The sequence below is a fragment of the Macaca nemestrina genome, chromosome 2 (assembly GCF_043159975.1).
Source record: "Macaca nemestrina isolate mMacNem1 chromosome 2, mMacNem.hap1, whole genome shotgun sequence".
NCBI lineage: Eukaryota > Metazoa > Chordata > Mammalia > Primates > Cercopithecidae > Macaca > Macaca nemestrina.
In genome coordinates, this window is record NC_092126.1 from 147,497,977 (window position 1) to 147,569,711 (window position 71,735).

General features: G+C 46.8%; 2 protein-coding genes across 2 annotated transcripts; one reads left to right on the forward strand and one right to left on the reverse strand.

Annotated features, from left to right (window-relative positions):
- The first annotated feature begins 16,438 nt into the window (after positions 1 to 16,438).
- LOC105477644 (caveolin 3) lies at positions 16,439 to 28,875 on the forward strand. Its single transcript, XM_011734208.2, has 2 exons — positions 16,439 to 16,682; positions 28,125 to 28,875. Exons 1-2 carry the CDS (start codon positions 16,569 to 16,571, stop codon positions 28,464 to 28,466), a joined length of 456 nt encoding a protein of 151 aa, XP_011732510.1. The 5' UTR covers positions 16,439 to 16,568; the 3' UTR covers positions 28,467 to 28,875.
- A 2,453-nt stretch (positions 28,876 to 31,328) lies between these two features.
- Positions 31,329 to 50,847, reverse strand: LOC105477645 (oxytocin receptor). The gene is made up of 2 exons (XM_024791494.2): positions 49,786 to 50,847; positions 31,329 to 35,952 (listed from the first exon to the last, which is right to left on the reverse strand). Exons 1-2 carry the CDS (start codon positions 50,705 to 50,707, stop codon positions 35,705 to 35,707), a joined length of 1,170 nt encoding a protein of 389 aa, XP_024647262.1. The 5' UTR covers positions 50,708 to 50,847; the 3' UTR covers positions 31,329 to 35,704.
- Positions 50,848 to 71,735: the final 20,888 nt, after the last annotated feature.

Sequence of the window (71,735 nt, forward strand, 5' to 3'; positions counted from 1 at the left end):
GCCATTACATCTGTAAGGGAAGGCTAGAGATTTTTGGAGGGAATTTACTGCGGTAGCAAGTACCATGGCATTTCCCTATGGGTGCGAGAAGAGGAGGTCGTTCCTCTGCCTCCCAAGCCAAGTGAGAGGACGCCCAGGAGAACTATTTGGGTAGGCTGGCGGGGAGGGCTTGCAGGATGTGGACGTAGACGTCCTCTCCCTTGCCGGATTTCTACTGAGCTGCAGATTCCCAAAGGCCACCCTAAGTGTCAGCGAAGTTCATGGAGTTCTTGATGGTGCCTAACATGAGTGTCCAGGAGTTGCGGGGGGGCGGGGAACGGGGAGCATGCAAGGTAAACCTAAGGCTGGTGGCTAGCAGGAGCCGCCTACAACGGCAGAGCCAGGAGAGCAGTCTGCTAGTGTGGCGAGCCCAATGCTAGGGCCTAAATTGCGTCTCCCCCAAATTCTTACGTTGGAGTCCTAACTCTCGATGTGACTGTGTTTAAATTAAAGCCACAAAATTGGGAATCTGATCCAATAGAATTCATGTCTTTATGAGAGGCACCTGAGAGCTCACTTGTTCTCCCTGCCACCTGAGGATACAATGAGAAGGTGGCTGTTTGCAAGCCAGGAATGGAGCCCTCACCTTAAATCACCTGGCCAGCTCCTGGATGATCTTGGCCCTCCAGTCTCCAGCACAGTGAGAAATAAAATTTCTGTTGTTTAACCCCATGCAGTCTAGGGTATTTTGTTATGGCAGCCCAAGCCGACTAAGACACCCAGGGTATGTGCCTATTCCCAGGCACCAGTACTCTGTGGAGGGCAGCCTGCCAGGCTCTGGGAGTCCCAGGGGTGTGTAGCCTGGGCCAGGACCAACGATCAGACCAAGAGTACATTTAGGGAGAGTTGGATAGAGGTCCCTATAGAGCATTCTCCAGGGGGAGCTTGGGTTAGGGTATCAGCCTTTTGTCCACCCAGAAAGAACAATCCCAGACAGCACTAGCTGTGTGAAAAGGTCTTTCAGCCTCTTCCAGGATGCAGTGGCAGTTAAAAAAAGAAAAAAAAGCTGCAACCTAAATGAGGAGACCACAGCCCTCCCCGCTCCAGTCCCCAGCAGGGGCAGCCTCACCTGAGAAGAAGAGAGATGCTTGGTGCTGAAAATGAAATTAAATTAAAGTTGTAATGGGCTGGGCTTTCTTTCCTTTTTTTTTTTTAATTGAAGTGTGACACTTTGCTGTCCAAAGCGTGATCCCAAATGGAGCCTCCCCGGAGAGCCTGGCAGAAATGCAGGCTCTACCGTCTGCATTTTAACAAGAACCTCGGGTGAGTCACAAGCCCACAAACGTTTGAGAAGTGCTGGTGTAACACATGAACAGCTGCAGGAATACCCACATATGGACACACCCAAGCAGCTGGCACCCAGATATTTACCATACCCCCACCTCCCCAGCCAGCCCCTGGGGGCCCTTCCTGCTGGATGCCCTGCAGTGGGTTTTCTTAATTAAATCTGAAATTGAGTCTGTTCCAGTTCTCCAAAGAGAACTGAAGGCTGGAGGCTCTGCCCAGAAGGTCAACAAGGGGTGGAAAGGAGCTTGAAGGCAGTGGCGGGAGGGAAAACAAAGCCAAATCAGAGCCCAGCTCCTGCAGAAACCGCTCTCTCCTCTCTAGCTCTACGGGCTCTCACTGTACCCCCTCCCTTCTGGCCTGTTGTCCAGGTTGATCTTCACAGCCACTTTAACTCCAGATTCATAAAAATGCAAATAGTGGAGCCTCCCACAGCAGCCAAGCCTGGGACTGGTGATGGCTGCTATAGCCACAGCTGCTCCATCAGGCCACTTCTGTTTTTCCATTGCAGATGAAAATGCGCTGTTTCCTTTACATAATGTGTAATATCTTGAGTTTGCCACTCACACCTGTACAATCAGGCAGCTAAGACTTATCTGGTTGTGGTGCTACTTCTCTGAGATTCCTCCCCACTGATTCCTTAACACCTCAAAGACACTGGCACATTCTCAGCAAGAAAGGGGTCTCCTCCATCCCCAGCTACTTTGCTGGGTATCATTGGGTGAGTCTCCAGGGCTGCTTCTGTTGTTGATGGTCTGTCCTAGAGCACGGGACTTCCAAGAATCAGGCCAGGGCTACTGGCTTCCACTGTCTAAAACAGGGTTTCTCCATTTCTGCACCATTGACTGTGGAGCTGGATAATCTTTTGCTGTAGGGGGCTGTCTTGTGCAGAACAGGATGTCCAGCAGCATCCCAGCCTCTATTTACCAGGTATCAGGAGCACCCCTGTGGCAATCAGGTATCTCCAGCCTTTGCCAAACGTCCCCAAATTGCTCCTGGTTGAAAACCACTGTTCTAAATGCATGGCCAATGCCCTGTGTGCTGGGCTGCTAGAGGGAACTGGGATGGCCTGGTGGCAGGGTTGCCCAGGAAGAAATAATCCAAGTTCCCAAGTCAACAGTGAGGGTATATTCCAACAAGTCTGCTGTCACAAAGAGGGGACAAAAGTACCAACGGAACACTTAACGGGGAATCAGTGGCCAGGTCCTAGAATAGAAAATTTCTTAATTTGGATATCCCAGGAGGAGACTCTCGGACAAGGGTTCCAGAACAAGTAGCTTATATGAAAGGGGCAAGGAAGACTGACAGAGGGTAGGGAATTGATACAGGAAAAGGAAGGTATCCATAAAGGCTGATCAAGCTAAACGCCCCTGGGGGTGACTAGCCTGTGATCCTGCTGAGGGCCTCTAGGTGGCAGTGCCAAGCACATGCCTCAGACATCTCCCCAGGCTTCCAAGGGTGAGGGAGCTCGAGTGTATGTATTTATAATACGCCAATTCCCAACAGTCAGTGGTTGCTGGCTTCTCCCACAGGGCAATAATTCCCCAAAGAGGCTCCACAGTCCGAGGAAAGCCCTCGGCAGGGAAACCTTGCATATCAGGAACAGGGAATCAGGCCGTCAGGTCACTCACTATCCCCCCAAGATGCTCCCCTCCCTCAGCCCACCCTCAGTCCCAGGCACTGTTACTGAACTTCTCAGTCTTCCCAGAGAAGCACTGCCCAACATCGAACCCACGCCTCTCTGAGAGGGAGCCACATCCGCTCCTATCCTCGTCCACCCTTGGAGAGGGAGGGTGGAAGATGCAGACCCACAGCCTCCTGGCCACAGATTCCAGGTCCCTAACCCTGTTGAAGCTCCAGGGTGCCTTCCTGAAGAAGCAATTCAGATCACAACAGCATTTTGCATTTTAATACTGCATCTACATTCGTATCCCTACCCCTCTACCCTACCCCTCTATCCTGCTTAGATCCGCATATTACTCTGAGCCTACAATCCTGCTGAATGGATTAATGGCCAATTCAAAAGATGGAAAACATGTGGTGCTTGAATTAATGAGCAAGTTCTTCCACTGTCTACCAGATCAACCTTGAGCAGGTTGCTTTAATTCTCTGGGCCTTTATTTCTTGATCTGTGAAATGGGAAAAAGATACCTACCATGTTTCTCTGCTACTGCATGGTTTTGCTGAATGCCAGCCCTCCCTCCACCCGGACCTGCATCCCAATTTCCAGGACTCCGCCGAGGGAATCTCACCTGGGTTCAAAAACATCTTACCATCAACCTGAGGGCTTCAGGGGTTGGTGTTTTTTATGATTGTTTTAAATTTGACCCCAGACACTGGTGGTCACTGCTGCTACTTCCACCACTGTGCCCTCTTCCCAGCCCTAGTCCCATACATGGCAGCTTTGATGCCCTGGGCTCCTTTGATGCTCTGCTTCCTGGGCTCCTGACCACATTGATTTCAGCTCTGCCCACCTGGCCCTCACCCAAGCAACTGTCCTCCTGATTGCAGCTCCAAGGGCTGCCCCCTCTCCACCAGAAGGAACTGACTTACCAAGGTGACAGTCTAGAGACTGCTTGCCTGATTAGACCCATGATCCCCAATCTCACACTCCAAGTGAGGCCCTTCCAACCAAGAGGAATCCAGCACATGGATCCCCACTCCCACAGGCTGATCCCCACTCCCTATCCAAAGGTCATCTCAGTTGTAAACTACAGGTCATCCTGATCCCTTTCAGAACCACCCTGAGGCCTAAGGAAAAGCCTTGGCCTTACTACAATCAAATTCCAGCACCACTGCTTAGCAGCTGTGTTCCAGGCACATTACTGCACCTCTCTGAACCTCAGTAGCACCCACCTTCTTCTGAGAGTCATGGTGGAGATCCAGTGACAGCAGATACAATGCGTTTAGCACCATGCCTGGTGTCTAATCCTCAGAGTCCATGCATTCAACAAACGTATAACTGACAAATGTTACCTCTCCCTCCATTTAAAAAAGCATTGCTACCATTGATTAAGAACAATGGTAGCTGGGATCGGTGGCTCACACCTGTGATCCCAGCACTTTGAGAGGCTGAGGCGAGAAGACTGCTTGAGCCTGGGAGTTTAAGACCAGTGTCAGTGGGCAATATAGTGAGACCCTGTTTCTCAAAAAAAAAAAAAAAAATTAATTAGACAGGCATGTTGGTGCATACCTGTAGTCCCAGTTACTTAGGAGGTTGATGTGGGAGTATTGCTTCAACCCAGGAGGTAGAGGCTGCAGTAAGCCAATATCATGCTACTGTTTTCCAGCCTGGGCAACAAAGTGAGACTCTGTCTCAAAAAACAAAAACAAAAACCAGAACAACAATACCGATACGGTTTGAATCTGTGCCCCCACTCAGATCTCACATGGAAATATAATCCCATTGCAATGTTGGAGGTAGGGCCTGGTAGGAGGTGATTGGATCGGGGGGGTGGGGCAGATTTTCCCCTTGGTGCTGTGTGGAGATAGTGAGTGAGTTCTCATGATATCTGCTTGTTTGAAAGTGTGCGGCCCCTCCCCTTCTTCTCTCTCTTCCTCCTGCTCCTGCCATGTAAGATGTCTGATTCCCCTTTGTCTTCCACCTTGATTGTAAGTTCCCTGAGGCCTCCCCTGAAGCTGCTGCTGTTATGCTTCCTGTACAGCCTGCAGAACCATGGGCCAATTAAACCTCTTTTCTTTATAAATTACCCAGTCTCAGGTATTTCTTTATAGCAGTGCAAGAACCAACTAATACCAACAGTAACTAATACCTGGACTCCTCATCACTGTTATAAGTACTTTACATACATTAACTCACGGGGTCACTCCCTTAATCCTGTGACTTGGGAAACATAATCACCCTATTTTACAGAGGAGGAAACTGAGACATGGTGAGATTAAGCAACTTGCCTGAAGTCACACTGAGTAAGTAAGAGCCAGGATGAATCCAAATGTATATGACCCAATTTATACCTCGTCTTTTCAAAACACAAATCTCAAGATTTTCTGTGTTTAATGTAAATATCATGGCCTTAAATATCAATTCAAAAGTACTCAGAATCCAGCTGAAAGCTGCTAGGACTTCTTGACTCAGCTGTGACATGAGTCATTACATATGCATAGAAATAGCCACCCCTAACAGCTTTGGAAGAACCAAGAGGCGGCACATGCAAAGTGGATTGGCTGTCCAACATGGAGCAGACATTCACCTTGATAGGAGCCAGACCAGCATTCACAATCCTTGTCTTCTCTCCATGGGAAACAAATGCAGAGATGCCAGGGGTTCAAACCTGAATAGCTCGCACAAACACATACAACAAGGCACAATTTTTTCCAACATTCTTCATTCACGGAATTTCTTGGTTGAACACTTCTGCTCTAATTTTCTTTCCAGATATGAATCGGTGTGAAATTATCTTCATTTATTCACTCTATATATAAATCAGTGTGACCTTCTCTTCATGTAGTCATTCAACAGTATGTATAGAGTCTCTACTGGGTGCCAGGTCCTGTTCCAAAAACTACATTCATAACAACAACTTATTCCTAGTTCTTACTCATTTCCTATGAGCCAGTGTCTTCCAGAAGCTCCTTTTGGTCTCTGGAGGGGTTGGTACAGTGAAATCCTCAGAATATATGGTCAGAAACCTTGAAAATTCCATGGGCTCAATTATTCCCAGTTAACCTAGCTCTATTAAAGAAAAGATTGTCTTGTTCCAACCCATTAGCTAAATCCATGACACTCCAGCAGGCCTGCCTGGGGCGGGTTATGAGGCTCTGCTTCTCCCTCCATGTTGCTTCCTTTATTCTGGCTCTACCCTCCTCGCTCAGTTTGCAAGCTTTCTTCCATTTCCACTGGTCTCCATGTGCCAACCACAGAGCCACTTTCTCCTCCACACCTCTGCAGAACCAGACTCCTAATTCCTGTTTCTTTTCCCCAACCCTACCACCTCCTTCCCCAGCCTCCTTGGCTGCAGGAAACCATACAGCAGGACCACTCTACCTGGTCCACTAAACAAAGATAAAATTAAGGTCTATTAAAATGACATTGCAGCCAAGCATGGTGGCTCCCATCTGTAATCCCAGCACATTGGGAGTCCAAGGCAGGAAGATCACTTGAGCCCAGGGGTTCAAGACCAACCTGGGCAACTTGGCAAGACCTCATCTCTACAAAAAGATTAAAAAAAAAAAAAAAAAAGAAAAGAAAAAAGAAAAAAAAAGAAATTAGCTGAGTGTGGCGGTATGCACCCATGGTCCCAACTACTTGGGAGGCTGGGGTGGGAGGATCATTCAAGCCCAGGAAGTCAAGGCTACTGTGAGCCATGATTACACCACTGCACTCCAGCCTGGGTGATAGAGCAAGACCCTGTCTCAAAAAAAAAAAAAAAAAAGACATTGCATTTTTCCTAATAAAATGAATACTTTCTACATTACCACACACAAATAAACAATGGAGGTAAATATGCAAGCTGACACAAATTAAAACTTCTCTTACAACCCCACCAGCCCAGCCCTACAGCATGTTGTATTGAAATACTACAAGGAGAGCCTCACATATCTGAACAACACAAAATAAAGACCAATAGCAAACCACAAAAGTTTTGTTTCTATGAGAGTGATTTTTATTTACCTGACAGACATGCCAGAGATGCCAAGTTCATCAGATACATGCGACCTAAAGAGTCCTTCACTGCCTCTGTTTAACGATCCAATTGAATGTCTCACTGCTTTTCCTTGAGGTGATCAAGATCCCATTTGTTTAAACATTCTGTTAAACTTCTGACAGTCATTTCCTACACATGCCATTATCTTCGTCTCCTTTGAGGCAGCATTGAACTTTAAGCTAGAGTGGACCAAGCTGGAGGCGGTTGAGATACTTTATTTCATTTCAGGTCCTGGGCAGCTAACCCTGCACATTTGCTCCTAATGTCAGTCACTTACTCTGTAACTCCCAAAGGCTCTGTCTTTCTCATTTCCAATCCATCAGGATTCAGTGTGGGGTTCCAAGCCCCACACTGTATAGATGCACAGTGTGTAACTTTTCTTGCCTAGATTTTGAAAAGGGTTGTGTTTTCCCCCATGAAAGACCCACCACAACTAGGCAATGCCACAAGAATATCAGCCTTCTCCTCCCGCTGAATCAGCCGCTCTTCTTATTCACAGTAGCTGTTCCAGCCTCCCTCCCCCATCATTTGATGCTAAACTCAGCCCCTTTTCCAGAATCCAATGACAACAGGCACATTGAACTTGTGAAGCTTTTATGAAGATGGCGAGGGGTCGCACTGCAGGGCAGACAGATGGTGCTCCATCCCTAAATCCCACCACCAACTCCTTCTCTCCCTCAGTCTCTCTCCCTGGCCCAATTACCTGATAGCCCCATGGCCTGACTGCCTCCTCCCCACTGCCAGACACTGGTTCTAAAACTAGGAAATCAATGGAGGGGAGCTTTAAAAATTGCCGGTGCCCCAGTTCTAACTCAGACATTCTGATATCACTGGTCTGGGGTGTGGCCTGGACACTGAAATTTTTTAAAGCCCATAAGGTCACAGCCCCAGACTGCGGGTCCCCTCTCAGGCTGGGCCATTCTGCCCCATCCCTGGGCTTGTAGCCCCTACTCCTCTTGGAGTCAACTGGGTATGTGATCTCCAATTTTCCACAGTCCCCACCTCTCCTTGTCATCTCCCCACACTGAGGCTGGGCATCCCTGATTTTTTTTTTTTTTTTTTTTTGAGCTGGAGTCTTGCTCTGTCACCCAGGCTGGAGTACAGTGGCACCATCTTGGCTCACTGAAACCTCCGTCTCCTGGGTTCAAGTGATTCTCCTGCCTCAGCCTCCCAAGCAGCTGGGACTACAGATGTGTGCCACCACGCCTGGCTAATTTTTGTATTTTTAGTAGAGACGGGATTTCACCATGTTGGCCAGGCTGGCCTCGAACTCCTGACCTCAGGTGATCCACCCACCTCGGCCTCCCAAAGTGCTAGGATTATAGATGTGAGCCACCATGCCCAGCCCCTGATTCTTATGGTAATGATTGCCCTGTCAGTTTTCCTACAGCTCAAAAGAAAGGGGTGTGTTTATCATCCCCATGTCTATCAAAAAAGAGATGACCAATGAAGCTGTAGATGTATTTCCACCTGGCTTCCTTCATTCACTTACCTTGAGGGCGTTTCAGTTTGTGACCCTGACATGGTTGTCACATCATCCTATTATTATCATTCCTCTTTTACAGGCAAGAAAAATGAGGCTCAAAGTCATACACCTTGTGACTAGCAGATTCTCTCAGGTCAATTGACTCAGAAGCCCAAGCTCTTAAGATCTACAGGATTCTGCCTGCTTCGAGTGAACTACCCTAGGAACCTACTCTGCACTATTCCCGGAGAGCGCTGGCAGTTGGAAATTCCTCCATAAATGAAGCCCCCAATCTGCTTTTCAGCTGCAAACATGACACTCACATAGAGAGAGAGGGAGGAAAAGTGAGTTTGGGGGCCAGGTGAATGTTGGCTGACCAGCAAGTGCCGCTCAGCTGGGGGCCAGCAGTGTCTTCACTATCTGGATGGACTGCCCTAGAGATGGGGCCCCAGGATTTCCACGGAGCCGGTGGCTGTGGGCTGGAAAGGAATCGAGGAACTCACAGCCAACAGGCAAGAAGCATAGGAACCCCTGGCTGACCAGAAGTGTGGGATTGAGGGGGAACAGGAAAGGCAGAGAGGAGGCGAGAACCTGGATCACAGCACCTGATTTGGAGCAGAGGTTGAAAGGATGCCCTTTGGAGATGGAAGAAGGAACACAGGTGACCTCTGAAAGCTAGAAAAGGCAAGGCCACCGATTCTCCCCTAGAACCTCCAGCAGGAATGCAGCCCTCTAATGCCTTGATTTGAGGACTTGTGACCTGTAGAACTGTAAGAGAATACATGTGTGTTGTTTTAAGATACATTTATGGTTATTACAGGAGCAATAGGAAACCAATACAGTTAGAAGTTTGGGTCCTTCTAGCATGTATTAGTTTGCTAGGGTTGCCATGACTACCGACTGGGGGCTTACATAGCAGAAATGTATTGTCTTACAGTTCTGGAGGCTGGACATCCGAGATCAAGGTGGGCAGACATGCTGCCTCTGAAGGCACCAGGGTAGGCTTGGTTCTAGGCCTCTCTCTGAGCTGCTGGTAGTTCCCTGGCTTGTGGCAGCAGAACTCTAATCTTCACATTGCATTTTTTGTTGTTGTTGTTGTTGCTTTGTTTGTTTGTGTGTGTGTGTGTCTGTATATTCAAATTTCCCCATTTTATAAGAGTATGATATTGGCTGGAATCTAATATTACCAGTCATATTGGATTCCAGCCCACCTCAATGACTTAATAGCTTCATCTTAACTCTAATCATCTGCAGACATCCTATTTCCAAATAAGGTTCTATTCACAGGTACTGGAGGTCAGGACTTCTACATCTTTTGCGGGAATACAGTTCAACCCCTAACACACCATTATTCCTAAAAGTCGCCCTCCTCTACAAATCGCAGGGGAGGAGGGCAATCATTATTTCCCTGCAAGAAAATGACCCTCCAACTTCCTCTGTCTGTTCCCCAAGCTCCCTCTCTCTGTTCCCCAGAGGCCAAAGCCCAGTGCTCTGGGGCAGTGTTCACCGCCCCCCCACTCACTGGAACTTCAGCACACGCTGCAGGGATCTGGGGGTGCTCAAGGGCCTCCCTCATTCCTTGCAAGACTGGGAAATCCTACCAGGCAGGAGCCATGTCCGTCCGTGATCCTAGGGCTTCCTCCCAGTGTTTGCCACCTGCCTACGCCAGCAGGCAGTGTGCCAGGCCCTCTGTTCATCATTGTTTTATCTTGTCTGCCTCCCCAGCAGAACTGTGCAATCTGCCAGGTTAGGGTTCAAGTCTTCTTCACTGTTTTATCCTCAGCATCTGCTACATGCTGCACACCCAGTAAGCGTTTGTTGAAATCATGCATTATTCATCTTCGTTTCCCATCCACCAAGCCTAGGAAAAACATCAGCATGAAGTCACTATGTGTTGAATGAAAATATGGCCCCAGGAAAGCTTCCCTCAATGCTGAAGAGTTGAGTTCAACCTGTTTTCAAAAAAGGCAGTGTGGTGTATGAGGTGGGGCGTGCTCTGAATCTCTAGGACAGCGTATGTGGCTCACTTCTGAGGCTCAGGCCAGATGAAATTGAAGCCAGCTCTTCTTGACTCAGAAACCAAGATCCTCTGGGAGGCTAAGTAGACAGAGACAAGGAGGAGTGATGACCTCTCTCATCCTCACCCCTCGTGAATTCTGCAGAATGAGGTTTCAGACAGAACCAAGAGCTCATCTTCAGGGCACCCAGTCTCTGGAATATCCATTGGGTCTGCGGTATACATCACGGATCTCAAAGAGATGTGCGGAAAACCCAGCCCAGAGAACCCTGCCCAAGCATCAGGACTCTGTGGATTCATAAAGATGTTCTGAATGCCAAAGCACCTGGAATTCTCAGAGACTGAGGCCCACCCTGGGCCTTGCTGAAAGAAAACAGCAAACGCTGCTCCCACCCACAAGAATACATGCCCCTTCCCGGGAGCCTGCTCCAGAATGGTCTCTGAATGGGGGGTTTTCACTGTTGGTCCTGGAGGCTGGAAAAGTTTCCATCTCTTTTCTTGCACGGGCCAGTCTCCCCTGTCCTGGCAACTGCTCGTGGAGGGGAGTATGGCAGTTTGGGGTTCACTTACTCCTTCTCATTCTCTGATGGAAAATCAAGGTCAGGGTGGAAGGAATCCCAGTTAGATGTGGTACTCAAGTCAGAGCTATTTTCCCCCAGGTGGGGGAAGAAGGTAAGGAGAGCGAGTCTGCGCTGGCTCGAACGTGAAACCGAGGCTGTCCAGACATGGCTCGGGACAGCACCAGACCAAGGTGGCTCCGATGACCCGGGACTCTAAACAGGGTCTGCAAACTACATACGGACCATGAGCCAAAATCTCGTTTTTATGATCTGGCTGCCGCTTATTTTTGTAAATAAAGTTTTACTGAGACACAACCATACCCCTTCATTTATGCATTTTCTGTGGCAGCTTTTGAGCTACAAGGGCAGAGGTGAGTACTTGCGACAGAGACTATATGGCCCACGGAGCCTGAAACCAGGGCAGTGCAACCCATATGGCCCCATGCTTGGGAGATGCCACAGCTTGATTTCACCATGTTGAAATTTTTTTTTTTTTTTTTTTTTTTTTTGAGACGGAGTCTCGCTCTGTCGCCCAGCCCAGGCTGGAGTGCAGAGGCGCTATCTCGGCTCACTGCAAGCTCCGCCTCCCGGGTTCACGCCATTCTCCTGCCTCAGCCTCCTGAGTAGCTGGGACTACAGGCGCCCACAACCGCGCCCGGCTAATTTTTTTTTTTGTATTTTTAGTGGAGACGGGGTTTCACCGTGGTCTCGATCTCCTGACCTTGTGATCCGCCCGCCTCGGCCTCCCAAAGTGCTGGGATTACAGGCGTGAGCCACCGCACCCGGCCCATGTTGAAATTTTTAATCATTTTTTAACAAGCGCTGATTTTTGGTTTTTCTCTGGACCCCTCAACTTATGTAGCCAGTCCTGCCAGAAAGATTTACTAAATGGTCCTACAGTTTGCCCTGTTCCTCTACTTTTTGAGTCCTTGGTTCCCTTTTACTCCTCTACCTTAACGTTTCTGGACCCAGGAAGCCAGCCCCTTTCTGAAGCAGTCTACTACATCTCCGGAAAACGTCGAGGCCGTCCTTCCCGGTACCCTTACCGAGAACTATATCAGCTATCATTATCAGTGGGGCCAACTGTGACCCAGACCCTGGGTTGAGTCAAGCCAAAGTCTGCCACTTACTTACCAGCCCTTGGGACCACCCAGAATAAATCTCATCCCTTATGCCTTCAGAGATTTGAGGAAAGTTCTTCTGTCCCTCTCGCTGAGTCTTCTCTTTAGAACCCAAATTTGTTCTGTTTCTCACAAGACATGTTTCAAGCTCTTTCTTAAAGGAGCTTCCTTCCTCTATAGATATGATCTAGTTTCCCAAGACCCCTCTTCAAGCATGGAGCCCCAATAGAGCTCCAAGTGTAGTCTGACCAGTGCACAGCTGGGTAGGATAGTCACCTCCATTATTCTAGAGTGTTTATTGATGCATCCTGAGATCACTCTGTCTATTTTGGAACCCATTCCAAAAATCTCCCAATTCCCTCATGATAGGAAAAGATAGTCTGTTATGCTCATTATATAGGTGAATAAACCGAAGTTTGGAAGGGAGTGGCCTGTTCATGGGCATATAGCAGTTCTTCTGTCTCAAAATCCCAAGCTCTCCAATCCACTAACTGAGATTTTTGGGCGCTCAGTTTCTTCATCTGTAAAATGGAAAAGCTGTGTCTCTTCCAGCTCGAGCAGACTGTGATTTGTTTTCTAAATACAGACCCCAAAAGCCAAGTCATGAAGAAAATAGAAGCTCTCAGCCCAGATCTAAAACTTGTAGGAAAAACAAAAAAGCTTCCTTTCCTGCTGATCATTCTAGACTTACCAGCCTTGGGAACATCTGTGTGAGTCTTGCTTGTTAACAGTAGCTCTAGACTTGCTAGTTCACTGAGTTTTCAGTCCATGGTACCATCACTTTCTTAGTAAGTCAGCTTATGTAAGCTTTCCCTTTCCTATTACTTCCCCTGTTCACACTCCACAAATTTGACTTCCTGCACATCCCATTTTCAAAATTATTTTCTCTCTCTTTTCCCTGACAAGCCAAATAATAACAACAACAAAAATCCTTTAAAATAAGAACGCAGAGTCCTCTGTAAAACCCCAGAAACAAAATGGGCTCTGGAAAGCCACTTTCTCTCCTTAATTGCTTTCTCTTGTTAGCTGCATCACCCCAGGGTTGACTTGAAAGTTTCATCTGTCAGTACATTCTCTTCGTAACATTTTATCTGTGAGTACACAGCCCCTCTGGTGCCCCATTAGGTTTTCACACTGTGTGGAGGGGCACAGACTCATACGTGGGGAATACAGGCAGGTTTTACCATCCAAACTTGACAAGTAAGGGCCCCAAGACTCAGAGAGGGGGCTCAGAGCTGCTTCGCGATGGGGCCAAGAAACAACTAATGGTTCCCAGCTTAAGTGCTCTTTTCACCAGCGAGATTTTGGGAAATACAATTGTCATAAGAAAATGAGAGATGACTCTTTCTCTGCCTCTGACATCTGGCCCTTTCTTCTCTGCCTCTCTGATTCCACTCATCCTTCTGGTCCAGCTGAAGCACACTTCCTGTGAAATCCACAATGTGTGTTAGTTGCTCCACTCCCTTGGCCCTCAGCAGTGATCACCAGCTAGGGGCAGTGACCCTTTCAGATAACAAATGAGCCTCCTTACACACACTAAGGTGCCTTAGAATGAAGCCAAGCACGTCATGAATCTCAACAAACAGTAGTTGCTATTGCCATTGGCGCTCATTGTTTCAGTGATTATGGTTGTGAAACAAGCTCCCCCAAAATCCAGTGACATGAAAAAATGATTATGATCATGAACTCTGTGGTTTAGATATTCAGACAGGACACAGAGAAGACAGTTTCTCTGCTTCATGGTGTCTGGGGCTTCAGCTGGAAGACAGGAAGATTGGGGATGACTTGAAGACTGGGGACTGGGAATATCCAAAACTTTGTTCACCCTCATGCCTGACGCTGATGTTGGCTGACAGCTGGAGCCTCAGCTCCTCTCCATGTGGTTTCCCCACATGGGCTGGTGTGGGCTTCCTCCTGGCATGGCGACTGAAGTCCAAGAGCAAGAACCCTGAGAGGAGAGAGCCAGGAAGCCAGCCAGCGAGGGAACACAGACCCTTCCTTTTGGTGGAAGGAGTGTCAGTCTCGTCATCTTTGGAAAAGATGGCCTTCCATCATCATTATTACTATGACGTTATGATTACTTCCCTTTAGGATGATGAGTTCTTCCAGGTGGCTCTTCCATCCCTTGCAACAAGACTGCCATTAGTTGGTCCATCTTTCACCAGACAGATCTGGTTCTACAGTACACAAAACTTAAGCTCAGGCTTAGATCCCTGCGGCATCCCTCGTGAATACAAGCAACAGTGTTCTTTTTGTGTTCCTATCTCTTTGCAGAATATTCACATACCTGGGACCAGGGGGACCTGGGGACCCAGGCAAGGAATGGAAAAGCAACAAAAAATGTTAACTCTTAATCCTAAGAGACTTAGGGACAGTTTTCTAGTTGCCTGCCATTTATCCCTAGTAACACTGTGGGGGCTGAAAATGTGCTCAGCTAAAAATCTATAGTTCCATCATTGTTTGCCAGGACAGGAGTGACCAATGAGATATAAACAGAAGTAGCTGGGTGGGACTTCTAAGAAAGCTTTCTAACAGAGCCAACTCAGTTGGCAGATGTCATTTCTTGTCCCTGCCCCTACCTGTTTCTTCTTATCCAGACTCAGAGATGATGGCTGGAGGAGCAGCAGCCATCTTGTGCCTATGAGGTAGCTTCGAAGCTAGCAGAACAGAAGGATGGGAGTCCAGATGTCTGATGACATCATGGAGCCACTATAGTATTTCTGAACAATTTGTGTTAAGTGAGAGAAAAAAGTTCCTACCTTATTCAAGCCACTATTATTTTTGCATCCTTGGTATTAGTAGCCAAATGTAATTATTGATAAAGCCTTAATCACCTCTGGTTTTCCCCCTCCTACCATATACTTCACTCAGCTCCAATCTACCCTCCAGCAGGCCACCGGTCCTGCTTTGAAGCCTTCAATGGCTTTCCAGCAGCCCTAGATAAAATCCACATTACTTAGTATGATATTTGGGATACTGCACCCCCTAGGCCTGAGCTGAGCTGTATCTCCTGTCTCAAACCCAGACACCCTGTGCTCCAGTTACTCCGCATTTTTCAACATTCTTGTCTATACTACTCTTCGATACCCATAATCCTGTACCTTGAAGTTTTCTAAGCGGTGAGCTCCTGCTTGTCATTCAATACATATCTGCAAAGTCACCTCCCACAGGAAGCCTTCCCTGATGTCCTCAAAGTCACTGACTCCTATGGACTTCTAAGACCAGTTCTTTGTAAAATATCTCTGATGTGTGGCACTTACCACACAGTATTATAATCACTTATCGTTTCAACTGGTCTCCCCCCGCCCTTGACTGGGAGCACTTCAAGGCAGAGACAGAGCCTTGCTGCTCTGTGTATCCCCGGCTATTAGCAAATCCTGAATGAAGGAGTGAATAGACAGGTACATGGAAGCACAGCCCCTGACCCCTGCGGATTCAGAGTTGCCATCCTTCACGCTGCTGGGTCCCAGGGGATGGCTGAGCTAGAAGAGGGCACAGAATAACCGAGCAGATCTCTAAGAGAGGTGCACCCCACTCATGCATGTGGAGTGTCTGGGGCCCAAGAAAATCCTGGAAGCTGTCACTAGGGCGGGGTGAAGGGTAGCACGAACATGAGCTTCATGTTCCCCGCACCGGGCATATCCCAGTGCAGGCTCCAGACGGCAGATGAGGGCAGTCCCACAGCAGCTTCCTCTCCCTGTTTCATCCCCAGCCTGGCCCCACACCACAGTCCATCAACTCCTGCTCCAGGTGAAAACCTCAGAAACCCACAAAGCTTAGACCTGCTCCAGGTCACCAAGCAGCAGGGCCAGGCACTGGCAATCCAACGAGAAGCCCCACGACATCACATTTCCAGCTCCTGAAGCCATTCCTAGGGTAGGAGAGCCCTAACTGTTATCTTGTCCCCATTTTATAGATGGGGACAGAGTGACCCAGAGAGGTGAAGTGTGCCAAAGGTCACACAGCCAGCCAGAGGCAGAGGAGGGACTAACTCCTCTTCCCTCCATGGGCAGTGCACCCCAAAGGAGCCCAAATGCTGATAGCAGTGGGGCAAATTCCAGGGGCCCCAGAGCGACAGCCAAGTTGGCCACAGCCACACAACGCATAGGAAATGCCAGGCCCTCTGCACCCTCTCTTGAGGCCCAGTGCCCCAAGGCAGCCCCCTTTAAGGAGTGATCGGCCTTCCAGAAGAGCTCCAGTCTTAATTTTAGCTTGGAGGCCTGCCACAGGAGGCTTTAGCGAGAGGCAGGCTGAAGTTATGTGGGACAGCTGTCAGCCGGCATGCTGGGTGGGGCCTATTCAGCTGGCAGGGACATAAGTCTGGGGACACTGAATTGGTCTCTCTGCCCCAAGGATTTTCAGCCCCAGCCGGCCACACGGCGCGGATCTCCTCCTGTGGATCCCCCCAGCTCCGCGATGATGGCAGAAGAGCACACAGACCTCGAGGCCCAGATCGTCAAGGATATCCACTGCAAGGAGATTGACCTGGTGAACCGAGACCCCAAAAACATTAACGAGGACATAGTCAAGGTAGGCTCTGCGGGCCTGCCTCGGCGGGCGGAGGGTGTCACGCTTGTGAGAGGTGGGCGCTTGGCAGGGGAGGGTTTCTGCTGCAGACACAGCTTCCCTGAAAAGAGACTTGTTGCTCTGTTGTCTCTGTATCACCCCACCCCACTCCACCCCGCCCCCCAAAAAAGGCTTGTAAATCGCCCAAGGACCTTTAGCAAAATCAAGAGCAAAAAAATTAGCCTCATCTCCATGACCTAAGTGCTAATCAGGGCGGGAGAAGCGAGTCACAAAGAAAATCCCTCCTTACTACTGTGACGTTCCTGCCACTCACTCCTGGCCCTCATCCTGGGAGGAATAGGAACGGGCGGCCAAGTTGGGCTCCTTTCCATGCCAGGGGGCATTTCTGCGGTCTCTCTAGTGGGTACAGGGTTAATCCCCAGAGGGCAGCTCCCAGCAGGGCCGGCAGCCCCTCTAGGTGCACTCACTCCCCCAGAGCACTGCCCAACATCTGTCCCTAAGGCTGGGGGTCATGCCCAGCCCTCCCCCAGCTCCCTCCTCACCCCAGGTCTAGTGGCCAGGACAGGGCAGAGGGCACCTGGGACCCTGGAAAGGAATGCTCAGAGTTGTCCAGCCCTCAGGGAGTCTTCCAATGTCTGAAGTTGGGCCTCTTTCCTCGCCTCCCGGTGACACTAACAGACCTGCTGCCTCCAGGCCCACACCTTCAATCCAACTTCCACCCAGTACCCAGAGGGATCCTTCTTTTTTTCTTTTTGAGACAGTCTCGTTCTGTCCCCTAGGCTGGAGTGCAGTCACACACTCACGGCTCACTGCAGCCTCAACTTCCCAAGCTCAAGCGATTCTCCCTCCTCAGCCTCCTGAGTAGCTGGGACCACGGGCAAGTGCCACCATGCCCGGCTAATTTTTGTATTTTTAGTAGAGACCGGGTTTCATTATGTTGACCAAGCTGGTATCAAACTCTTGGGCTCAAGTGATCCTCCTACCTCCCAAAGTGCTGGGATTACGGGCACAAGCCTCCGCACCTGGCGCAGAGGGAACTTTCTAAAGCAGAATTCCTCCAAGAAGGGTCCCCGGCCACCAGCATCAGGGTCACTGGAGGGGCTGTTAAGAGGGCCAGTGTCTGGGGCCTCTCAGATTCTACTGAAAGTGCTGGAATCTCAGGCCGGGGCTGTCCAATAAGGATACTGTTACCACAAGGAATTTTAAATTTTCTAGCAGCCACATTTTAAAATGCAAAAGCGAACAGGTGAAATTAATGTTCATGATATTTCTTACTTAACCCTATATATTTAAAATAGTATTATTTCAACATATAAGCAATATAAAACAATTATCAATGAACTATTGTACAGTCTTCAAGTTTAAAATCCAGTGTGCTTCCAACACCCATAGAGTATTTCAGTTCAGACTTCACATTTTCATCCAACATGCTTGTTCTGCATTTACATTTCATAAAATGTACATGTGAAAATCAATTCACATGCCTGTACTGTTTCAAACATTCTGTAAAAATTTTTCAATAATGAAATCAGGGTTTACATTTTAATTAAAGTTAAACAAAATATAGAATTCTTCAGTTTCGCTAGCCACATTTCAAGTGTTCAAAGCTCCTGGTCACTGGATCAGACTATGTGGCTGAGGACTTGTTCTAAAGCACAGGCCTGTATTGCGGTCTTTCAGTGGGGCACCCCTCATGCTGGAGAAGCCTAGCCTGTCCATGTGGCTGTCCAAACCCAACACAATCTGGCCCCAACCTGCTTCTTCTGCCTAGTTTGCTCCCACCTGCCAGCCCACCCACCAGAGTACCTTCCTGTGCCATTGCCAGAAGTGCATGTCCCCTCTTTTCCAGGTGGTGAATGCCTCACTCAGCCTTCAAGGCCCAACTCCAATGCAACCTCCTCCAGGAAGCCTTCCCTGACTCCTCCAGGCAATTAGTTGCTCCCACTTCTGTCCCCCTGCTTCACTCAGGGCATTCCTCCACAACAGCTCTTATTACACTGGATATTATATTTCTATACATTATGAGTGATGGAGATAGAGTACATAATATAGCTCTGTGTGAAAGTTGCAATAAGGAAAATTAGGAAACAAATTTTACAAACTGTAAAGCACTGTATACATGTAAATAAAATTGCACATGTAAAATATTATTAGTTATGGTTTCCATCAGTGTGATCTAGCAGGAATAGTCCTGGATTTGACTTTAATAGACTTGATTTCAAATCCAGTCCGTTTTACCTAAAAATGATAACACTGGACAAGCCAACCAGGTTTTCTGAGCCTCAGTTTCCCCTGTAAAATAGGAATAATATAATTTACCTCCACCAGGTAAACGAATCTCAAAGCAGCACTGTACAATATAATGTGAGGATTGAATGAGATGAAGGGTTTGAAAGTGTCTAACACAGTCCCTGGCACCCAGCAAGGATGTGACAGTGTGAGTCAAAGAAGGGTCTCAAAGAGCTTGCAATCTAGAGGCAAGAGAACTAAGCCGGGAGCCTGTGTCACGCCCAGGTAACCATCTGGTACACCCTGGTGGGCTGCAGGGGGATGGGAAAGAGGACCCCACGGGGGAACATGGTTTCTAAAGGACACCCACAATGAGTGGTAAGTACAGAGGGAGCCCTGGAGGGAGCCAGCTGCAAGCCGCAGGCCTGGATTATGACACAGAGGGAGCAGCGGGGGCGGCAGCACAGATGCAGCGGCTTTACACAGCCTTCCTGGGGCTGAGAGCTGTCGTCTCCTGGAGGCCCTGAGCCCTAGAAAAAATAGCAAAGGCTAAACAAGGGTGCCACACATAATTTTGTCCAGAGGAGGTGGTTATTTGGTATGTTTTGGACATTCTCTGCTTTAGGGATTTATTTGACTTTTTCTTTCTTTTATTTTTAGTGAGTGAGAAATGAAAAAAGTTTACTGCAGAACAAGGATCATAAACCAGACTCAGATATATATCAGATTTAGATAGATTTCAGGTCTATGTTACAGTCTGTTAAAGAATAAAGAAAAGAAAGAAGGAGAGAGGGGACTGTGGCTAGGAGGGATAAAGCCAGACTGTTCAGCTTCTCAATTGCCAGGATTTCACCATTGATGGAGGAAAAGAGAGATGGGAAGGAAAAGGGAATGAGGAAGACAGAGAGAGATGGAGAAACCGGACAGAGGCTGAGAGGAGGGTGCAGGAGGCCCTGGCAGTGCCCCAGGTGGCAGGTGGCAGGGTGGCCTCACAGGTGGTAGCAGGTTCCTCGTGGGCTAAGATGAGTGACACAGAAAGAAGGCTGGAATAGGACCTGGCTACAGAGACTCGAGTTCTGGTCCAAGACCTGACAGTAACTTGCTGTGTGACTCTGAGGAAATCCTTTGCCCTTTCTGGGCCCAAGTCCCTGGTGCCACCAGCCACTTCTGTTTCACATTTTAAAAAGCCAAGGATGAAGAGTAGGAGATAGACATACTACATCCATGGATTTGACCCCCAGTAGAGGGGAGGCACCCCTTTTTGGCCCTGCCCTTAACCCCAGGCAGCCAAGGACAGAGGAAAAGCCCCGTACACCCCAACAGACTTCAATTGTGGTCTCCAAGGCTGGGGGCCCAGGGCAGTGTAGAAGGTCATGGAGATTGGAGCTGAGGAACTGGGGGGAGCACACCCCCATTCCTGTTGCCACTTGCCTCCTCACCAACACTGATTCCACAAATCGCTACTGAATGCCTGCTCAGCACAGTCACTGTGCTATCCCAGAGGACATGGTGATGAGCAGGACAGGCTCACTGCATGCAAGCCCTCCAGGTTGCGGGGTTGGGAATGTCTGCCAAAGGTCCTCAGGGTTCTCAGCTCACCAGTGGGTACACCCAAGGATGCCTCAACCTTCAGAGCCAGGTTGGAAAGGTTCTAGCCCCAGTACAGGTATACCTCAGGACCTCAGAGCCACCCCACACTGTCCCCAAGTTATTTCTGAGAAGGCTTAGGGCCACCTCACTGACAACGCTCTCTCTCTCTCTCCTCTCTCTTCTCTCTCTTTCTTTCTCTCCTCTCTCTCTTCTCTCTCTCTCGATCTCCCTTTCTTGACTCACACATAGGCCCCCCAGGGTCCTAAAGCAGTGATGCTTGAACCTGAGAGTCATGCAGGTCCCCTAGCTTCTGTAGTCAACTCCTCCCTCTCGAGCTTCTCTCTAGTTGCCTTTCAAGCAGAGGAAGGAGATAGACAGGATCCCAGCTCCTCCATGATACTACTCCCCACCCACCTCCACCCACATCTGCCATAGAATGCCTGCCTTCTTCAGAAAAACAAGCTCCCATTTGCCCCTTGGCTCAGGCTACACAACACCCAGAGGAACCAGATGCCCAACAGCCCTACAAACTCTTGTTCCAGATTTGTGCCCATCAGGGACACCCTGTCGCACAAAGATGAAACTGACCTGGTACCTCCCCTGGAGAGGAATCCAGCCCTGGGGAGAAGATGAGATGAGAACATACAGGAGAAGGTGCAGAACACCATAAATGAGTGCCAGGTTAAGTGTCATGGGAGGTTAGGAGAGGAAGAATTACTTTCATCGGGAAAAATCAGAAGCCAGCTTTATGGAGAGGTGGTATCCATGGTGCATTATAAAAATGAGAAAAATTAAAAATGTGTAATGGAGGAACAAAGTTTTCCATGAAAAAATGGAATAAGCAATGGCTTTCCCAACACTGGGAAGAATGTTGGGCAGAGTCGGCAAATGTGAGAGACTGTGATTACCACTGCCCCTTCCAGTGTTCATGGCAGACATGACTAATGGATCACAGCACTGCTCCATGGAAGCCATGAACTATCAGCTAGTCATGGTGGGTACAACAGATAACACTTCACTGCTGCTCTGTCTGCAGGAGAATAATGAACTATCAAAGAGGATTAGGACAGAGTATCTGAAAGGGAATTTGTGGGAGAGAAGGCAGGAAGGGCAGATTGAAACTAAATAATGGAGGGTCATCCAATCCATCCAATCCACCTGTCATTCCATATTGGCAATTCCTTCCTTTTGGAAATGTCTTGCCCTCTGTCAATGACCTCTAAGAAAGGCTACATCAGACTAATTCACACTGAGGTATTACAACTTAGTGTTATGAGGACTCCTGGGTATCAACTGATCTAGAGTTTTTCAAAATGCAATCCACTTTCCCAGGGTCCACTGGTGGGAGCGCTTATTAAAATGCAGATTCCTTGGCCTTGACCCCAGAAGTTATTCAGCTGAGCTGGTGAATGTTTGCATTTCATGTTTGAGCATAAAAGTTTCATGCTCAGGCCAGGCACGGTGGCTCATGCCTGTAATCTTAGCACCTTAGGAGGCCAAGGCAGGTGGATCACCTGAGGTCAGGAGTTCAAAACCTGACCTGGCCAACATGATAAAAACCCATCTCTACTAAAAATACAAAACAATAGCCAGATGTAGTGGTGGGCACCTGTAATCCCAGCTACTCAGGAGGCTGAGGCAGGAGAATTGCTTGAACCCAGGAGGTGGAGGTTGCCATGAGTCAAGATCGCACCACTGCATTCCAGTCTGGACAGCAAGAGCAAAACTCCTTCTCAAAAAAAAAGAAGAGTTTCATGTTCAAACTTGTCAGCTTGTCAGCAACCAAGTCCCATTCATCCTACAGAAGACACCTGGGGCCCAGAGTTATCCCTTGTTTTCCTTAAAGACAGACAGTATCAGTTATCAATTGCTGAGTAACAAATCATTCCAAAACTTAATGGCTTAAGGAAACAACCATTTTTTGATTTCTCACAGTTCTGTGGGTTGGCAGGGCTCAGTTTGGCAGTCTTGCTGGTCTCACTGGGGGCCTCTCATGTGGCTACAGTCAGAAGGTGGCTGAGGCTGCAATCACCTGGGGGCTCCACCAAGCTGGAACATCCAAGATGGTTCACTCATAGCCCTGGAATACTGGCAGAGATGGCTGGGAGGCACAGCTTAGCTGTGGTGCTGGGGTGGCTGGCCCTCTATCTCTGTGTAGTTTCAGGCCTCCTCATTCACATGGCCTTGCCATTAGTCTCTCAAGCAGCATTCAGCAGTGCGTTTCTAATTCTACCAGTCTCCGGAGCAAAGTATAAAAGTGGACTTCTAACATGGGGACTCAAAGTTCCTAAAAGCAGAAGCTGCTGGTCTTTCTGAAGGATTAGTTCTAGAACTGGCACAACATCCTTTCTGCCACATTCTTGTGGTTAAAGTGAGTCACAGGGCAAGCCCAGACTCAAGATGGGTTGAGACTACCTGAGGACAAACACTGAGAAGCATGACTAATGGAGGGCCATCTTTGGAGACCAGCAAACCACCCACTGAAAGCTCGTGCACAGCCAAGCCTAGAGCTCCACCCAAGGTGCTTCTATTGTTCCCCATTCCAATATGCACCAAATTTCTTAAAGGCAGAGACTGAGAGGGCAGAAGAATGGATGGGAAGGGACAGGCAGTGAGGCAAAGATCAGGGCTTAGTGGATTGCTGAGGAGCTTCTTCTGGCAGGTTCTTCTCCTCCTCTCTCTCTTTGCAGCCCTCTATTATCTCAGTCTCTTCCCAGCTCCTTTACATAAACCCAAGTCCTGTTGTGCCCCAGCCCAGGTGCCCTAGGTCCCCTAAGGTAGACCTGGAGCTGAAGAGAAGGGCTGGAGGGCACTAGGATGGGGGTAGGTATATGGTCTTACCTAGGACGCTCTCAACTCCAAGAGCATCCTCTTGAAGGATGAGTCAGAGATATTCTCAACTGCAAGTTCCAGATGATGCCTGGCCACCTCCTCCTCCCATCAGAGCCAGCCTGTGCTGTGTTCTGTGCCTCAGGCCCTGCTGGGGTATCTGGCCCCTTCAATGACCCTGCTGTCAGGCTGACCTGAGCATCACCCTGCCAGTCCCTTACATGCCATGTGAAATAACACATGTAAGATACGTGACCCCAAACTGGCATGCATAAAGGGCCAAATACATTGTGTGTGTTACCATGGTTATCCCGGGTTGTACAGAATTCTATTATTTTGTTGCTACCAATTATAACAAAAGATGCAGAGCTTCGTCATTTTTACAGTTTTTGCAGCTATCACCTCATTTTACTTCCTGTTTTATAGGCCAGTGCCTCTAAAACTGAGTGAAGGACCAGTTTTAATATTATTATTCTAATCCATTGTACAGCTCTACTTTTGCAAAATATAACAAAAATTAATCACTGGAAAAATGAAAAGAAAACAGCCGTGCAGTTATAAGCACCAATTTGTATTGTTAGATTCAATAAACACAAAATTACTGCATCAAATTTCTATGAATATTTCTAAGCACTCTCAACTTCTATAATTACCTTGTTGGGAGACAGGGCACACTGATTGTGAAATGCCTTTTAAGTAACAAGGTAATAGGGGAGGAAGCTGGGACCTGGCAAAAGCTAAGCCCCTCGCTTGGGTTTGCTGACTCTGAAGCTAACTCCGTGTCACTACAGATCTTGGCGCAATCGTCTCTGTGTAGAATTGAAAAAGAAAGCAAGCAAACAAAAAACCTAGCATCTCAGAGAGGGAAAGTACCATGCCCCAACTCACACAGTAACTCGGTGGCCAGTGGATACTGGGACCATATACCTATCCCCCTGCTAAGAGCTATTTCCCCAGCCACAGATATCCTGTTTGAATTGTCCAAGGCCCTGGATGCCTACGGACTGAGTCATGCAGGACTCTGGGGGAGGTATTTTTGACCATGGGTGATTGCTGTCCTCCCCCGCATCCTCAAGCAATCCCCCGCCCTGCTATCCTGCACTTTCCCCGCCCTCTCAGAGCCTGCGGAGACTGCACTGGCTGGTTTCAATTAATCAACTGGGTATCTTGCTGTTCCAAAAATAAATATGCCAGAGAAGGGGACACCGACAGAATGTGCATCATCGTTCCCCCTTCCTCACCCTCCAGCCCCTCTCTCCAAATGCACACAGTGTCCTGAGCCTCAGCCCGCAGATGCAGGCTCCCAGCCCACCACCCTCCAAGAAAAAGCCATCTCCTCTCTGCTTCTGGAAAGGAATTAAGAAATGAAGTCACTGTGTGCTTGTGCTACACTGGCACGACTGCCTAGAGCTGCCTGAGCCGGGCCTTATAAATATCTCCCCAAACTAGCATGCTGTGGCCAAAGCTCTCTCAATGCTCAAATCTGAGCTAGGGGAACAGCTGCCTCCTCCAAGCCCAGCCCAGCCCTCTGAGAGCACGTTTTCTGAGATTCACAGAAAATAGAGCACTTGCCCCACACACAGCCCCCAAAGGCAATCCCTGGCAATAATTCAAATGTTAGCACCAATGGCTTCTGCAAACACCAAAAAAAGAAGAAGAAAGATAATTAAAAGACACATACAGAGGCCATTGGCAGTAGGATCATTACTGTAAGTACTGTAATTATTACTGTAAGGAAAGGAGGACTCCATCCATCTTATCAGCACAGAACTGAGACACACACACACACACATTTATAACTAGTTAGGCTGGAGAATAATCCAGGATGTCAAAAGAATTTCTGAGATGTATTTTCGAAGGAAACTTCAGAGCACCTGAAGGAATAATTACCATCATTGAGCAATATTACCATCACAATAGCACCACGTGCCAAGTATTGTGCTAAGCACTGCTCAAGAGGTAGTGTGCCTAGGTGAAGTGGGAATCAATCAGTATTTATTTGGATGTGTAGGTAGGTGGATGAATAGATGGATGTGGACGGATGGATGGATGGATGGAAGATAGATGAGCAGGTGGATAGGTGGCTAGATGGATAGATGAATGAGTGGATGGATAGATGGTGAGTGTCAGTCCATTTCGCATTGCTATAAAGGAATACCTGAGACTGGGTAATTTATAAAGAAAAGAGATTCATTTTTGTTCACGGTTCTGCAGGCTGTATAAGAAGCATGGTGCAGGCATCTGCATCTGGTGAGGCCTAAGGAAGCTTCCAATCATATCAGAAGGCAAAGAGGGAGCTGGCGTATCACATGGAGAGACAGGGAGCAAGAGAGATGCCGGGCTCTTTCAAACAACCAGCTCTCATGTGAACCAGCACAGCAAGAACTCACTCATGACCACAGGGAGGGCACCAAGCCATGGTGAAGGGTCCGCCCCCATGACCCAAACACCTCCCACCAGGCCCCACCTTCAACACCGGGGATCACATTTCAACATGAGATTTGGAGGGGACAAACATCCAAACCATCTCAGTGGGGCGTGGATGTATGGATGAATACATGGAAGAAAAATGATCTCAATCAGCAGGATCAAGGCCCTGGGGGTTTGACTAGAACCTCCACAGGCATGGGGAGTGAATATGACTTTTCCATCCCTGTTCCAATCCCTCAGTCCCCCAAATTCCCAGCCAGCCACCATCTCCTGGAAGCCCTCCAAGAAGAAGTGACATCCTTCCTGAGAAGATGAGGCCCATTTTCTTCCTCTCCTCCCATCCACAGGCTTGCATAACAGATTAAGTCATCTCTGATGAAACCTGCAGCAGAGAAATCTGGGGGCCAAAATTATACAAGGAAGGTCTTGGGAGGCCCTACTGACTCAGGTCAGCTTTTTCATATCTCCTGCAGCCCAGAGTCTCACCCTGTAAACTGTACTGCCTGCTAACACACCGCCCCGAGTGAGGCCTCATCCTCAGGGATCCCCAGCCTCAGAGCACAGGGAATGAGGGACCTGAGGTGGGGTGCAGGAGCTCAGAAGCTAAAGTCACATGAGAAAAGGGGGCCCAACACTGTCTGAGCAACATGGTTCTAGTCACTCCCTTCCCCAGAAAACATTGTACTGGAAAGAAATACCCAAACAATCATATCTTTAGTATTAGAGAAATACAAACCCAAGACTCTTTTCTTTTTTCTATTCTATTAATTCTCTGTGATGTGGCCATTTTTTTAATAATGAAAGTAATTTTAATAATGGCGATGCAATGGAGGAGAGGATCCCCTCCCCATAACCAAAGTGGGAAAGGGACTAGCGGGGAAGATTGAAGCTGGAGCCTCGGCTGCAGACCCCCACACAGGCCCCTCCTGTTGATCTGATTAGTCGGTACCTCCATTCACTCCCTTTTTATTTAAATAGCCCAGGAGCACTGCTAGAAAGAAAACATCTCAGAACAGTTACAGGCATTAACAAACATCTCTGCAACCTCCCACTTGGCAGGCTGTACTGGTAACAACCATGGAGCAGCTAAGTTGGTTCACTGCTGTTTAATTGACCAGTGGAGTTTTTTTTTTTTTTCCCCCAGACAGAATCTCTGTTACCCAGGCTGGAGTGCAGTGGCACGATCTCAACTCACTGCAAGCTCTGCTTCCCGAGTTGACACCATCCTCCTGCCTCAGTCTCCTGAGTAACTGGGACTACAGGTGCCCGCCACCACGCCTGGCTAATTTTTTTTTTTTTTTTTTTTGGTATTTTTAGTAGAGACGGGGTTTCACCATGGACCAGTGGATTTTACAGCCTCACATCCTTTCACCCTCATGAAGGTGAAACCACTGGAAGATTGTCATTGACTCCATCTTACAGACAAGACAGCTCAGGCTTAATGATGCTAAGTGACATCACCCATGTGTAGGCAGCTAGGAAGGTGCTTCATGCACAGCAGGGCTCGAGAGAGGTTAGGTAAGTGACATGAGGAACCTCTGCCTGTTCACCGTCCAATCCACAGGTGCCAGTAAATCGCTGCAGGATGCATACAACTGTCCAACACCCTTCAAACCATAAAACAATAGAATTTGAGAGCTGCGGCTGTAGCACTGCCACTGAGTCACTGTTGGCTTTAAGCAAGTCACTCACCTTGAGGGGGTTGAACGAGCATGCTGTGTTGGTCAGTGGTGCCCAGGAACAACAGCAGCTTGGGCTCAACACGGAGCTTGTTAGAAATACAGAGCCTTAAGCCCCACTCCATACTTGGGGAGTCAGAATCCTGGGGTGATGATATGGTCTGGATCTGTGTCCTCTCTAAACCTCATGTTGAAACATAATCTCCAATGTTGGAGGTGGGGCTGGGTGGGAAGTGATTGGATCACAGAGGCAGATCCCTCGTGGCTTAGTGTTGTCCTCACAATGGTGAGAGAATTCTTGTAAGATCTGGCTGTTGCAAACTGTGGTACTCCTCCATCCCGCCCAGCTCTCTCTCTTGCTCCGACTCTCACCATGGGAGACGCCTGCTCTCCCTTCTTTTGCCATGATTGAAAACTCCCTGAGGCCTCACCAGAAGCTAAGCAGATGCCAGCACCATGCTTCTGGCACAGATCATGACCCATGGGCCAATTAGACCTCCTTTCTTTATCAATTACCCAGCCTCAGGTATGTCTTTAGAGCAACGCAAGAATAGCCTAATACAGGTAGGGTCCAGCTGCCAAGGTTAACCTGACCTCTAGGGGATTCTGACGTATGCACGCACACACCCAAAAGCTTGAGAAGCGAGTGGCTTCTGTGAGTTGAGGCTTCCCCTTGCCGCCCCTGCAGGTGGATTTCGAAGATGTGATTGCAGAGCCCGTGGGCACCTACAGCTTTGACGGCGTGTGGAAGGTGAGCTACACCACCTTCACCGTCTCCAAGTACTGGTGCTACCGCCTGTTGTCCACGCTGCTGGGTGTCCCGCTGGCCCTGCTCTGGGGCTTCCTGTTCGCCTGCATCTCCTTCTGCCACATCTGGGCGGTGGTGCCGTGCATTAAGAGCTACCTGATTGAGATCCAGTGCATCAGCCACATCTACTCACTCTGCATCCGCACCTTCTGCAACCCACTCTTCGCGGCCCTGGGCCAGGTCTGCAGCAGCATCAAGGTGGTGCTGCGGAAGGAGGTCTAAAGCCAGGTGGGGCAACGAGGGTGGCAGGGCAAGGGGCGTTGGGCCAGGCTGGTCTCCGGGGAACTTCTTCACAGGGGCTGCTGGCGAGCTCTTTCTCTTTAGGGACTGCTCTATACCCCATGATGGAGCACACAGTGTAGGGAAGCCAGAAAGAAAAGACAGCCCAGCCACGGAAGCACAGTGGCCCTTCGCTCTCCCCCAGCCCCACCACGATGCCCCCATGCCTGGGCGTGAGGGAAGATCATTTGCTTAGAGGCAGCTACTGCAAGTCTTTGCGTTCACTTGTACTGTAACAACATAAACCAGCACGCAGTTCCCACTGGGGGCCAACCTGTCCACGCGCACTCAGGAAAGTGACCAGTGACCACTGGCATTAGGAGGGTGGCTCCAATAAAGGATTTTGGCTGCATTTGGGGAATGCTGCATTTTGTTCATGCCTGTAAGATTGGTCTGTGTCCTGACCAGCTCCAAAAATATACTTCACTGCCCTGAAAAACAGATACAGGGAAAGTTGGTTGTCTCTTCACTTGGCCAAATCCAAGGAACAGAACAGAGTCTTTTTCTTCTTCGGATTCTATTGTTTGCTGGGATTGTACATGTTCCTTGGGAGATCATGTTCAAGTGACTCCTGTTGCCTGAACCCAATAACAGGCACCAATGGAGGAAAATGGCCCTTGGGCTGGCAGGGGCAGTGACCCTCCCAGGGTACCACTGAGGGCAGGGCCTGGGTTCAAGCCTCCCTGAACCTCCCCTTTGGCTAACTGAGCCCCTGAAGTGCACAGCACTGCCATTTGACATGAAAGTACCTTCGGCCTCAAGAGATGTGAAGAAGTCACAAGGTCTAATTTGTGCGTGTGTGGACTCACTGTGGAAATAAAATGCAATAGAAAGAGCATGTATCGCTTCCTTCCTCCTCAAACACACATACATATACACACACACACACACACACACACACACAGCTCTTATCTTCTTTAGGGCTGTCTTTTTCAAGTGTGCTATCCAGAACTTAGCCATTAAAAAAGAAAAGATGGGGACGGGTGTTAGCATCTGTGGTCCAGTTCTTTTGGAAATGTATATTTCTCTCACAGATTTTCAATAGGCATTGGCACATTAAAGGCTCTGACAAGTCCTGCAGTAGAGCACACCGTGTAAGGAAGCCAGAAAGAAAAGACAGCCCAGCCACGGAGCACAGTGGCCCTTCGCTCTCCCCCAACCCCACCACGATGCCCCCATGCCCGGGCGTGAGGGAAGATCATTTGCTAAGAGGCAGCTACTGCAAGTCTTTTTAGACCAGTATCCCCCAATTCTATCTGACCTTTTTTTTTTCTTTTCATGTAACGCCCATTTAAGTCTCATATAATTAAGGTTCCACAGCACTTGTCAGGTTTTCGGAGACATTATTCACGCCTGGCCATGAGCCCAGTGGTTTTGGGAGGCGGTGTGGTGAAGTGGACCGCACACAGCTTGGGAACTAGGACGCAGGCAGCCTTGGTTCCAGTCCTGCTTCTGCTCCTGGTTGCCTTCTCCGCCTCAATTCATCATCCACAAAATGATCTCTAATGTGCATTTTGGCTCCAAAATTTTACCCTATTTTGGTTTTCTCCTAACATCTTATGTAAATTTCAAACACAGAGAAAAGTTGAACAGCTACCTACCCATCTAGGCTCTAACATTAACATTTTTCTACGCCAACTTTCTCACGTCCCTATCCATCTATCCACCCCTCTCCATCCCACAAATCTCGTCTTTATGCATGTTTAAATATGTTGCAGAGATCAGTATATTTCACCCCCAAACACTTCATCATTCATCCCTTGTTTCTGCAGATGAGAAAGTTACAGTCCAGAGAAGTCAGCAACCTTGCCAAAAAGCGCCCACCTAGCCAGCATTATCGCTGTGGCTCCAGCCTGCCGCCTCTGCTCTCCCTTGGGGCTCTTCCACATTGTCGGGGTCTCAGCAGGCCTAGGCTCCCCCCGCTGAAAAGGATTAAGGCTGATGTTACTTATGTCTTCCTCAAAGGGCCTGCCCTTTCAAATGTGTCTTGAAATCATGAGGCCATCCGTTTCAGCCTTGGAATCTTGGGTTATGTAGAGAATTTGCCATCTTGGTATTTGTTATAACTGGATTTGACGATGACTCCAATTTTTCAAGCTCACTCTCTTTCTCTAAGGGCAGACTATGGTCGGTGCTTAATTACCCACAAAGTTCACAGAACTGGAGGCAGGACACACATCTGAGATGCATGGGTGTCCAAGGAGTTCTTCTCCCTGCAGGAATCCTCTTGAGAAGTAGCAGGCAGAAAATCACATTAGGGTATAATGAGAACGGGCCTGAGGCAGGAGGATGGAATTCCCTCTCATAAGATACATAGGGACCACCAGGGACTCCTGTTTAAAATGCAGGTTCCAAAGCTCTAGCTCCAGAGTTTGATTCAGTAGTGGGGCCCAGGAATCTGCATTTTAACACAAACTCATTTGTGATGCTGCAGATGGCTCCCAAATCCACTTTTAAGAAATATGTGTTAGTGTTCCTTCAAGGTAATAGTCTAGAATCCTATTATCCCCAGAGTTCAACTGTGGTTCAGAGCAGGTTCGGGGACAACATACAAATGCTTGTTCCTGAATCTTAGGGCATCTTCCCATAGAACTCTGACAAGTGAGTGCACCTGTGATTCCAGAGAATGGGACCAGGGTCCCCTTCCACACCCTGCCACAGTCCATGCACCTGTGCCATAATCAGGCCAATAGCTCTGAAGTCCTGCAGGGATCTGGGTTCTACAAGCCACGTGTTCCAGTCACCGTTCTTGGGAGGAAGAACGGGGACAAAGCAATGTATGGAAACAAATGTTTATTAAGTGCAGTCTCTATCAAGCAGCTGATGAAGCAGACACCTTATGATCAGCCATGCCATTCACCAACTGGCACAGTTACAGAGGAGTGCCAGAGCAGGTCACCACAGTAGAACAAAATCAAGGTGTTCACATTTTGCCTTAAGTGGCGTTTCATTGCTATTGAATACAAAAAGGGTTAAACACTTTGAAACCAGGATTTTCTTAAAAGACAGCCTGCATTGTCCCTTTACATTTCCTGAAGTGGCAAAACATAGACCCAACCCAAAAGGGGACCAAAGTATGTGTCAGATTTTTTTTCAGTGCCTAAAGAAATAAGACTCAGAGTTTCCACATTCACTTTTGATGATCAGAGCCATGAAACATTGCAGAAGACAATCTGCAGCTCCCACTTCCCGGCAACCCCAGCCATGCATATGGTTGTAAACAAGTCTGAAACTGTAGGGAAAGGTGGTTGGGAGACCTCAGGCATGAGGTCTGGGGAGGAGGCCAAAAACAACTGAGCCTGAGGTAGCGTTCAGAACCCCTGTGCTCATTTTTCTAGGCTTTATTTGGGGAAAGACTAAGAAATGGTGAAAATGCTCTCAAGGAGATCCAATGGGACTATTGAAATTGAATGTCACTTATTTGCCATAAAAGAGACTCCTGTGCATAATGAGACCCAGCGTACCCACCAGAGCTTTCACATGAAGAGAATGACAAAGCATCCCACTTGGTTCTGATGTCCAGTAATCTCATAACTCCAGGGTTTCTAGGAAGGCTGTGCTCCTGGTCAGAAAATCTACTGTGAGTTGCTGTCTATACCTAGTGGCCCTGTTGGCTCCTAGGATGGCAACTTCCCTGGGACCAGCAGAGACCTCGGGTATCTCTGGCTGGTGGGCAAAGAGGCATGGATGCTAACAGACACCACCACTGCTGCATTTGCACCCAGAGCACACAAGTGTTCCAGTACATGGGCACAGAGGCCCCAGAACAGCATCCTGTTAGCTTCCCAAAGAGCAAGGATTGGCTGGTGCTGATGCTCTTCATGCATGTCCCAGCAACACTGAGCAGTGCCTTGCAGTCCAAAGATGATACTATCTTCAATCTCCAGGTAATACTGAAGACCTTGTGCTAAATCCTTAGACTTTGAACATGGACATTTCAGTGCATGCCTCTCTTCTCCCAGAACATCTAGACAATGCTAGCTCATTCTATTGTGTGTGTATGCGCATGTGTGTGGCTATGTGGCTACTGCAGCATGGAGGAAGAAGAAAGTGTGTTATAAAGAGAGAGAATGGATCTGTGGCCTTTGAGAGTGCTCCCGCTGCATCCCAGTAAGTACAACAATGTGTCTAGAAACTTAAAAGGCGCCCCACCATGCACTGAGCTGGCCAGTCCCTGACAGTAAACCTCTGATCAATAGTGTCCTGTATTTAGTGACAAAGTATTTCTTAGACGTGTTCATGTCCTAACCTCAAGGCTGAGAGGACATTTGAGAACATGTTCACTAAGTAAGAAAAACCTCTGACACCCCCAGTGAATTTCTATTTTATATAAAACATAACAACCTGTAGCTACAAAGCATCACTTGCGCCTTTACAAAGTAGGGATATTATCATTGCTGTTACTTTTTGCCAAACAGAGACATCATCTCTTGCAGCAAAATCGAGTGAGAAAACCACGAGATCCCTCTCAAGCCGTGAGCCACATAGAGAAACGAAAGCTCGAGAGGCAAGAGATTCCAAGGAATTCATCTGTCAAGCTGGCCTTCTCTGAATTCATCTGCTGAACATTTTTTTGTTTATTTTTATTTTTTTAAAGTTCATTGGCTTTTAGTATATTTTCAAAATCATGCACCATCACCACTAATTTCAGAACATTTTCATCACCCAAAAAAGAAACCCCAAACCCTTAGTAGTCACGCCTCATCTCCCACAGCCTCCAGGCCCTGGCAAACACTAATCTATATTCTCTCTATATAAATATTCGTCCATAAAAATTTGTCCATTTTAGACATTGCATTTCAATGCAATCAGACAACATGTGGTCTTTTGCAACTGGCTTCTTTCACTTAGCATAATGTTTTCAAGGTTCATCCACGTTGTGGCATGTGTCAGTACTTCATTTCTTTTTAGAGTTTAATAATGTTCCATTGTATGGATAGACCACATTTTATTTCCCATTCATCAGCTGATAGACATTTGGGTTGTTTCCAGTTTTTGGCTATTACAGATAATGTTGCTATGAACATTGGTGTACAAGTTTTTGTGTGTATGTGTGTTTTCATTTCTCTCAGGCAAATACCTAGGAGTGGCATTTCTGGGTCATATGGTCACTCTATGTTTAATTTTGTGAGGTACTGCCAAACTGTTTTCCAAAGCAGGTGCACCATTTATGTTCCCACCAACAATTTAAATTTCTACAAGTTTCTCTACATCCTCACCAACACTTGTTGTTGTCCATCTTTTTATTGTAGCCATCCTAGTGATTGTAAACTGGAATCTCATTGTGGTTTTGACTTGCATATCACTAATGAATAATAATGTTGAGTATTTTTTCATGTGCTTATTAGCCATTTGCATATCTTTTTGGAGAAATGTCTATTTAAATCATTAGCCCATTTTTTAAATTGATTTATTTTTCTCATTGTTGTGTTATAAGAGTTATTTGTATATTCCAGATACAAGTCCCTTATCATATATATGACTTGCAAATATTTTCTACCATTCTGCAGGTTATCTTTTCACTTTCTTGATAGGGCCTTTTGAATCACAAAAGCTTCAAATCTTGATTAAGTCCAATTTACCTATTTTTCCATTGGTTGCTTGTGTCTTTGGTGTCATATGTAAGAAACCACTGCCTAATTCAAGGTTACAAAGATCTAAGTCTATGTTTCTTTCTAAGATTGTCTAGTTTCAGTTCTTATATTTAGATCTTGGATGGATTTTGAGTTGATTTTTGCACATGGTGTGAGTAAAGGTCCAACCTCATTCTTTGGCACATGCATATCATTGTCTCAGTGCCATTTGTTGAAAAGACTCTTCTTTCTCTGTTGAATTGTCTTGGGAACCTTGTCAAAAATCAATTGACCATAAGTATAAGTGTTCATATCTGTACTCTTTATTCTACTCTGTATGTCTATCTTTAAACCAGTAACACACTGAGCTAATTACTGTGCCTTTATCATAAATTACGAAATCAGAAAGTGTGATTCCACCAACTTTGTTCTTTTTCAAGGCTTATTTGGCTATTCTGGGTCCCTTGCATTTCTTTATGAATTTTGGGACTAGCTTATCAATTTCTACAAAGAAGCCAGCTATGATTTTCATAAGGATTGCACTGAATCTGTATGTCAATTAGGATAATATTGCCATCTTAACAATACTAAGTCTGATCCGTGAACACAGGATGTCTTTCCATTTATTTAAGCCTCCTTTAATTTCTTCCAAATTTTGTAGTTTTCAGTCTTGCACTTGTTTTGTTAAGTTGATTCCTATTTTATTCTTTCTGATGCTATTATAAATGGAATTATTTAACTTTGTTTTCATATTGTTTGTTGCTAGTATAAAGAAATACAATTCATTTTTGTATATTGATCTTGTATCTTGAAACGGTGAGGAACTTGCTTATTAGTTCTAATAAGCTGGGTTTGTGTGTGTGTGTGTGTGTGTGTGTGTGTGTGTGTGTGTGTGTGTGAATTCCTAGGATTTTCTATATACAAAACGGTGTCATCTGCAAATAGTTTTACTTCTTCTTTTCTAATCTGGATGCATTTATTTCTTTTTCTTTCCCAAACGCTTCTTAAACATTAGCTTCTTAAACATTTTTAACCCAAGTTCTAATTGGTCCGCTGTGCCAGATGGTCTTACAAGGTAATCCCCTTCTAGTGCTACCCTCTGACAAGTTGGTCCCCAAGGACCCCAGCATTTGTTCGCTTAAAGGCAAATACACTTTGAGGTCAGGAGGATCTTAACACCACCCTCCCCATCTGAAGTCCCAACCCCACTCCTTACCCCAAGTCCAGAACACTGGACTTCCTGACCCAATTGGTCACCAATCCTATATTTCCTGCTTTTCACAATAGCCCGGAATAAAGAAGTAAAAAGATACTGGCGTGAAATTGCAAGTCCAGGAGAAAAAATAAGCCACCCACTGCCCAGGGTAGCAGTGGGTTCAGGGTGGCAGAAGTACGTGTAGGAGGTGAGGGGGTTGCCTGATGGCTGAGTCCCCTATCATCTCCCATCATGGAGACCACTCTCTACCCCACTGAAGCCACCCCAAGGAGTGGAGGGATACAAACTGATAGGTATACCTTACACACAAACATACGCCATCACCTAGGGGCAGACCACTTATGCCAGCACAGCCCGAACCTCAGGAGGCAGCCCTGGCCCTGGCTGGTAGGTCACGCCGTGGATGGTTGGGAGCAGCTCCTCTGGCTGGAGCTGCGATGGCTCAGGACAAAGGAAGACGAGTTGCTCTTTTTGCTGGTACTTGTCTCTCCTAGGCGGTTGCCCTTTAGGTAGCTGGCGGAGCAGCACAGGAAACGCTGCACGAGTTCGTGGAAGAGGTGACCCGTGAACAGCATGTAGATCCAGGGGTTGCAGCAGCTGTTGAGGCTGGCCAGGAGCATGACGATGATGAAGGCCGAGGCTGAGGGGGCGGGGGCAGGAGAAAGGAGAACAGGGCATTAATTAACACTGGAGACACTTCCAGACCTATCTGACTTAAACACCATTTCCTGAGTGACAGGCTTGTCCAAGTACTACATCCCGAATCACAAGATGAGGTACTAAAGAGGCAAAGTTTGTCTTCCTTCTTCCTCCTTGTGCTGGACATGCTCTCAGGCTGTCCTCCAAACCCTCCCCACCAGGCTCAGCCCAGGCTTGGAACTGTCCCTGCCTTTCTCTCACCAGCAGCTTTCCCACTGCCTACCTCCCTCTATCTATCACAGCCACCTTTTCATGCATCACTCACCCAACCAGTGTTGAGCGCCTACAACTTCCAGCGTCTACAAGCACAGCACCCAGAAGCTGCAACACCCAGTTTTCATGCTAGCCTCACCAGCGCCTAGTTACTTGAAGTCCCTAAGAAGCTTCGGTTTCCTAATCTTTAAGTGGGCGTAAGGACAGTGCCCAAACCTCTGAGGACTGCTGCTAGGATTAAAGAGTGCCTGATACACAGTGAGTGCCCAATAAATGATGGCTGCTATCATGACCATCTGCCGGACAAATCAATCAAATAAAATGAGAAACACCATGATGTGGACATCTTGTGAGTTAGGTAGGCACAGGAAGCGGGTGCCGCTGTGAGAGTCATAGCCGGCCCCACAAACGGGGCATGTGAGCTGATTCCCGAATATGCCTATGGTTTTTCCAGGCAGAGCAGGGAAGAAATGTGCTCCAGGCAGAAGGAATGGCACCAGCAAAGGCGTGGCAGCAAGAAAGTGTATGACATCTTCACGGCTGATCAACTGTGGAGATGATCAAAGCATCTCCATGAAGCTATGCCTAAGAGCACTACTTCAGCATGACAATAAGACTCATGCAGGAAAAAGAAAGTGACATGAAAATTATCTGAAGCACTCTGTAAAGGCTATTATACTGAGGACTCATGGAGTTGCAGTCGAAATTAATGATCAGAAATCAGCTTCAAAACATTGCCTGTCACAAACCGAAACTTCAAGGAGGAAGAAAAAATTCCTAATTCTAGGTACTTCCGAGCACGGGGATAAAAATCTGGCTTCTTTCAATGGCCTTAAATCTGAACAGTCAGACATCTCCTGATGACAGACAAGGCCAGGCAACATCTCCAGAAAATTACAAGGAAAACAGCTAGGAATTCTGTTCAGCCGCCTCCTTGTGTGTGAAGGCAACTGCAAGAAGGTGCGGAAAATCCACTAGTCTTCTTTCTGTCTGCTCTGCAAAATTTTTCGACAAATAACTCTAGAGTTCAAGAGCTAAATCCAGGGAAGGACTCTTCACTGGGGATGCTAGAGAGGTGCAAAATCTAGATGTGGCCGCTGATGAAGAGAACAGAGATGTTTATCAGCAAAGTCTTCAAGCACCAAGGAAAGAAAGGTGGTTGGTTGTTGGTAAGTCTACATGAGTGGCTCTCAAAGTGGGCTCCCCCACCCAGAGTGACACATCACATGGGAACTTGCTGGAAATGCACATTCTCGGGCCCCACCCCAGAACTACCCTCTGGAGGTAGGGCTCAGGAATGTTGTAATTCTAACGCACCCTCAAGGTTAAGAACCACTGGTCTAATTAATTGGTGCACCTGTTGGAACAAAAGCAAGCTACGACAGACAGAAAACAAAATTCTTGCAAAAGAGAGTTTTTAGAAAGCAAAGAACGGAAATTTAACTCTTAGTACTAGAATAATAAAGAATAGAAAAGAGGAAAAGTGAAAGAAAAATGACCAATATTACTAAATTCATTGCTTTTAACAAAAAATATTTTGTTAAGAAATTTGCTTTGATTTGGATGGATAAGAAGATGAATTTAAGTTAGAAACTCTGGTGCAATATTTCACCAACAATATTAAAATTCACCCACAAGACTAAAAACAGAATGTCTTAGAAATAATGAAAGAGGCAAAAATCAACATGCAACATGCAAAAGTCAACATTTACAAACTACCAACCACAAAGGGAAGGACATAGGTATATAAAGCTTTGCAATGAGATAGAAGGAAACATCAGGAATGAAGTTAACAGAAAGACACCGTGTTTTGCCTAGTTGGACACAGTTATTTGGCACAATCTTACCTGTTTATGTAAGCCATTGGTCTCACTCTTTACTCTTTGGATCTTTCCAATTTTTTAACCTACTTTTTTTTAAAAAAAAACTACAGAAACATCAACAACAAAGAAGAAAAGAGTTAATGAATTCCTAAGTAGCCACCAATCCTTCTGCCTCCAAGAGGCCGGTGTGGGTGGGAGAAGTCTAACCAGCAACTCTGATCCCACCTGGTGGCCACAGACACGAGTGACCTCAAGTGGGTCCTCAGGGGATGAAGGGCCCTCTCTAAGCTGAACCTGCTCATGTCAAGTCACCAACACTAAGGGCACATTTGGCTGTTCTTAATTTGTCAATATCCTAGTCATCCCAAGTCGTTAAGTTTCCAGGAACAGCACTTCAAAGCTCTACCATCACGGGGAGATCTATTTAGGAACACAAAGCAGGGACTATGAAGCATATTTCAAAGGGGTGAGGCAGCAGGAATAAAGGCCCATGGTTGAGAACAGCCAAGATCATTCAGGGACTTCCCAGGAGGCAAGAAGGGAAAGGGGGAGTTTCACAAGAGAAGAGGTTGGAAAGATGGTTTGGAACCAGACAGGAGGATCTTAAATCCAGGCAGAGTCTGCCCACTTGACTGCATGGGCAATAGGGAGCCATTGATGGTTACTGAGCAGGTGAGTGACTACGGATTCCACTTCAACCTGCTTTCTGCACTTACTCTATCTTGTTTAGGCCATAGCATTCCCCTTTCTGGTGGCAAGAAAGGCTTCACAGGATTACAGACGACTTGGAACAGAACAAAGCATGGAAAACATTGTCCTTACATTTCACATTTTCCATGTGAGGATGTGACAATGTTGACCCTCATAATCACTGCTCGAGCCTGCCCAGAAGAGTACAGTTTTCAAAGTAGCCTTACCCTCATTTTATAGATGAGGAAAGTGAAACTTAGAGAAGGAGAGTCACTTCCCCAAGGGCACACAGCAAGTCACCCTGTGTTCACACATTAATGAAGACTGATTACTTTTAAAAACAGGTTAGCATCCTCGCAGGCCAGGTTGGTTCCAGTTAGTGAATCCTGTCTGTCCCAAAGCCAAGATAGAAGGTGGTTAGGCAGTTTGCCTAATGCTATCATTTGAGGGACAGAGAGCAACCTCCCTGTTCCCAAAACAAATGTGGTCCACCACTGAGAGTAAGCACTGCCCATTCCCCATTTTTGATGCTGTGGATGCTGTGGTCCCCCCTGGGCACCCATTCCTCCAGCTGCCCAAGAGCTGCCGGCCAAATGCTCACAGCTGAGCTCCTCTCTGGGCATTGCCTTTGGCCAAAAGGAGCTGCCACACCCAATGACTGCTTAGTGCAAATGTGCAAAGGCCAGGATCCTTGCCTTCATCTGGGCTTCTCTGAAGGGCCATGGCCGCTCCCAAGCTACCGGAGAGACTGGCTTCCCTCCTCATTTCCGCATAAAGCAACCACAATGAAGTCAGCGCAGAGAGGAGGACCTACAAGTCCTCATGGGCCTGACCCTTCTCCGGGGTCCCTCAGGAAAGGAAGCTGTTCACAGTGGGAGCCCCTGGCCCACAGAAACACTGGCTGAGAGGCAGGGAGGAGAACCCAGGAACTCAGGATCTGCACGCAAAGCCCTGGGGCCTGGATCCCCCTCCCACCTAATCACTCTCTGAACTACATCTACTGCCTGAGCCTCAGTTTCCTTATCTGTAGTATGGAGGCAGTAATCATAAGGCTATTGAGAAAATGGAAAAAAAAAAAATTAAAGATAGTGTAAAAGGGCTTTGTGACTGGCCAAGTGTTTTTTCAAGTAATTGTTATTAATATTAGTATTAATGCTTGTGAGCTATGACCAACTACAGCAATTCTTTACAATCCAAGTCTGGAGACTCCCAATCCCAGAACAATTACAGAAATCATCCTCAGCCCATTTTCCCTACACTGCTCAAAAGCTAAAAAAAAAAAAAAAAAAATCAAACCCCAGAGCCCTCGGATTGAATTACTTGACAAGAAAGGAACTCTAACAGTCAATTTTGAAAAACTTATTCTACCAGTGACCTAGAAATCCAAAAGGGAAGGTTGCTGTAACTGTGGGCAGGAGCAGGATCTCAGGGTCTTCGATGGAAGAGCCAGTTCTAATCATGTCTCTCCCACTTGCCTGCCATAAAAATCACATCTAGCCCCACGATCGAGCCCTGAGTATGCCAGGACTGCAAACTTCCTCTCTCCCGTCCTTGCTGGGAAGGGAGGATGAAGAGGAGGTGCTGTGCACCCGGACTCCCCGGGGGCTGCTGGTCTCATGCTTATGGCATTTCTCGGAGGAGGAAGAGGTCAGACATCCATCTTTTCATTTTGCCTCCACTCCATGCCATGCACTGAGTAGGTGCTGGGATCTAAGGGCAGTCCCTGCCCTCAAGTGATTTCCAGACTCAGGATGAGAGAGACTGAAAAGACCAGCAGAATATTAAACAGGGGGTAAAGCATTTGGGGAAGGGGCTGCTGGGCACAAGGCTGAGGACTAGGGGTGGTTTTCAAGTGCAGTCTCTTATGTGCCAAGCGGGGTACATGAGCAGAAACAGCCACACACCAAACGCCAATATCCCCTGCTGGGCAATTCTGCCCCTGGGAGAATTAACTCTGCATTTCTACGTGGCACCATGATTCATGGAGGGGTGGGAGGCAGAGGTCTATGTTCCATCCTTTCCAGCCTGGCTTTCCTCAAGCCCCAGGAACTCCCCTGTTCGGATTTCCCAGCACTCTCTCCACGCCAGCACTGAAACCCCAAATTAGCCCAGAACAGCTGACAGGCAGCTGGCCATGGCCTCTCTGGGCTGTGCTGTTCCTGAGGCTACTGGCACGTTTCACATGACTCAAAGACGTACAGTCGAGATTGGCTGGGTCAAAGCAAGCCCGTCAACTTTACAAAAGGCCTGCACTTGAGAAACCAATCATTTGCTACGGGGCCTCCCCAGAGTACCAGGGATTCAGACGTAAGTCTCTTATTCCTACAGGACCGTGTGGGCATCTGGGAACAAAACTATGGAAGACCCTTTCTTAAGAAAATGATTTTTGAATGTATGCTTATAGAAAGATTGAGTCACAATATATACTATAGGGTGCCTTCTTAGAAAAGATTTTTCTAAAAATCACAGATGTGTGATCAGCCTGTGTAGCGCAAGGTCTGGGTGAAGAGCCAAATGGGCGGGCTACAGAGTTGAAAATGGGTTTCTCCCACAGCACTGCTCCAATCTGGTAGGTGTGCTGGACTCACTGGGCTGGGCCTGAGAATAACCACATTCTGGAAGAAGACAAGCCAGGGCCTTCCTGCAAACGACCAGCCCTTCGCTACCCTTCAAGGAATGACAAGGCCCTCCAGCCAAACTGGACCACATGTGTAAAGGCAAACAGTGAGTGCTGGTAAAAGATAATATATTAAAGCTTTGCTGCTCAAAGTGTAGCCAGTGGCTGGCTACAGGGCATCTGATAGGCATCACTTGTTTCCTCGTCAAAACTGCAAACTCTTGGGGCCCCACTGCAGACCTACTGAATCAGAATCTGCATTTTAACAAAATGCACATTAAAGTTTGAGCAGCTTCCTTCCAACTGGCTCAAATCTTATAGATAGGAAAGAAGAAATGAATAAAGTAACCATCCGTCGTCGTTGATCTCAGCGTGGAATGTGCATCTGCTTCTTTGCATGGTAAGCTCCTACTCATCCCTCAAAAACCCTTTTCAAATGATACTTCCCCTCTGAAACCCTCCTGCTTTCTTCCCAGGGAGACAGATCAACTAATGCCATCTCAGGGCATTTGCAGTACTTGGTAAATAAATACCTCTATAACAGCATCACCCCATCATATTGTCATTATTTTTTGATACTCTTTGGCCAGGGACTGTGTCTTATTGGTAGCTCTGTCCTTAGGCTGCTAACAGCTACTAGAAAATAGGAAGAGTTCAATAAGGAACTGAATTGAACTGAAGCATGAAATTAGAGGCAAGAGGTCCTGATAAATCAGCCACTGCTGCCGGCATGTTGGAAGGGCTACAAATAATTTCCCTGCTCAACCACAGGATATGGCCTCCCAATAAGGTGACTGGACTCAAATGCAATTCCCTCTGGGAAAATTAAGTTCGCACTCAGATATGGTCAGGTGGAGAGAAAGGGAGAGAAACAGAATGAGCAAGAATGCTGTCGGGGTGGGAGATATGGGCTGGGAGGGCAGAGGCCCATAGTCTCGAAGCATCTGGCTAAAGGGCAGGAAGCCTTAGCTCCCGGCTGAGCACAAAAGGAGATACTGGCAGAGGCTGCCCGTCAGTGCAGGAATCAGGAGTAAGGATTTGGGCCTTGGGGCTGGGACACAGGAGACCACCTGGTTACACCTCCCTCCCACCCATACCTTAGGCAAGACCCAGTCTAGGGTACCTCTAAACGAGAGCTAGAACCTTCCACCAGCCCTCCGGTCTCCTCCAGGTGGGACAGTTGTTTCTCTTTCCTTTTAATACTCTTGTTCCCAGTATCCTTAGACTTGCCACCATGCGCCAACTGAAACTGCAGCCCATTTGCTAAAATGCTAGGCCTGTGCCCAAAATAACTCCCACTCCATCGGCTGCGCTGACTTGCACCAGCAGGATGTTCCACCCTCTCTACAGCCTAAGCCCTATTCTGAACTTCGGAAACCTGAGATTCTGAATCCCAGAAACCTGAGTTGTGGGCAGGCTCAGCCCCATACCTGAAGTGTGTGGGGCTGCCGCTCCACCTGACACTAACCGCGCAGAAACTGGGGGTGTCCCTCCCAGAGGTCTGTGGGTGTGCCCAGAACTCTGTGACCAACCTTGACCAGACTGTCCCACATTTATGCATGCTAGCATCTGGCCACAGGAGGGCAAGGGCTTGGGAGGGCCCCTTGTCAATTCTCTTCACTTGGGGGTTGACAGATGAAAGCAGAGGTTGTGTGGACAGGAGCCTGCAAAGGCATCAGTAACTGTTTTTTTGAATGAATGAGTTAGCATTCAGAGGAAGAAGCTCCTCCAAAGTGGGAAAACAGGGATGGCTTCTTGAAAGGGGCACTGGATGAGGCTGCCAAGCTCACTCGTTCAGGCTGTGCACTGCACAGTTCCTAGGAACACCCTGCTCATAGACCACGAGGTAAAAGGCATCCCCTGGAGTTGTGCCACAACGTAGCCCACACACTGGACTTGGGCTTCAAAGGATGGGAATCCATGGAAGAAACTGGGGTGGGTGTTCCCATGGCACGAACAGTATTAGCATAGGTGCAAAGGCAGCAAGGCCACAGGAACTTGTGGAAAGTGAAAAATCATCAGGCCTGGCTGGGGGTACACGAGGCAGGCTGGCCAGAGACCAGGGCAGTGCTAACAAGAGAGTATTCATTTGTTGGGTATTAGTTTAAAAAGCAGAACAGTGGGTCTAAGCCAGCAGTTCCTAACTAGGGATGACTTTGCCTCTTAGTGAACTTTTGGCAATGTCTGGAGACAGTTTTGGTGGCCACAGCTGGCAGGGAAGTTGCTAGTGGCAAATAGCACGTAGAGGACAGGAATGCTGCTAAGCATCCTACCATGCACAGAACAGCTCCTCCCCGACACACATACACATACGCCAAAGATTATCCAGCCTAAAATGTCAGTAGTGCCAAAGTTGAAAAATCATACTCTAAACCAAGAAGGTGATAATGGAAAGAGAAAGCAAACTGCCCACAGGAGGCATGTGGTGCAGCTAAGATGATGGAATTGGTGGACACAGGGAGGATGCGAGGGGCGTGGCACTGAACCCAGAGTGCTGGGAGGGCAGTGCCATCAGCAGATGTGTACCTAGGTGGGTGTGTGTGTAGGTGTTGCAGGAAGAGCCCAAGATGTCAGGACCTTGGGGCCAGATAGCAAGGGAGGGCTCGACTTCCATGGATCTGGGGCAGGTCCAGCGATCTAACGAGCATCCAGGAGATCCCCAAGATGAAGGTGTAGATCATCGGGAAAACTGCTAGCCTAGGGCAGGGAGTTGGGGTAGTCATGCAGTGTGTGAGTCTCTAGAGTGAGATGACTGGGTTCCAATCCCAGCTCCATCACTTACTCAGCGGTGATCGTGGGCAGGTCACACCTCTCTAAGCCTCCGTTTCTTCATCTGTAGAAAAGCCATGATGGGCCCCTGCCTTGCTGCATTAGGGTGAGGAGCAGAAATGACCCGGGCACAGGCCTTGCTCAGAGTGGGCACTCAGTCAGTGGTGGCTGCTGTTACCAACTAATCCCACTCCTCCCTTCACCAAAGCTGAGGCCCAGAGAGGGTATCGAGTTCCATCATGAACTGTTATCCCTATTGCTCAGATGGGAATGGCAGAGGTCCAGAGGCCATCAAGAGACATTGCCCCAAATGACAGAGATGGCAACAAGACCAGGTCCCAGAAGGGGACTGGCTACTTCCCAGCACTGTCTCCCGGGGCTGGGGGCTCTGGCAGGTGGGGTCTGGTGTATACGGTCTGGCTTCAGCCCCTGGGAGGGAGCCCCATGGGGTTGTCGTTGCTTTCAGAAGTTGCTAGGGCAAGGTGGTAAGGTCAGCAGGTAAGCCAGTGCCTCAGATCACACTCAGACATGCCAGCCCCGGGCCACAGACCTGATCCAGCCTCCACAGACAGCGTGATGCAGCCAGGGCACCTGCTAATCTCCTCCTGATCCAAGGCCCTCCACAACCCCTCTTCCCCTCCTCACCCCTCCCGAAACCCACACAGACAGCCATCAAATGGAAACATGATGTAACAGGGCCTCACTCAAGAGGCTGGTTTGGAGTTTGTTTTTCTTTGAGTTTTTTGGTTTTTGTTTTTTGTCTTTTTAGCTATTATTTATCAAACCTTTGGAGGGAAAATGGAAAGTGAAATCACCTCAGGGCAGAAACCCAAAGGGAAAACATTAACATTAGCTAAGAACATAAAAGAACACACAATTACCGAATCATATAAGAGTCTGAAGTTAACTGTCCATCTCACTGTGATTTATACCCAGAAGGGCCGAGCTCGAGCACGGTTCATGGCCCAGAGTGAATATCCTATCCCAGCTCCTCCTGCCGGCCCATCATGCTCTCCGCATCGCTGGGTCACCTCAAGAACAAGCCCCTCCAAGGGCCCTGGTCCCCCACACCTCAGGCACAGCATTCACAGAAGGAAAGGTGGACGGGACATGCCAGATGGTACTCAGTCCCACGGAAACAGGGAGGGGCTGGGAAGCTCATTCTACAGATGGGGAAACTCCTGTGCCTCTCAGCCTTTCTCCCAGTCCAGCGCTCCTAACAGATGTTTGGTCGCCCCCAGCGATGGGGCGCTCCTTTCTTTCCCAGGTTGCCAGTTCCGTTTTGGAGGGCTACTTAGAAAGTCCCTATTCTTCCTGAGTCCAGCTCTTCATGCCCATCCCTGCCCCATCTCACTCACCTCCCTGCTCCCATTTTCCACGTATTTGGCAAGCACTGGTTGAGCTATCAGTGACTGTGCAGCCTTGTACCAGGCATCCCCTGGAGTAAAAGGCATCCCCTGGGGTTGTGCCACAAAACAGCCACACATTGGATTTGGGCTTAACAAGTAAGGAACAGTCCACCTCTCCAGCCTTAACAAGCTTCTCTCCCACCTCCCAGCTTCCCTGTGCCTGCTGTCCACTCCCATTCCCTCCACCCAGGCTCAAGACAAGAATCCCCACCTTGTCTATCAGGAAGGGGCCATGGGTCACACCATTTAATCCTCACAACCCCACGCAGTGAGCCATGCTATCCTTATTACATGGAGGAGGAGGCAGAGGCTCAGAGCAGATAAAACAACTGGCTTAAGGACACCAGACTGGGCATTTTACCACGGAGATGCTGGAAGGAGAAGACTAGAGACAGAGACCCCATATCCTGTCCACCACACTCAGCCAACATCAACCAACCCTAGAAATACGAACAGCCCCACTCTACCAAACTCCCTCCTCATCGTCATCTCCTCCCTCAGAACTGCCCTAGGGTCAGAGCCCCTGCAACCAGCAGCACAGCAAATGCCACTGGGTTCAAGGGAAAAGGCTGGTGCCAAATCTTTGGCTTTGGAATTTAATTCTGGAAGATATATAAAGGGCTCATCAAACCCTGCATGGGGCATCCAGTCTCACCAGCCTCATCAAGTCAGCACCCAACAGCATCCGGCTGCTTTGAAAAATGGATCTCATTAAATTACTCAGATGCTCCCATTGGCTCTTTCTTCCGAATCACGGAAATATTTAAGCTCAAAGTTTTCCTCTTTGGTACTTATAAAAAGTAACCACGTGTAGAGCTTGTCTATACACAGAGAGACTTTATTATTATTAATAGTATTATTGCTACTATTATTGTAATATTTTTATTTTCCTTTTCTTCTCCCTACCGCCTGCTTTATCCCAGTTTCCTCATATCTTTTTTATCTTGTTGAGTTACCTAAATTTTTGTCCACCACCACACATTACTTTTGGAATAAGGTGAGCTCTAAACCCATAAAGGCAGCCCTTGGTATTTGTGAAGGTGTATGAAGGAATGAAGTCGCTCAAGGGAGAGATGGAAAAGAGAGAGCAAACGCTGAAGGAGAGAGGGATTTTGGGTCCCCGGGCCACCACATCTGCAGCCACCAGAGGCGTGACATCCCACCCACTCTGGCAGCCTTGATGGTGGCCATTGACTAAGCTTCCCTACCTCCCTGGGGTTTTCATGATAAAGCAGGAACAGACCCATGTGTGCCCCACCTCTCCTGCCTCCCTGTGAGCCTGCTCCGCCCGCAAGCATGACGTCACACTGTTAGCCACAGGCTCCAGTACTGGCTCCTCAGGTGACGAGTGGAGTAAGGGCCCCAGTCTAGATATTTCTGCTTCTAAATTCTGTCCTCTTGGAGAGGAAAGTGAGGCTGTGCATTAATTCCACTTTTCCGATAACAACCTCTCGAGGTAGCTCGAGTGTGGTTCTCTTTTATTCCTTCCTTAGCACTTGCTGGTGGCCTCTGGGTTGAGAGGTATCTCGAAAGTGATGTAGACACCACTTCCATCTGCTACTTGCAATTATCCAAATTAAGGCCAAGTGGACACACGGCTGGTGTTCTAACTGAGCTCACAGCCACTCTGACCCCTGCATCCGTGAGGCCTGGGCATGATGTGGCCAGGCTGGTGGTGGCCAGAGTCCACGTCGTCACCTCGGTGTTTGATGAGGCGCTCACATCTGGACTGGGCTCCTGCTCCTGGCTGTGTACTTGGGGTAGCGGGGAGGTCCCAGCTGCAGCAGCGTCATGAATCCCTGCCAGTCTGTGTTTGGATTCTTCTCAGCACCCGGGACAAAATGCCAAGGAGGACCAAGAGAAGCCCCGGGGTTTTCATGCAACACCCACCCTTCCCCGTGAATTCCTAAAGGAGCAAAGGGAAGTAGGACCTGAAATACTTAAAGTCCTCTTCTTTCCCTGCCCCTTGGGCTTGAGCAGGAGCCCATCTCTACTGAAGGTCTCATCCCCAGGAAAATCCTCAGAGGACCACAAACACTCAAGAGGCCTATAACCTCCACTCTGGCCAGGATCTGTGTGCGTCTGGTTTTTTCTCTCTCTTTTGTTTCTAAGACAAAGAAACCAATTGTTGACATGCTTTTAAAGTATAGAAAAGATCTAAACTTCGCTTCATGGTACATGTGATGTGGGTGTTGCCCATACACTCTCCTTCTTTAGGGAGGACACACGGTGAGAAGAGGAGTACAGGTGACGGGCTGAACAGCAGGAAGCCATAGAGGAGGGAACTGGGAGGAGAGGGAAGGAGAAAAATCACCAGAGACTCGAGACATGAATGGGAGAGGCGAGGGGACCCCAAGGAGAGAGGAGCGGAATGTCTGTTGAATCAATTAACTGAATGCTGAAATGTCCTCATTCTAAAAGCAAGACACTAAGGCTCAAGGGGAATAAAGGGATCTCTCGTCTAACATCCCAAAGCTAGTAAGGGCTGGAGGAGGACTAGACCCCACATCTCTCCAGCATCTACTCCACGGGGTGCTGGTTTCACTTCCTTGACAGTTGGTGCTCGAGCTCCTCAAGACCTGGATCTGGTTTCTTCAGATCAGCCCAGGAAACAGGTGTGGCCTAAGGCCTTACTTAGAGACTTCTACTACTGGCTTTTGCCTCCAACCCCACTCCCTCATCACGTGCCCTTCATAAGAATCCTGGCATAGGAAATGCCAGCTCTTCCTCTGACTTGCTGTGTGACCTGGTGCAAGTGCCTTCCCCTCTCTGGGCTCTAGAACCCTCTCTGTAAGGTGTGACCAGGGGCCACACAGGTTCAGCAAATGTTGAATAACCAGTGTCTTGGCCACTAAAGCAAACACTGAGCTAACTGGGAGGGTTCCGTAAAGCCTGGAGTCTGTGATTTCCAGAAAGGACCAAAGCAAAGTTACCAAACTGAATGAAAGCAGCTGGCACTGAAATTTCAACTTCCCAGGTGCATGTGTTTGAAACTATTGGGCGCAGTGGTGAATGCACACAGGAATGGGACATTTGCAGTGTCTGGAGTGCAAAAAGGGTGAAAGCAAATCCTTTGGTCTTTCTTTACAAACATTTGAAGTCCCCGGCATCCAGCACGCATTATGGAATTACCTTCAAACAAAAACTTATAAATCATTCACCACCAGCAATCACCCCTCCTGCTCTTTCCACATGAGCTACCGGAAAGGGGTTGTAGGGTAGGGAGTGACAGGAAGCTGCCTGGTGCTCTGTGCCTTGGGGACAGCCACCCAGCACCAGTCACAAACCCCAGAGCCCTAGGGTGCCTCTGTTCCTCCAAGCTTTCTCCCTAGGTCGACCTCTTCTACGCCCTCCTCCTAGCTTTCTGGCACAGGCCAAGAATGGACAATTGCCCCACCCTCAGCCTTGTCCTCAGCAGTCCTCCAACCTGGAAGGCACATTCCCCGCCTACAGAAATCACCCAGCCTCCCCCTCAAACTTGAATGTCCCCCTCCAGGCTTTCTTCTCTTTCCCCCAAGTAGTAAAAGTGAAGTCTCAGTCCTGGGCACTCTCCTCCCTAAGCCCGCCCACCGCTTCTTGCAGTACTCACCTCTCTGCATGGAGACTCATCACCACCACTCGATGAGGGGTTCGGGGATTTGTCTTCACCTCTCCCTTGGAATCCTCTGTCCCCCAGCACCCCCTTCAACTACTAGGGGCTTGGCTGGACAAATCGCCCACCTCTGCAAGGCTGTCCTTGTCCAAACCAGACTTCTTGGCTTCAGATGGATTTCTTGAACTTAAAGTGGAAGTTCAGCTTAATGTGAACTTAAACTCGAAGGAGTTTGAGCCTGGCCAGGGGTTCCAAACTTACCTCTGCCATCTCCTCCTAACTACCTCCTCCTAACCACGTGGGAAAGCAGATGGAGTCCCTTGAACCTGTTCCACCACCACAGTAAACCATGCAGCCCATATGCAGCCCAAGGACTGTGCTAAAGACTTTAACTGCATTTTCTCATGGCCTGCCCCTATGCCCGGTGACAGTTGGTACTTTTATCCTTATTGCCACCTCACAGATGAGAAAGTGGAGGCTCAGGGAGGTTAATTGCCCTAAGTCACTTGGCCAAGGGATGATGGAACAGTGACTCTGTGGGATTTCAAACCCTCTTATCCCCCCAGGAAGTCCACAGACCCCTGGACATTCTGAGGCAGCAAGATAAGGGCGTCCCCCAGCCACCAGGCTCCCTCCTCCTGGGTCTCCCAGCCCTGGCTACCTTCCTTGGGCGCGTTGGCATCCCAGACGCTCCACATCTGCACGAAGAAGAAAGGCGTCCAGCACACGATGAAGGCCAGCACGATGATGAAAGTCATCTTGACCGTGCGGATCTTGGCCTTGGAGATGAGCTTGACGCTGCTGACACGGGCCAGGGCCATGCGCCCCCCATCGCCAGCCGCCGCGCCCTCCGGCGCCTCTGCCGCCGCAGCTGCAGCGGTCTTGAGCCGCAAATTCTGCCAGATCTTGAAGCTGATAAGGCCATAGCAGGCAGCGAGCACGATGACCGGCACGATGTAGACAGCTAGCGTGATCCACGTGATGTAGGCCTTGGGTCCCCAGGGCTGGATGAAGACGGCCCAGCAGTCGAAGACGCCGTCAGCCACCTCGCGCAGAGAGAAGATATGCACCTGCGGCGCGCTGGCCACCAGGCAGCCGAGCCACGTGGCGAGCACTGCCAGGCGGTCCGTGCGGCGGCGCAGCGAGCGCAGCGGCTGGCAGATGGCCAGGCAGCGGTCCAGGGACATGAGTAGCAGCAGGTAGGTGGAGGCGAACATGCCCACCACCTGCAAGTACTTGACCAGGCGGCACAGCAGGTCGGGCCCGTAGAAGCGGAAGGTGATGTCCCACAGCAACTGCGGCAGCACCTGGAAGACTGCCACCACCAGGTCGGCGATGCTCAGGTGCTTCATGAAGAAGAAGAGGCGCGAGTGCTTGTGGCGCGTGGTGCGCAGCGCCAGCAGCACACACGCATTCCCGCTCAGCGCCAGAAACAGGATGAGACAGAGCACCGCCACCTCCACGCGCGCCAGGGCCTCGTTGCGCCGCGGGGGTCCGGCGGTGCAGTTGCCCTCGGCCCCCGGCGGCGCGGCGCTGGAGTTGACTGCCTCGGTGCTCCAGTTGGCTGCGAGCTCGCCCTCCATGACCCTGGCGGCCGCGGTGCGCCCCGGCCTTCGAGCCCTTTACGGCTTGGAGCGGCGGGGCCGAATCCGGCGTGTCGGAGGGTGTAGGGGCGCCTGGGGCTCCTCCTGGAGACTCCACGGACGGATCTGCTGGGTCCACCCTGAAACAAACCGGGAGGGCCGTGAGGAGACCGCCGCGTTTCTCTTCCGACGCGGGTAGGGCGTGTTTGTTCCATTCCCAGGAACCCAAGTCATCTGAAACACGGGGCACAACCGCCGGCCTCGGGTTCCTCAGCCGCCACCCCAGAAATCCCCGTTGGAGGTGCCTCCTCTGAGCCACTGCAAATGAGCGGGAATCCTCTAGCAGCCACAAACCCAGAGCCCCCAGCGTGCCAGTTCCTTGGGATGTTCAGCGGCTTCCACTGGGGGAGATGGGAGGGTCAAAATCAGCCACTTTCCTCCGGGACTGGGACTCTAAAACCAAACCACCTCCCCGAGGGATCTCCAAACTACCTACCCGCCCCACGCTCCGACCCTCAGCATATCCACCTCCCGCGGGACCCCCATACCAGCCCACTTGCCTGGGAAACCCCAGCTCAGGGCCATCCCCGTCTAACCCCACTTTCTGAGACGCTCAGCCGTCACTACCTGAACTTCCACAGCACCTGCTTCGGTGGAAACCCGGTTCCGCAGTCCCTCCTGGGGGAACCCCTCTTCAAAGCCCAGGATGCCCAAGCGCTGTTCCCAGACCCTGGCAGAGACACTTCCCGCGGAGCTCCTCCCCAGCCCGGCAGCCTCGAAGGTTCAGGAACCCCCGGCCTGCGCTTTGGACCCAGATAATCAAGGACTCTGGGTCTCAATCCCGAGAAGTCACTTTACAATCTCTCGGAACACCCCGCGCTCCTCCAGGAACAAGGAGTGCCAGGCATCCCACCACCTCCACTCGGGTCCCGATGGCTCCACCGGCCCTAGCCATCCCGTCCATCCCTGCTTAGCACCCAGCTACCTGCACCGAGTCCGCAGGTGAACCTAAAGTTGACTCCCCCCAGGAAAGTTGCACGGCGACTGACGGCCCCAGTGACGCGTGCGCTCCCGGCCCGAGTTGGGATGGCCTGCCGGCAGCACCTAATGTGATGCTAGGCTGAGGTCTCTGACTCTGGAGCCTCGGTTGTAATCCCCTCGCTGCAGCCTGGCTGGTCGCTGGATGGGTACAGGAGGTGAGCGAGGAGCGCCGCCGGGGATGAGCGCGCGGACAGCGTCTGGATGCCGCGCTGTGCTCTGGGGCAGAGGCTGCACTATCGCACGGGTCCGCTAGGGAGCGGACGAGGCCAGCCGCGCAGACCCCTGCGGAGCGGGGCTGGTTCGCCCAGCGTTGGTCCCCGAGACTTAAACGGGTTTATTTTGCAGTGGTTTAAAACCGCGAGAGGGAGGGAACTCGTAAATAACCCGCCCGTTTCTTCCTTTCTTGGTTTGGAAGCTCCTGACTCTGAGACACATGGGAGGCTTGAATAATAATGTTTTTCCCTGGGTAGATAGTGATGAAGTTACAAAAGCATTTAAACTGATTATTTTCCAAAAATGATGTTAATTTTCAGCCTTTTCTCTCCCCCCACACCTCCAGCTTGATGTAGTGGCTTTAGCAGTGAACTCAAGTAAGTCTTTGCTTTGGAATACTTTTGTTCCTATTCCCGTTAATGAGGAATTAGAAATGGCCTCTATTCTAAGCAGTGCTGGGAGAGGCTTTATTCTTTAGGTAGTTTTAGAGGAAATTCTGAAGCATAACACTCTATCTTCATTTAAAGTGATTCTGCTTGTCTGCGGCCAAGAGCCGTTTCTTCCTCCTTGTCGTGCTTCAGAATTAAAATCCTAAATCATGCCAAAGGAAGATAAAATGTTAAAGACAGCTTCTCAGCCTCCCTGCCCCTTCTCTATTCTCAAATCATTTTTTGAAGTAATTTACAGTGGCCAAGAATTAAGTCAGAAAAAAGGCCAAGATTCAAAAGTAAACAAGGCTCCTTAAAATGCATTAAATGTGTATTTTCTCCTGACATTTCACTTCTCCCTCTTTTTATTATGTGGAGAGAATTGAGTTAGCCAAGGACTGGGTTTCCTCAATCCACAATTACAGGCCCATGCCAGGATATCCCAGGGGCCAAACTTACAGCACCTGGATCCCAGGGTTCTAGCTGAGTAATCATTCCAGAATGGGGCTGGGAATTTTGGCAGCATTGCCAAGGGGTGGCAGGCAATATTAATCAATATTACTCAATAGTACCTATCTACCTCGAAAATTACAGATTAAAGTTACAGATCACTCAGGTGAGAATGAAGTGACCTTGGGCAAGTCCCTTCTCTTTGGGTCTCAGTCTCCTCATATGTAAAATGAGAGGACTGGTCAAGATAGCTAATGTCTGAGGTTCTGTCCCTCTGGTTTTCTGAAACGGTATAAGCTGTGCACTCCAAGAGTTTAATCCTAGCAGGTAAAACACCCCTGCCTCACTCCATGGCTGGATGAAGGGAGATGTTTCCCTATGAGCCCCTGATTGGCAAATGTGGGAAGGAAAACACTGGGCTGTAGAACCAAGCCTGCTCTTCTTTCTCCTGGAAGACAGCTGCTTTCTAGGGAGCAAGTTTACGGAGCCACTTCGCCAAGGACAGACTCTTCTACCCTTTGTAGGAAGCCTGCCTACCTGTGTGGTCCTTGCATAGCCGGTGAGACAGCCTAATTCTGGATTCACCTAACAGGGCTATTTAGTCTCACGCAAAAGTTAAATTCTCTAATTTAGTCTTAGTCTAAAAAACAAGAACAACAACAACAACAAAAAATCGTAATAGTGTGATCCCCATTTCCTGTCTTTTGTTTTATTTCTCATTGTGTGCAGAAATCAGGCAGGAAACAGAGAGGTCCCCTTGAAAACTCCTAACAATGAATAAGATATGCTCCTTCACCTTTGAGCTTCAGCCAAGGAGAAAAACACATATTAGGTTGGTGCAAAAGTAATTGTGGTTTTTTTTGTTAAAAATAATGGCAAAAACTGCAATTAGTTTTGCATCAACCTAGTATTTGCAGTGTGACAACAATAAATGCTGTTACAGAAGTGAGGACTGCTGGGGGCTGAGGTAATACTTTGAGACCATTTTACAAAGAGGTAGCTGGATTTCAGAGCTCCAGAATGAGTTCTCCAGGAAGCAAAGAAAAAAGGCGTACTTCTCAGAGAATGGTACAGGGGAATCACTTTGGCGTTTTGGAGGAAGGACTAAAGATGAATTGCTTGGTGCCTAGCACATTGCCAACACTTAATACATACGGTTGGCCCTCTATATCCCTGTACCTGTGGGTTCAGTGGATTCAAATAATCATGGATTGAAAATATTCAGGAAAAAAAATCCTCAAAGTTCCAAAAAGCAAAAATTGAATTTGCCATGTGCCACCTACAACACTGAATGCACACAAATGCAGTGATGAGTGACACTGCATTAGGTATTACAAGTAATCTTGAGATGACTTAAAGTATGTGAGAGGATATGCACAGGTTATATGCAAATACTGCTTCATTTTGTATCAGGGATTTGTGTATCTTGAACCAATCCCCCATGGATACCAAGAGATAACTGTACTTATTGATGCTAAAGGATCTTCAAGGTCATGTAAAGTAAAGGAGAATGGGTTTTATTCTGTAACCCAACATTCCCCAAAATGTGGGATAGAATACTTTCTGATAGTGTTAAATGTGAATTTAATATTCAGTGATACTGAATAACATAGGGAGGAAATTCAGTTCTCAGTTCTGTTTCTTTCCTTTTGACGTCAGCAAAGAGAAAGTCTGACATAACAAAAATCGCAAAGGTGCTAGTGCAAAGATGACTGAGGTTAGAAGGCATTGATGGGGAAGGTGGGGCACCTGGAAGGACTGCAAGCAAAACAACGTACTCAGATCTGTACTTGGTGACAGAATGCTGGTAGCCACAGGGAAGATGGGAAAGGAGATACTGGCATTATGAAGGCCTTGCAGATCCAGGCAAGAGATGCTGTAGGCATGGACCAAAGACATGACGTTAGAAGAACAGAACTTCCAAAGAAACAGAACCATCGGGATGTATATATGTAGAGAAAGAGAAGGAATCGGTTCATGTGTTATGGAGGCTGGCAAGTCCAAAATCTTCAGAGTGAGCTGGCAGGCTGGAGACCCAGGGAAGAGCTGATTTTGCAGGTCAAGTCCAAAGGTCCTCTGCTGCGGAATCCCTTCTTGCTCAGGGAGGTCAGTCTTTTGTTCCATATAGACCTTCAACAGATTGGATAAGCCCACCAACGTTATGGTGGGTGATCTTTACTCCAGATGTTAATCTCATCCAAAAACACCCCCACAGAAACACCCAGAATATTTGACCAAATATCTGGGCACCATGGCGCAGCCAAGTTGACACATAAAATGAACCATCACAGACAGAGATTCAGCAATTCCTGATTTACAAATGTCCTCATCTGTCTAAGTATCCAGGCATCTTTTTTTTTTTATTATTATTTTAAGTTCTGGAGTTCATGTACAGGATGTACAGGTTTGTTACATAGGTAAATGTGTGCCATGGTGGTTTGCTGCACCTATCAACCCATCACCTAGGTGTTAAGCACAGCACACATTAGCTATTTTTCCTGATGCTCTCCTTCCCTCCACCCCCATGACAGGCCCCAGTGTGTGTTGTTCCCCTCCCTGTGTCTGTGTTCTCATCATTCAGCTCCCACTTGTAAGTCAGAACATATGGTGTTTGGTTTTCTGTTCCTGTGTTAGTTTGCTGAGGATAATGGCTTCCAGCTCCATCCATGTCCCTGCAAAGGACATGATCTTGTTCCTTTTTATGGCTGCATAGTATTCCATGGCATATATATATACCATATTTTCTTTATCCAGTCTATCATTGATGGGCATTCCATGGGTCGATTCCATATCTTTGCTATCGTGAATAGTGCTACGGTGAACATACACATGCAGGTATCTTTACAATAGAATTATTTATATTCCTTTGGGTATATACCCAGTCATGAGATTGCTGGGTAAAATGGTCTTTCTGGTTCTAGGTCTTTGAGGAATGGCCACTCTATCTTCCACAATGGTTGAACTAATTTGCATTCCCACCAATAATGTAAAAATGTTCCTATTTCTCCAGATTCTTTACAGCACCTGTTGTTTCTTGGCTTCTTAATAATCACCATTCTGACTGGCATGAGATGGTATCTTATTGTGATTTTTATTTGCATTTCTCTAATGATCAGTGATGTTGACCTTTCTTTCATATGTTTGTTGGCCACACAAATGTCTTCTTTTGAGAAGTATCTGTTCATGTCCTTTGCCCACTTTATAATGGGGTTGTTTTTTTCTTGTATCCAAGCATCTTAAAGGTGGGGCCAATGTTGTCTATACCTGTACTTCGAAAGGCCTAGGTCACTGTAGAATAGGCAACTTTCAGGTATTTGTTAAATACAGAAGGATAAAAGGAAGGGGAAAAGGAGGGAAGAAATAAACATCTCCATGGGCAGTTTTCCTCTCTTAAGAGCAGAACCTTAAGAGAGGTATCTTGGGGAAGGTATCTTGCCCAGAGAATGACCTGTCCTGTACCCGCTTCTACCTCTGGGAACTGGGTCTGAGTTTTAGCATCTTGGGAATTTTCCAGTACTGGCACATTTATTTCAACGGGGATCCAAGCCCAAGTGGCCTTTGCTCTATAGTCAGAGTGGAAATGAGTTGTAAACACATCCAACCTACTCCCTCCCTAACATCACCCCTCTCCCTAGCCTGCCCCCAAATAACTTCTCAGCCTCGGCTTGGGCTTCTAGATCCAGGAGGGGGTCAGTGACATGCTCTCAGGCATAAAGACTGAGAACACATTGCAGCAATCAGCCTGCTGCTGGCATACTTGGCCTTCTTACATTTATAGTTCTGTGCAGATGCAGGAACATCAGGGCATGTGGGCTGACCTGGGAAGTTCCTGAGGCCGTGCCAGGATGCTGTGTCAGGCAGCCACAGCTTATAGGTGGAACTTGCATGGATTCCTTCTAGCCTGTGTGATTTTGGACTTCCCAGCCTTTTTTTTCATTCCTGTGTTCCACGGAGGGTGGAGAAAGAAAGAAAAATGTCCTTTCCTATTGGAGAGAGCTCTGAATCTGCAGCAGTAAGTGCTTGCTAGCATCTGGATTTTACCACGTTCTGTCGGCGTGGCAAAGGTACTGAACTTCTCCGAGACTCAGTTTCCCCAGGTGCTGATCACATGAGGTTGTGTGTATAAACCAAACTTAATGCACATGAAGAGTGCTTTGCAAACAGCAGAGAACTATACAACCAAATCTTTATTCCCATGCTGACAATCCTGACCCTAGGACCACTCCATGAAAATATTGTCTGATCCAATCAACCTCCATCTGATTAGTCTTCTGGATAGAGTTCATAATATTTTCAATTTAATCAGACAAACTACATCTTGGCAGATGGGGGGAATGTCACTGTGCCAGGCAAGGAAAGTAACTCCTTTGAACCCTAACTGGTGAAATGGGGATACTAACTGTTTACCTTTCAGGGAGGCCTTTCCTGACCATCTTGGCCCACTGAGAACTCATTATTTTCTGAACCTCTCTAGCATGACCAAAAACTATACTTGTAGTATGAATGTGCTCAGTCTCCCCAATCCAGTTGTAAGTGCCTAGAATTAGTCCCATATATCACAGTCCTTTATATATTTGCCCATTATTTTCCTATCATGCATGCCTATAAATGAAAATGTGTTGAGAAAATGGCTGATGGATTGCCCAAGAACATCCCTTAGCAAATGAGTCACCAGAGTCAGACCCCCGCTTCCTAGAATAATATTTTTATGAAAATCAAGTTGAAGGAGGGCTCTTTGTGAGAAAGGATGTTGTTGATCCCTGTGTGCCATTCTCCCTGAGAGAAAGCGATGACAGAGATAAACATGAGGCTTCTAATCCCATAGACATGTTGTCAATTAACAATGGATGTGGCAATACAATCCCCGTTAATGAATTGGCCTAAACCATTGCATTCTCTGTGTATAGACACTGTTGGCCCAGGTTAAGGCATAACATGGCATCACTGGAGAGAAACAGCTTCCTTTAGGAATCTCGGAGCTTGGAATAAAAGCAGGCTGTTCTTTTGCAGAAGGAAGGGCTTGTTGAGAAACAGGATCCTTGGAATATGCAACTTCTTTTGGAGAAGTAGAACCTGAAAGAGATGAGAGTCATTTAGAAGTGGATGTTAGCTTCATAACAAACAGAATGACTGGGATTATTACAATGTCTGTTTTACAGATGAGGAAACTGTGGTTCAGAGAGGGGAAGGAGCTTGCCCAAGGCCATACAGCTGGGAAAGGAGGTCAGCGTGGCTGGAGCAAAGCACAAGAGGAGCAGGGACAGGCCACACAGATCTGGTGGAAGTGTAAGGGACTTTGCTGTCTCTTCTAAGAGGGCTGGGAGGCTTGAGGGGTTTTAAGTGAAGGAGTGATAACGCACTAGCAGGGGCACAGATTGGAGGGAGGAAAGCAGTTGCAAAGAGATGGATTAAAAGGCTGTTGGGCCGGTATGGTGGCTCATGCCTGTAATTCCAGCACTTTGGGAGGCCAAGGTGGGCAGATCACGAGGTCAGGAGATCAAGACCATCCTGGCCAACATGGTGAAACCCCATCTCTACTAAAAATACAAAAATTAGCTGGGTGTGGTGGTGTGTGCCTGTAGTCCCAGCTACTTTGGAGGCTGAGGCAGGAGAATCTCTTGAACCCAGGAGGCGGAGGTCACAGTGAGCCGAGACTGTGCCACTGCACTCCAGCCTGGGCGACAGAGAAAGACTTCATCTCAAAAAAAAAAAAAGTTGTTGTCAGCACCCGGGGAGAGGGGCGCAAGTGTGAACAGGGTGGTGTCAGGGTCGATGTAGCAAAGACAGGAGAGTTGCCCAAGGTCCCACTGTGATCAGAAGCGAAGCCAGAACCAAACTCAGGTCTTTCCATTGACTCAGCCACCTCGTGAGTCATAAAAAGCCGGGGCAGCATTGAAAAATGTTCTCAAGAGACAAGCTAGAAAGACTTTTTGATGAAGTAGAAGGAAAGAGGGAGCTAGCTGAGCAGAGACAATAATAACAATGGCGTGAGACAGTCCCCAGGAATTATTCAAGAGTTCAGGCCAGGTTCAGATAGGAACACTCAAAGAAAACAAAGCTCTCTTCTCTCCTTAGCTCCTGCCCCTTTTCTATCAGGCCATCTCTGGTAGGAGAAAGGCACCTAAGGGAAATTCCAGTGACCTGACGGCTCCAAACACATTGTCTCAAGCCTCAGGCAGCCCATCTCTCCTCCTCCACCAATTTCAACAGCCCACTCATTTTTCTTTTTCATTAAAAAAAAAAAAAAAGGCATTTCTTCCCAGAAGGGCACCCCACAGAAGCCTGACTTTCTTCCTGGAATATTGAGCACAATTTAACAGAATGTACTGTTTCTTCTGTTGTGTTCCACACTAACATTCTTTCAATAAGTAAGTTCTAAAGCACCTACTCTGTGCCCGTTGGGATGTCCCCTGAATTGCAGCACAGGGAGGCTGTGCTATTAGCTCAGAGTTGAACTTGACCATCAAGTGCTCCTATGCTGGGTGAGAAAATCAAAACAAATAGAAGCCAAATCCCTGCCTTCAGAGTTATAATTTCACCGTGAATGTGCTGCCCTGTGTGACCATGGGCAAGTGCCCACATCTCCCTGGGCCTCAGTTTCCCCTCCTTAAAATGAGGTTATTAGACAATCTCTAAGATGTTTTACAGCTCTAACTTTCTATAATGCTCTAAGTCTGGAAGGCAAAACACACACCACAAAGCAGTGAGAGCAGAAAGGACCATCTGATGAAGCTTCCCCAGTGCTGACCACAGCACAGCACGTCGTAGGTACTCAATAAATATGAGGAGAAAGAATGAGTATGCACTGTACAGGAAAGGCAGAAGCACTCTGCCACGAGTGAGTTTTAAACAACTGAAATGTCATTTTTCACCTAACAGACTGGAGAAAATGGAAAAAGAGAATACCCTGGGGGAATCTGGAGCTCTCAAACACTTTTGGTAAGAATGCATTTTGGAGTAGCCTCCTTCAAAGGAAGAAATTTAACAATATATATAAAACTCCTTTAAAATGTGCATGCCTTTTGACACAGTAATTAACCCTTCCAATGATGTAACTTGAGGAAACTATTGGACAAAAATGCAAAGAGGTATGTATACAGATGGCTGTTAAGCATTGTAGAACAAGCAGAACAGGAGTGTTTATTATGTACATCCTGCTAAAAACTGGGTAGAGATTAAAAATGAGAGGATGGATCTTTGCTAATTGACATAGGAAAGTGTATATGTCTGTGTGTGAGAGAGAGAGAGAGAAGAAGGAAGAAGCAGCTACAGAACAGGGTATATAGAATGATGCCATTTATAAATCCATGCACAGCGAATGGTCTCAAAAGGATGTTACAAACAAATTGACAGCAATTATCTCTAGATGGTAGGATTATGTTTCCAGAAAGCCTCCACAGACCGGCCTGGGTATCTCCAGCCTCCACCTATTGCTCTTTTTTAGCTGTGGAGCATGTGCCTCCCAGCCCTACCCCAGGGTGCTGGGGAAGTGGGAGCATCCCCTTCAAGTGTTGTCACAGTTTTCAGCCAGCTGGCTGGAGTGTCTACAAATAACAGCTTTGATAATCAAGATGCACAGCCAGCCAGGAGGAGGCTTCCCACCCGTGAAGGGTGGACCGGCTCTTTGGGGTCCTGGTGTGAGCAGGACAGTCACGTCCAAGGCCACCAAGAAAACTGCTGCTTTCATACCCCCAGCTCTTCCCGTGGTTGCCTCGCACACAGCACTTTCTCTCCACGTTTAAGGTGTTCGTGACATTTCATAAAGTTTCTTAAAGGTGCCCAGCTCCAGCAACATTTCCTTGCAGGACAGATGCACCAAAGAAGGACAGAACAGCCAAGGGCTCCATAGCTGGTGTACTTGGGATGGTCTACAAGCGGAGGAGAGCTTCCCTGTATGATAACATCAAAGAGCTGGCCCAGGATTCCCGAGGGAGCGAGGCACAGCTTGCCACCCCACCTGAAGGACAGGGACCCTAGGATGCTAAAACACTAGGACCACGAGGAACACAGACACAAGATTCATCTCACACTTGACGATGTTGGGATGAATGCAGCCTCAGGGTGCTGACTCAGCTCCCAGTGACTGAGTAGCCTCTCCAACACAACAGAAACCCGTACTCCCAGTCCTTAGCAGACTCTTCTCAATTCCACTACACAGTTGCTTCTGTGCCCCTGGCCCACCCTATCTGCATCCTTTCCACCCACGCTGATCTCCTTCCTGTACCAGGCTTGGCTCCTCAAGCAGGTCTCCCAACGCTCCTGTGCACACCATCTCCAGATCCACACTCAGCCTATTCCCCCTACTAGGAATGATATCCCCACCCCAGTTTGCCCCCCTAACTATCAAATGTCTTACCTTGCCCACTTTACAGATGGAGAAACTGAGGCTCATGATTTAAGATTGCCTGGCTAACTGGGATCAACCAGATCTCTGACTCCCTCCTAGCCTTTCCTCCTAGCCTGTTGCTTTTTTTCTGAGAACCATGCTTTCTGGAACTCTGGAATAGGGTGCTAGAGAGTGGACATTCTCTGTGCTTCCTTCAAAGTGGTTGATTCCTGAAGCCTTGGCTTTTCTTAGGGACTCCTTATTCCTGCCTTTTGGAACCGCTTAAAGTTCAAGGATAGCAGAGGAGGAGTTGATGCATTGACTCATGCAGGCTCACCTCAGGTAAATGCACTGGTCCTGGAATCAATGTTGTATGGGGGAGTCACACAGACTTGGATTTAAATCTGGATACCATCACATACTAACAGTATTACCTTGAGTGACAGAGCCAACCTCAAGGTGCCTCAGTTAACCTGAATCACAAATGGGAATGATAATGATACCCATGTGTTTCAGTTTCAGTTACTGTGGCTACATAGCAAGTTGCCCCAGACTGTAGTGTTTTCAAACTTATTTTGCTCACGAAACTGTGAGTTGGGGCAGGGCTTGGCAGGGACAGCTCGTCTGTGCTCCAGTAGACATTAGCTGGAACAGTGGAAAGGCGGGGGCTCGAATCATCTTATAGATTGTGAGGCCTGATATCCCACATAGATCGCAGTCAACTCTGGCTGTCGCTGGGAACTTAGTTGGGGCAATGGGTCAGATGCCAATTCTTGCTGTCACTGAAAGCTTAGCTGGGGCTGTGGATCAGATGCCTATGCATGGGTTCCTAGGCTCCCTCAGGAAATAGTGGCTGGTTTTCAAAAGCAAGTATTGAGAGAGAGAGAGATGCAGAAAGAGAAAGAGATAGAGTCCAAGACAGAGAAAGTCAGAGACAGGGAGATAGAGAGAAACAGGGAAATAGAAAGAAAGAAAGAGGCAAGAAAAAGCCATATCACCTTTTGTAACAGCGTTAGAAGTCATATTGCATTACTTCTGCCATATTTTATTCAATACAGCAGTTACAAAGACCCACCAGTTTCAGGAAGAGGAGAAATAGACCTTGCCTCTTGGAGAAAAAAAGCAAGATATTGGAGGCATCTGAGACCAAAAGTATTGTTATGCCATTTTGGAAAATACATGATTATACCATTTCACTCAGTTGTTCAAGTTGACTCAATGCATGGTGCCTGGCACATAGCGGGTACCCATACAAATTTTACTAGCTATTATGTAGCTGCCTATAAGAACGCCTAAGAGTACGGGGGCCATAGGTTAGAATCAAATGACCAGGCCAAGTAGACCAAGCTGGAATCTGTTCTCTATACCCCAGGCAAAAAATCTTGAGGTCCACTCATAGCCACCCCAATTTGAGTGAACCAGGGGTCTGATGACAAAAGCACTAGAAATTCATGGTAGTGAAAGTCTTCCCCTGTGCCCCCAAGCCCACACATCCATCACACCCCGACAGTATTACCCAATGTCCCAGATTAGGAGCCAAGTGTGTTGGACCTAAGCAAGACACAAAGTACTGAGCAAACAGCCTAGAAATGAGAACAGAAACTTCTGCATACTGCAGGGCCAGTGAAAACACAATGCATCTTCCAGAAAGAGAGGGTCAAATGTCTTATATCTTACCAAAAACAGCCCCTGCCAGTACATGGTGTTGTTGGCCCACCCCCAGGGGGCCTGGGCTGTGTAGCCCTTGGCCAGACTATCAGTGGGGGTCTGTCTTCTCTTAAAAAGCCTTTCCCCACTTCTCCCAAGGAAGATCATGCCATTAAAATTTTAGCTGAAAATAGTCACAAATATCACTTCTCCCAGATGTATTTATATTTTGACCGGGGACCTCATGGTGCATTTCTCTCTAATAGTGGAAAATCAGGCACCATGACAGGGAAGACAAGGAAAGGTCCTTCCTAAGTCACTCCAAGCTGATATCTACACATCCCAGCAGTCCTAAGTGCCTAACACAGCACAGGAAAGGGCTATTGAAAACTAGAACAAAGACAGCAGGAAAATCATAAAGTTGTTAAATGTTGGAGCCAAAAAGTACACCAGAAATTATATTTTATAATCCCTTTGCTTCTCAGAGAATAAAAGTGAGGTCCAGAAAGGGATTATAGAGGGTCCTGGTTTCCCCTGGTTCCTTTGAGGGCCTGGTCCCAATGGCTGAAATCCCACCCTGTCCTCAGCTTGATGGCTCTGGACAATGAGCCCCTGGCTGCTGGGCCTGGGCTGCCCGTCCAGAGGAGTTGGTTGAAAGACAGCCTGGAACTACGGCAAGGACTAAGATCCCTAGTTCCAGCCCCAAGGGTTGGGCTGGCTACATAATTTGCGGGCTCGGTGCAAAATGAAAATACAGAACCCCTTATTTAAATATTATTGGGGATTTCAAGACAATGACAAAAGAACGTTAAACTGAATTTTTTGTTGAAGCAAGATGGAAGATCAGGAATTCACTCACTCATATCCTTGGGACAGCAAACACATTAATAATTTGGAGCCATTCAAGGATAAAAGTGCCTTTGTGGGAGCTTTGGGATCCAAGTAGAAAGTTTTGAAATCCCAGTGGAGCCCAGGACCAAGAAGAGCCATTCTGAAAAGGCAGGTGCACACCCAGGTGGCAGGCTTACCAACTATGATCCCAGCCACAGATCTAGAAGCAGCCCCATTCCCTTATGGATTAAATTACAGCCCTGTCTAATCTTGGTCTTGTCACTAGCACCATCCACCAAGGGACTTTGGAGAAGCTACACCCCCCTGTGCTGTGAGTAACAGGCCCACTGACCTCAGTATAGCTGTAGACACTGAAGCAACCCTGTGACTCAGTTCCAGCCCCTCTTAGCTGCAGTCCAAGGCCAGTCCTGCCTGCCTATTGACCCACTCAGTGACCTAGTAAGGGCCACACCTATCTGGGCACCTGGTGAAAGGCCCACATGTGTGAACCCAACTGCAGATCCCAAAACAGAACCTTGTCCCTGAAGCCACCCCTACCAACCAAGGTCCTAGAAGCAGTCCCATCCATCCATGGACCAGGCAAAATCAACACCCATCTAAGACCCTGGTAACAGACCCACTAACTACAGACCGCACTGCAGACTCAGCAGCAGGCATGTGACTTGGCTCCAACTCTGTCAACTGTGATCGCAGAGGCAGTACTTTCAGCCCAGGGACCTGACAAAGGAAGGTCATTTCTGGCTGAAACCAGACATTAAAGACTGGAAGAGATATTTGCTTCAGACATTAAAGACTGGAAGAGAAATGTGCAGACACCAACCCAAGGTTACACAGATCATGAAGAATCAGACAAACATGATACCTCCAAAGGCAACTAATAAAGCCCCAGGAACCAACCCCAAAGAAATGGAGATCTGTGAGTTACCTGCTAGATTATTCAACACAATCATCTTAAAACTTAGTGAGATGCAAGAGAACAGATAGACAACTAAACAAAATCAATAAAACAATGTGTGAAGAACATTAGAAGTTTAATACAGAAATAGAAAACTTAAAAAAGAGCCAAACAGAAATCTTGAGCTGATGAATAGAATGGTAGAACTAAAAAATTCAATAGACATCTTCAACAGCAGACTCAATCATGCAGAAGAAAGAATCAACAAACTCAAATAAAGATCATTTGAAATTAGGCAGCTAGAGGAACAACAATAACAACAACAAAAAGATTGAAAAAGAGTGAAGGAAGCATACAGGGCCCATGGGACACCATCAGATATATGAATTTATGCATTATGGAAGTCTCAAAAGGAGAAGAGAGAAAAACACAGAAAGTTTATTTAAAGAAATAATAGCTGAAATTTTTCCAAATTTGGGATGAATATGATCATTCAGGTTTATGAAGCTCAAAATTTCTCAAGCAAGATCAACCCAAAGAAGATTACCCAGAGACACATTAAAATCAAATTGTCAAAAGTGAAACACAAAGAGAATGTTGAAAGCAAGAGAAAAGCAGCTCATTATATACAAGGGAACCTCAATAAGTCTATCACTGGATTTCTCAGCAGAAACCTTGCAGATAATGTATTCAAAAAGGCTGGGCAGAAAATGCCAACCAAGAATACTAAACCAGGTAAAGTTATCCTTTATAAATAGAGGAGAGCTAAAAACATTCCCAGACAAACAAAAACTCAGAGTTCACCATTACCTCACAAAAAAATGTTAAAGGGAATTCTTCAAGTTGAAATGAAAAGATGCTAAGTAACAACATGAAAACATGAGAGTACAAAACTCATTGCTAAAAGTAGATAAACATATTCAGAAGTCATGTACCACATAACAATGTTTTGATTAACAACAAACTGCATTCACAATGGTGCTCCCATAAGATTATAATGGAGCTTTTATACCATATTTTTACTGTGTCTTTTTTATGTTTAGATATGTCTAGATGCACAAATACTTACCTTTGTGTTACGATTGCCTATAATATTCAGTACAGTAACATGTTGTACAGGTTTGTAGCCTAGCAACAATAGGTTATATTGTATAGCCTAGATGCATAGTAAGCTATGCCATCTCAGTTTGTGTAAGTACACTCTGACGTTTGCACAACAAAATTGCCTAACAATGAATTTCTCAGAACATATCCTTGTCATTAAGCATTGCATGACTGTACTCTAATACTGTAATGTTGGTATGTAAATCATTTTTAACTCTCATACAAAATTTAAAAGACAAAAATATTAAATTAACTATAGCTACAACAATCTGTTAATGGATATACAATATGAAAAGATGTAAAATGTAACCAATAGCATGAAATGTGGGGACAGGAGTAAAAGTGTAGAGTCTCTGTATGCAATTGTAGTTAAGTTGTGACTAGCTATAAAATGTTTTATATAAGCCTCTTGGTAACCACAAACGAAAAGCATCTAATAGATAACTAAAAGATAAAGAGAAATTAATCAAAGCATACACAACAAAAACTCAACAAATCTCAAAGGAAGACAACAAGAGAGGAAAAGGAACAAAAAATCCACAAGACAGAAAACAATTAACTAAATGGCAATAGTGTTTACCTATCAATAATTACTTTAAATATAATTATTATGTAAATGTATTAAATTATCTAATCAAAAAATAGAGTGGCTGAATGGATTTAGAAAACACATGATCCGACAATATACTGCCTACAAAAGGTTGACTTTAGATTTAACGACGAACACAGATCAAAAGTGAAGAGACACAAAAAGATATTCCAACATGATAACCAAAAGAGAGCAGGGCTGGCTATATTTATATAAGAAAAAATAAATTTTCAATTAAAATCTGTCACAAGAGACAAAGAAAGTAACTATGTAATTACAAAGGGATCAGTTATCAAGAGAATATAGCAATTGTAAATATATAAGCATTCAACCTTGGAACACCTAAATATATAGAGAAAATATTAACAGAACTGTGAAGGGAAATATAGCAATATAACAATAGGAGAGAAATTCAATATCCTGCTTTTATTCATGGATATATCATGCAGACAGAAAATTAATAAGGAAATAGCATAGTTGAATAAAACTATAGATCAAACGGATCTAATAGACATATTGGGACCATCAGAGCATTCCATCCAACAGCAGCAGAATACACATTTTTCTCAAGCACACAAAAAACATTCTCTATATACTAGTCCACAAAACAAGTCTTAACAAATTTAATAAGGTTGAAATTATATCAAGTATATTTTGTGACCATAATGTTACAAAACTAGAAATCAATAACAGGAGGAAAATTGGAAAATTTGCAAATATATGGAAACTAATACTATACTTCTAAACAATCAATGAGTCAAAGAAAAAATCAAAAAAGATATTAAAAAATCTTGAGACAAATGAACAAATGAAAATAGAAACACAATATACCAAAACTTATGAGGTGCAAGAAAAGCAGCTCTCAGAGGGGAGTTAATAGCAAAAAACAAGCAAACTATACATACATATAATTTGTATATATATACTTATACATGCATAATGAGATATACATATATAGTTTGTATACACATACACTTACACATATATAATGAGATATACATATATAATGAGCTATATATGCTTTGTGTGTATATATATAAATACACAGATACATATATAATAATATATATAAAGAGTGTGTGTGTGTGTGTGTGTGTGTGTGTGTGTGTGTGTGTGTATGCCTACTTGAAGTAACTTGCCTAGTTACCGGAGTAACTAGGCAAGACAAAATAATAAAAGGCATCCAAGTAAGAAAGGAAGGAGTGAAATGGTCTCTTTATATATGACATGATCTTATATATAGAAAACCCCAAATGCACCACCAAAAAAGCCTTTAGAACTAATAAATGAATTCAGTCAAGTTGCCAGATACAAAATCAACATACAAAACATCAGTTGCATTTCTATATACTAACAACAAGCCATCAGAAAAAGAAATTAAGAAAACAATACCATTTACAATAGCATTGAAAATAATAAAATACTTAGGAATAAATTTAACCAAGGAGATTAAAGAACCAAATTTATATTGTTAAAATGCCTCTATTACCCAAAGTGATCTACAGATTCAAAGCAATCCTTATCAAAATTCTAAAGGCATTTTAACAGAAACAGAAAAAACAATTGTGAAATTTATATGGGGTCAGAAAAGACTCCAAATGGCCAAAACAATCTTGAATAAAGACGAAGCTGGAGGCTTTGCACTTTATGACTTCAAATCATATCACAAAGCTTTAGTAATTAAAACAGGCATAAAAACATGGTACTGGCATTAAAAAAAAATACATAGACCAATGGAACAGAATAGAGAGCCCAGAAATGAACTCATACAGATATGTTCAATTAATCTTTGATAAGGATTCCAAGAATACACAATGTGGAAAAAATAATCTTTCCAATAAATGGTATTGGGAAAACTGGATATCCACATGCAAAAGTATGAAATTTGATCCTTATACTGTGCACAAAAATAACTCAAAATGGATTAAAGATTTAAATGAAAGACTTGAAACTATATATTCCTAGAAGAAATCACAGAAGAAAAGCTCCTTGATGTTGACCAGGACAATGATTTTCTTTGGATATGACATCAAAAGCACAGGCAACAAAAGCAAAACTAAACAAATGGGAGTACATCAAATTTAAAAAGCTTCCAACAGCTAAGAAAATCAACAAAGTGAAAAGGCAACCTACATAATAGGAGAAAATATTTCCAAAACATATATATAATAAGGGGTTAACATCCTAAATATATAAGGAACTCCTGCAACTCAATAGCAAACACACACACATACACACACACCCATACACACATACACAAAATTTAAAAATGGGGAAAGGGCATGAATAGACTTTTTTCAAAAAAAAGACATACATATAACCAACAGGTGTAGGAAAAGGTTCTCAACGTCACTAATCATCAGGAAAATGCAAATTAAAACCACAATGAGATACCACCTCACATCTGTTAGGATGGCTATTATAAAAAAAACAAGCAATAACAAGTATTGGCAAGGATGTAGAGAAAAGAGAACCCTTGTACACTGTTGTTAGAAATGTAAATTGGTACAACTATTATGAAAAACATTACAGAGTTTCCAAAAAAAATTAAAAATAGAACTGCTATATGATCCAGCAATCCCACTTCTGGGTAATCAGCATCTTGGTATCTGCACTCCCATGTTTATTACTGTATTATTCACAATAACCAAGATGTGGAAGCAACCTAAGTGTCCATCAATGGATAAATGGATAAAGAAAATGTGGTGTGTATATATACAATGAAATACTATTTAGCCATAAAAAATAAGGAAATCCTTCCACCTGCAACAATATGGATGAACCTGGAGACATTATGCTAAGTGAAATAAACCAGGCACAGAGAGAGAAATACTGGATGAACTCTCTTATATGTGAAATTGAAGAAAGTCAAACTCATAGAAGCAGAGAGTAGAATGGTGATTGCCAGGACTGGGAGTGAGAGTGGGAGACAACAGAGAGAGGTTGGTCAAAGTGTACAAACATGTTCAGTTGTAAGACAAATGCATTCTGGAGATCTAATGTATAGCATAGTGACTATAGTTAATAATACTATATTGTGTACTCGATATTTGCTACGAATAGATCTTAAGTATTCTTACCAAATGCAAAAAAATGGCAACTATGTGAGGTCATTGATTTGTTATTAACTTGATTGTGATAATCATTTCATTATATATGCACATCAAATTATTACATTGTACAACTTAAATATATACAGTTTTTTTTGCCAATTATATCTCAATAAAGCTACAGTGGGGGAAGAAGAGCATTCAACCAAGCATGGGAACTCTGAGTGTGGCCTCCATGCTATGCACAGGTTACATGCTCATGAAGCCAATCTGCCCAGGAGCTTTCTTCTCACCATCTGTCCCACCTCAAGAACTATCCATCTCACATCCTAAATGTTGCTTGAAGTCATCTGCTCCCTCCTTCTTTATGTCACTGCTGCAGTCTAAGCTGCCACCCACATCCACATATACTCTCTGGACAGATGCAACCCTTCTCGTCCCCTCCCTCTTTCTCTCCATACAGCAGCCAGCTACCTTTGAAAATGGCACATGTGATAACATCACCTTGTGTTGGGAATAGTTTAATGTCCTCTCCCTGCCCTGGGGGTAAAGGTCAAATGCTTTAACATGGTCCATGGTCCAGTCCCAGATGATCAGGTCAGCCTTTATTTATACCACAGTTCAAATTCTCCAAGCTTCAGTCACTGCCCACACAGCCCTGGGCAAGTTACAGCTTGATCATGTCTCATATCCCAGCAAATCTACCAGGTCCTCCAAGCTCCTTCAGGGTCTCTTGTAATACTACAGACCTCTCCTTAGCACCTTCCAAATGTGTGATTTTTACATATGTTTGTGAAAATAGTATTCACCATATTGTCCACGCCGAGCACATTGTGTGTGCACTATTCATATGGCGAATGAGTTAGCTAATGAACCAATGCCTGCCACATACACAAAAATCCCAGGACTGAAAACATGTCCAGCCATGCCATCAACTGCATCCAGATGATGAGACTACATTCCTTGAACAGGTGTTGTGAAGATTAACTGAGATTGTGTATAAAAAGCACTTCGCACTAGAGAGATGTTCAGTAAATGTCTATTAAATGTTTTTGAAGGGACACTGGGAAGTCTGTGATGGGGGAAATCAAGAGAACTGTTCTCTCTTCCCATCCCTTGTCCTGGAATCTGGGATTCTGGAAAGAAATTCTTAATTTATTTCTACTGTCTTATTAAAGATTTAACGCATTTCTGTTTCCTGAGGGAAATAATAGAGGGACCTCTGGAACTACCTTGGGCTGCAAAATATTCCTAGGCCAGGCAGGTGGGAGAGGGGGTGGTTCAAAACCAGGTGCAGCTAGTTCCAAACCCAGGTCACTTTCTTCTATGCCAGATTGCCTTTCGGGCAGAATGTTTAACATAAATGAACTAATTTTAACCTAAATTAGGTTTATCCTGAATCTTGATTTTAATCTAAATTAACTAACGGTTAGCATCAAGAGAAGTGGGTAGACACCACCTTGCCCATATGCACAGAGCTGCCACAGGCATTGCCCAGCTCCCTTGCTCCTGAAAAGCAAGTTCAGACTCAATTAAAAGATTATTAAGTGGCCTGGCCAACTGAAACAGAAGCAGCATGGCCTCTCCCTGCCAGGCCTTCCACAGAGACAGAAAGCATCACAAAGACTGCTGCTGACCCTCCTGTCCAGCCTTACCTTTCACTTGCTATCTCAGGCTGGGTTTGCAGTGCCAGGGGCCTCTCTGGCCTAAAGGCAGCTGGGCATTGTGTAGTCCCCACAAACAGTTGCCCAGTGTGTCTAGAGAAGGGATGGGGGATGGACACCACTAACATCCAAATGAGGCCCCAGGCAGCAGGGAACTGATAGTGCCAAGCTCCTCTGAGCCTGCATAATTCAGTCTGCAGGAAGCCAAACATCCTTTAAAAAGAAGGCCAAATCATAACAACCTCCTGCATTTGTCCTGCTGTTGTTCCTCCTCAGAGCACATTCCAGTCTATTAGCTTGCTAGAGCTTCAAAAACAACCGCATGAAGTCCACAGGCAGGAATCATTATCCCCATTCTTGAGGAAAGGAAACTGAGACTCAGGGAATAATTACCAACAGTAGCAGCATGGCAGTCATTACTGAGTGCTCACTGTGTGCAGAGACCTTTGCATGAACTATCTCAATTAAATTCTGAGAAATAAATTTTATTATTATCCTCATTCTGTAGATAAGAAGTCAGAGGCTGGAGAAAATTAAATAATTTTTTCAGTTTACGCAGCTAGAAAATACCAGAACCAGCTGGGCGCAGTGACTCATACCTATAATCCCAGCACTTTGGGAGGCTGAGGTGGGTGGATTACCTGAGGTCAGGAGTTCGAGATCAGCCTGGCCAACATGGTGAAACTCCATCTCTACTAAAAAAAAATACAAAAAATTAGCCGGGTGTGGTAGCAGGCACCTGTAATCCCAGCTACTCGGGAGGCTGAGT

What these genes read in the sequence shown, in the direction of transcription:
- LOC105477644 (XM_011734208.2), top strand. Translation starts at nt 16,569, where the DNA reads ATGATGGCAGAAGAGCACACAGACCTCGAGGCCCAGATCGTCAAGGAT. An exon ending in TTAACGAGGACATAGTCAAG is followed by an intron (nt 16,683 to 28,124) that starts GTAGGCTCTGCG and finishes CCGCCCCTGCAG; the next exon opens with GTGGATTTCGAAGATGTGAT.
- LOC105477645 (XM_024791494.2), bottom strand. Translation starts at nt 50,707, where the DNA reads ATGGAGGGCGAGCTCGCAGCCAACTGGAGCACCGAGGCAGTCAACTCC. An exon ending in TGCCAACGCGCCCAAGGAAG is followed by an intron (nt 35,953 to 49,785) that starts GTAGCCAGGGCT and finishes CCGCCCCCTCAG; the next exon opens with CCTCGGCCTTCATCATCGTC.